The sequence below is a fragment of the Zonotrichia leucophrys genome, chromosome 1 (assembly GCF_028769735.1).
Source record: "Zonotrichia leucophrys gambelii isolate GWCS_2022_RI chromosome 1, RI_Zleu_2.0, whole genome shotgun sequence".
Taxonomy (NCBI): domain Eukaryota; kingdom Metazoa; phylum Chordata; class Aves; order Passeriformes; family Passerellidae; genus Zonotrichia; species Zonotrichia leucophrys.
This window is the reverse complement of record NC_088169.1, coordinates 104,584,695-104,656,783: the sequence shown is the minus strand read 5'-3', so window position 1 is coordinate 104,656,783 and position 72,089 is coordinate 104,584,695. Positions and strand designations below refer to the sequence as shown.

Sequence of the window (72,089 nt, the reverse complement as noted above, 5' to 3'; positions counted from 1 at the left end):
CCTTCAACTGTGTTCTTCAACAGTTTTTTCTTTTTTAACATGAACTTCATTACTTACTCCTCTTTTTATTTCCTATTTTCTTCTTATTGTTCCTTCTTCTGCTTTTATGTTTCTCTTCTCCTAGTGATTTTGCAAATGTTTATTCCTCTCCTATTACTTTTTTTCCCACTTTTAGCCTTAGGAGTTAACTGTTATGCCATCTTGTCTTCATACAAATCCCTCTCATTTTCTATTTCCTTATACTACTTAATGCCTCTCTTCAAACCCAAGATAAATAAATAAATTAAAAGCTTTTTTTTTTTTTTTTTTTGTAAAAGAGGTGCACTAAGCTACATCAGAAGAATATCAGAAGAATATTATTTGGGACTATTTTCTTCTGTGTGTCTATGACTGAACTGAAAGAGAGAGCTGACCATCAAGAGCAAACATTGAGAACAGCTTGACCAGAGCTCTTACATAAAGAAAAACAGCTCAGAAGTGAAGAAAATGCAATCAATTTAAAGGGTAGTTATATTTCTTGAAAAATGTATTAATTCATCTCAAAGAATAAGTTGTTTTTTTTTTTTTTAAAGAAAGAGCTCTCTGTGATTTCTCCCAGCCATGGAATATTAGATGAACTTCAGGCTAGAAAAGCACGCAGTTACCCAAGTACAATGATTGCATGCTCTATAAAATTGCTCTCAAGCTAAATGTATTTGAGGGGAAAAACCTTTAAATTCAAGCAGGAAGAATTACAAAAGAAAACAAGAACTGGATTTTAATAGAAAATTGCCTTCAAGACTGTTTGTCACTTCATTTAATTCTCTCTTGGGGGCCCATAGAGACTAACACTTCTATTTGATGCAAGACTTAAGAACAAAGCATAACAAAACTAAACAGAAAAAAAGCAATTTTGTCAGCCTTGAGCTGAGGGTAATGAAAAGGAAACAGATTCAATGAAATGGGGAGCAGTTGTGGCTGTGAGATGAAGTTTAACCATTCCTGCCATTTTTCCATTTCCAACACTTTACAACTCAAATGCAAATAATTTGCTTTTTTTTGAGCACACACTGAAGAGAAAATATGAGCATCAAAAACAGTGGGAAATTCAAAATAGTTTAAACAGAGGCAGATCACTTAGTATTTCAAATGGGAGACAATCTCACTCTGAGGTTTTCTCTTCTGAACCCCCATACCCATCCTGGAAAATGCCAACTGATGTACCAATAATGCCATTAAGCAGTGCTTTGAAAAGAAATGAGAAACCAATGGTCTTTCTATGTATTTCCTTTGCTTTGAGAGGCCTGTTTTGTGTTTGCATGTAAGGAAAGAAATAATCCAAGAGAGTTTCTTTTTTCTTTTTCTTTTTTGTCTTGTGAAGATTTTAGGTGAAAAATCTCTTGATTGAATTATTGAAGAGCATTTAAAGCTCTGAGTGTCCGCTGTTAAAAAAGTGAGGTCTGGGAACTGAATTAAAAATGAAACAGAAGGAACTTGGGCAAAGTTGCTTTCCTGAGGAGCCCTATTTCCACACTGGGGTGTATCTGGAATCTCAACACACTTCCTTTTCTCCATGATTAAAAGTAAAAATTTTTTTGGATGTGCAATGATACTAAGTAGAGAAGAACCAAAGATAAGTGTATTTTTAAGATTTGGACATCTACCTAAGAGAGGGATTTAGGTGAAAAGAACTCAATTTGATCAAAATTATTGTTCTTGCCTGTTTTCAGTCAGTCATCCAGAGGTAAAAGTACTCTATATCCCCCTGTCAATACTTTGGCTGAAACAGTTCATAGAGAGATTCAAACTTAACACTTTGCAAACCAAAGCTTATCTTATATTTTTTTCAAATATTAGAGATAATTTTAAGGAACTAATTATATATCAGATGACTTCTAATTTCTGTCCCATAGTGTTGACTATAGTCTAGAAGGATATTACTTACAAATTTAAAAAAACTTAATAAAGCCTGAAGAGAGTGCAAACTCTTCTAAGATAAAAGGAGAGCTATTCTCAGAAGTCCTAGGTAGCAGTTTGCAAATGTGCAATTAAAATTCTGGCTCTTCCCTAATTATGGAACACTTAAGTTAAATGGTCTTAATAGATATATAATGATGGCTTTTTAAACCTATACTTACTTATAATCTAAAGTGATTCCTACTTCAGTTTTAAAAGCTTCCATTAAATGCCTATTATGATCTTTATGTAATTTAGCAAGACATTTAATGAGTGTTTTATAAAACTAAACAGCAATTATTACCAAAGACAAATGTTAAGCATACAGATTAACATGTTATTAATGGGAATTAGCTTTTTCAGATTAAAGAATGTTGTGGGATATGTGATTAAATAGTGAAATTTTTACTTGAAATCTATTGGGGTGAATGTAGATTAAAATGTTATACAAAATTAGGAAAATTTAAGGATGCTTAAAAGGATAAGAAATTGTTTAATGCAATTTTTATTAGGTTATCTCTTGAAAGGCTGATCAAGGTGCAGACAACTTTTAAAGAAACCTCTATTAAAAATGTTTATTTTTCTAAAACGATTTCTGTTCTATTGATGAATGTGATTCTTAACTCTAAGAATCTCTTGGATATTTCCATATAATTACAGAAATCTGAGTTCCTGACATTTCACTATATTTTATCTTAAATTTGAACATTCTCAAGGCTAAATAAGTATTTTAAAGTTAGCTACATAAGTATTCTAAAGTTAATAGAAATGTTCAGGTAGAAGACACTTGTACCACTTCATCAGAATCAATATGGATCATGTCAATAATTAAAGATTACAGAAATGAAAAAGCAACATATGATATACAGAATACCATCTTAAGTTTCAGTCCTGTGCCATGTATGTTGTTGTGTCTTCTCCTCCTGCCCATACATTGGTTCCAGAAAATAATTTGATATTTTTAGGTGTTTAAAAATATCTGATATATCTAGAATCTAGATATATCTAGGTATCTAGATATATCAGATATTTTTAGATATCTAAGTATCTAGATATATCTAGAATGAGGAAGTTTGATTTTAAAAAGAGTCAGTAAAACTTAAACTAATTGAAAAAATACTTGATCAAGTAAATTTTTCTTGGGAAACATATTTTGCAGTGAAATCAACTAAGAATAAGTCAGCACATCTACTACATCATCCAATAGGACATATGTTAAACCAAACTATTTTTACAACATTAACTTAGGTACTTTCTTAATAATGCAAGTATGATATTTGATTTGCTTGATGTTTGCATTGATATTACAGGTGAGTTGTTTTCCTTCTAAAAGTTCTGAAAATGCAACTATCTTCATGAATGGAAAATTTGAACATGCTTAAATTTATCGTGAGATAAACATCATGTTTAACAAGTCCTGGTTTTACTGCTTTGATTTATTTTTAATAACACACCATGAGAAAAGCCAGAAATAACATTAGCATTTCTTATTATCACTAAGCACACCCATTAGCCTTCTGTTTTAGTTAAGGAAAAAGCCCTTCCAAAACTCTGAATTCTATTTCAGACTTTACCTTATGCCTTGGAGAAAGCCCTTTCAGTGCCCATCCTGATTTGTGAGAATCTGATGTGTCTGTCATGGTTGTGCAAGCAAAACCACTACAATAACAAAGGAGGACAGAGCTGATACTTCATACCTTTTAAGAAGTTTTGACATATATATTTTAAAATAATATGGGCACAAAGCAGGGATGGATGATACTGACTCATCTGCTGACAAATCAAATACCATGGATCTAGATTTATGTTTGATTCAGGTCATAACCAGAGTTATGAGAGAAGTGGATCCGATGGCTTGACTTTGAAAGTTTACGCTCATCTTCGGAGAAAAAGTGGGGGAGAAAAAAATAATGTTATAGAAATTATATTGAGAATAAAGAGCATTTATGTGATTGAGGGAGAAGGCTGTGATGGAGAAACTGGGAGTGACAGATAAAAATAATAAACATTTAAGATAAATAACAGCTCTATATGATGCACTTTCTATCTATTGAGTTTATACCCTAAGAAAGAACCTGACCATGATGTTGATGGTAAAAAAATGACACTTTTGGCACTGAAATACTACATAATGATACAAAAAATGATCAAATTAAACCCTAATATATCATTGGACAGCATCCATCATATCATTAATTAAAATGGCTAAAGAAAAAGTAAATTTTTGCTAAAATAATGATTTTTTTAAGGACATAAAAAAAGATCAGATCATATCCTTATAACACAATGAAGTTTTGCCTTGGTTACAAGTGTGGGGTTTGTTCTATTTTTTTTTTTTAATTGAAGATTTAGAAAGGGATATTTTTTTCCTTCAAGAATTAAAAATATTCAGGACCTTTAACCTATTGACAGAACATGTTTTTTGAGCATTCTAATGCCAAAATTAGTTTAGATTTACACCAAGGCATATTTTATCTGGCTGCTCTTTCCAAATTGGTAACATAATAACTGTATTTTTTTAGCTAATAAAATCTAAATTGGTATGGAGAACTGTAAAAACAAGATGCATTTGCACACTTAAAACTAGTTTAAACAATAAAGTACTTAATTCTGAGGATGCCCACAGTTCCTAATAAGAATAATTAAGAAATTTTGGCCTATGAGAAATGTGGATGACCTGGCTTCCAGGACAGACTATCAATGTGCCCTTAACATGGCTGACAGTTTCTGAAGGAAGCCTTCAGGGCAGTATCCTACCACTTGATTTTATTTTAAGCATTAGATTTTCCATTCCTCCACATATTCTCAGGAGCAGGAGGGAAGGCAAAGGCTGACTCAGTTCTGACCTCTCTTCTAGTTCCCACAACATCCTTGGCACCTCTTGACTCTAATGTCAGTTTAACATTGACACTTCAGTGAAAAGGACTCTTTCTTTTTGCTTGATGTGGAATACATTTTGAGTTGTTCTAGGAAGAAATATAATATGTCTCCTGGCTAGCAATTTCTATGCCAAGGACGTCGTAGTTGGACATTTAAAGAATCTCTCCAATTTCATCCTTTTGGCACTAATAAAAAAGTGTATGTTGCATCCTCTTGAATGTTTTTTTAAATTTTGTTTTAGAAGGAGTAATTAGTGAATTAGTGAGCATGATTGCTGCGGGTAATTGTTCTTTCTTTCAAGAGAAATAAATAAATGTGCATAGAGAAATACTTTTTTTGAATAAATGTTTATTCATTCATGAACTATATAAATCTGAAATGGAATGCTGAAATGGATCAGCTGAAGCATCTGCAGTGCATATCCTACTTTGTGGTGGAGCATGTCCAACAAACCCCAGTAGAAGATATATTATATTTGGAGGAAAAGGAAAGAATCAACACTTAGCAGACTTTGTAAACGTTATAATTACAGTTAATTTCTTCAAAATTATTAACTAATGAAAGATAAATCAATATATTACCTTTAAGTGAAATTAGTGTCCAAAGGAATAATAAACTGAATAAATATTGTTCATTTGCAAACCAGAATTTCTGAAGCTATTGGCCTCACCCATTAAGCATGTCACTCATCAAAATCTCCTGATAGAGCTCCATTTAATTTCATTATATATAGAATTTTGATTTTAGCAGCACATTTTCAGGACTATGCAATTTTTAGTATTAAACAATATTCCCTGTAAAAACTAGAAGATATTGTATGAAACTGCTGCATGCAGTTATTAAAAGTGGTTATTATTGACTTGAAATAAACTCTGACTATAGTTAACACAATGTTTTTGACCCCTTAAATGCAGGGAATCACTATTTATTTGTTAAGAGAAATTTAATATTGCATTGATTATGATGTTTTAAAAAATTTCTTTATAAGTTTTACCATATAATGAAATTTAATTAAATGTAGAAGTGTAAATAATATTATTATTGAGTTCATTCTGATAAATAAAATTTACATAGCTGGGCTACATCGGCTTTTATCTGCAGTGAGAACCTGGTTTGGCTTAAAGGTTTTTGAATAAAATATTGGTATCTGTTTCACTGGTATTTATAAAATATTATGCAATTTTAACATAAATATGAAGAAACAAATGAAATTAGAGCACAACTTTACTAGGCATTTCCTGACTTTAGTACACTGTTTCTTTTGGCTGCCTTTGGCAAAGGAATTGATGGAAAGCATCAGAACCCGTGCTAGAATCCAGATTTTCCATATCAGCTGTTCACAGCTTTTTCTAATCAAGGCATGGATTATTAACACAGTTGTCTATAGGAAAGCAAGACCAAACTCAAGCAGGAACATTAATGACTGATGCAACCCAAACTCTCCTTCATTTTTGTCTCTCTCATGCTTGGATGGTTGTTACTTTTCTTTCCATAAATCCTGTGCCTGTGTGCTCTCTTTTCCGAGGCAGAGGCATCTCACAGCTGGGAGAGCACCTGGCAAATTTCCTGAGGGACTGAGGCGAGTTGAATGGAGCTGCTTTAACCTTAGTGCCAGTAAAAACCTTCATGTTGAGAACTCTGGATTTTCTTTAGAGAGGTTCAATGTTATGATACACTAATCTTTCCAATCTGGGCATTTATCTGATGTTAATTCCAACTGGAGAGAATGGTCAACTGGGAATATTTCTCAAAAGAGTGCAGCCTGCATTTGTACTGCTTCAAATTCCTTCCAAGCCATCAAAGAGCCTCCCAGTCTGTGTTTCCTTTAACATCCCTGTGTTTGGCAGGATTCCTCCTTCTGTCATCCCCCAAATGGAGTTTCTCAGAAAAAAACAACCCAAAATACTGATGCATAAATAAGAGCATGAGAAAACCTCTATAGCATTGATTTTAGGTGACCATATGTGCTAATGGCCAAATAAATGTCACCACAACAGCTGTCTCATGGACACCTGGAACAGTTTCCCTGTCCTTGCATCTGAAAGTGTTTCTCACTCAAACACATGGAAGTGTCAGTACCCTGGTAAGGGGAAAAAGAGCAATAGTACTAAAACAGATCCACAATGCTCCAAGCTGTGTGCTAGGTTTTATAACCAGCTATAAAGGGGTCAATATATAATTCCACACAATCTACTGGTTCTTTCGATTTTCCACTTCAAATTCTTGGATTACTATAAAAAGTTTTGAATATTTTTACAGAGATATTAAAATTTCTTCTCAACTTATTTCAAAAGCAGACTAATTTTAAGGTAGATACACCTTGGTAGCATAGGCAAAGTAAAAAAAAAAAAACCAAAAACAAAACCAAAAAAACCCACAATTTTGAACTTTGACAGCAGAGAAGAACAAAGATATTCACCAGAAAGACATTGTGCTGTCATGTATTTCATGTTTTGGGATCTGTCTGCTTTGAAGTGTAACACAGAGAAGGGTTACTGTGAACCAAGGGGAGACACATCCAAATGTCCTGAATCATCATCTTCCCTAAAACCTGCCTGAAGTATCTTAAACTCCCCTTTTCTGGCAAGGAACTAATTTCTGAGCTTGTCTATGTTTGAAAGTCCATTTATATATTGCAAGGATGAATATATGAATCATTTTATTGGCAAGAGGTGGTGACCCCAGTGAAAAAATAAACATAGTTTCTGCTTTAAGGTCAGAAAAGAAACAAGGCTCTGCTTTATATCCAGGGGGCCTGGGGGTATAACTCCTAGATAAGGAAGCACTGAATACGTAACCCATTAAATGGCAATATGATTATTATATACAATCAAGGTGTTAAAAATGGTAAAATCTATTGGCAGCATAATGAGGGCTTAAAGCTGAAGAGGCTTTCCCATTTATTTTATATACTGAGCTTGAGAAAAAACACAGATTTTGTTCTATGTCTCAAAGGTGTATGTTTTAGCTTCTTCATTTGCAAAAATGCCACATCTTTAAGGAGATCCTACCTATACAATATACTTTTTAAGGAAAGTAATATAGGAAGTTAGATTTGTTTTAGAGGTATGACATATTGGCATAACCAAAAGCTTGTAACAGGAAAAAACCACCTGATCATCTTGGGCACTGAGAGGAGAAAAAGAATGATGAGTCACTGCAACATAAAGCAATAAGTGCAATAGAATGAAAAACCTTATTTATGAAATAAATAAATTCTGCACATCTCTCACTTGCATGATGCTGTAGAAGCAACCAGCTTTCAAACTTTCCTTGACAGCAGGATAGATCTGAACTCTTTCTAATATCAATATCAATTAAATTATATATTTAGCATTTTTAACAGCAGCAATTTGAAACAACCCACACAGAGTGTGTTTCTGGGTCAAGAGTGACAAGATTAATTAGCAAAGCACTTAGATAGCTTCTTTCATGTCAAAAGATATAATTAAGATGGCACAGAACAATATAATTTATCCCTTGATATATACCAAATTATTCTGATCTGCATAATTTAAATATAACATTAGGCAATATCTCGTGCTGCTAATAATAGGAGATTGTAGTTAGTATTACCTATTCATGTATTTTCATTAAAGGCTTATTTATAATTTATAGTTCCCTTGGCTTGGGAAAATATTTACTAAATGAAAAATGTATTGTGGCCTTGTAGTTAGCAGGTTGATTGCATTAGGAGCTTTCAAAAGTGGCTAAAAAGGCATTTATCTTAAACAATACACCTACTGAACTAAAAAACAGTTTATTTTCTTTTTTTTTTTAATTTAGTGAGTTATTCCTTCTTTGTACAAAGTTAACTACAATAACAGAACTTTTGCTGTACTCAGCATTAGTCAAAAGAACCCATCTCAATAATTTCAGGGAATCTGTGATTTGATAGCAGAGCCTGAAAATGACTGAAGCTTCCCAGAGAAAAGGAATGAAGCACCCAAGTAGATACAGTTCCCCCCTCCCATAATTTGCTATTCCTGCCCTTATAGAACACAGGAAATACACTGAAGGCAGAACCACATTACAGACAGCAATTTCAGCGCTATGTGAGATTTTCACAGCACAGATTCCCCAGGAGGAAATGTAACTATTTTAAGGAACTTTTTTGGCCACGTGGAATTTAAATTAAAGATTAAAAGTGCTTCTCATGAGCAGCACATGGGCCAGGTAAAGAGGCACGTGCTTTTATCAGTGCTGATTCCAAGAATTCTAATGCTCTAAACTTCATCTCCAGCAGTGATTATTAGGCTTTATGCAACATAAGGCAGTGCTCCCAAGCTGACATGGCTGTGGAGCAGGAATTATACCCCTTAGGATCCAATTTCTCAGCACTTTCTAAATTTACTCACTATTGCAGGTGTAATGGCCATGCTTAAGGTCTGTGAAGTTAGCAAGCCTCTCTCTCTCAGGATCACTAAGCTCCTAATGTGTCTTGTAGAGTGGATTTACAGGTACATTTTCTCCCGTTGAAATTTTAGATTTTTGTCCCTGTTAACTATGACAAGGCAGATGTAGATCAGAAAGAACCCAGGGTGAAAAATCCCAGATTTGGGACAGCCTGACTTCAGTGGAATCTTTAGTACTGCATTAAGCTGCTAAAGAAGACAAGAGATCTTTATCAATGAGAAACACTTGTTAAGCATATTGCCCATGATTGTACCTGAACACAATTTTCTTTCAAGGCGCTTCAAGCTAGTCAGAAAATCTCTTATTTTGAACAATAACACCCAAGTAACACAGGGATGTGGTTAAGCTTTTTCTGGGCAAGCCATAAGCCTTCTTATTAAAGATATGTCATTGCATGGCCAATGTCACTCCCTCAAGCATTCCTTCAAATCAATACCTTTTATTCCCTGCCAGCCTGGCTGATCTGATAGCCTGCATATCAGCCCTGACTCCAGTTCCATTAGAAGATAACAGTTCATGCCATGCAGTCCTTCAGGAATCTCTTCTGCAACAAACCTCTCAATGTAAACAAGTCACAAGGTTATTCTGACAAATCATGAGCCACACAGAAATGGTGTACCCACTCTTTTGTGGGGATGAAGTGAGATATCTTCCCAACTGTCCATTCCTACATGTAGTAAAAGATATATTTTATATATGTAAAGTACAAAATAATTCTTTTCTCAAGATCCTCTCAGCCAATGTTTTTAAAACACATTTTTTCTAGAGGCTGTATAGAGGAAATAGACACAACAGTGTTTTTTTATTAAGCTGAGCAAAACACTACTTCGAGCAAGCCATTAAACTATCAACTTGATACTTTGTTTTCTTTTTTAAGCTCTCCAGAAACTGCCTAATTGCTTTAGGAAAAGAATTCCAGCACGAATTACATACTATACTGAGGTTATATTAAATATTCAATATTTATTTGAGATGTATCGTAATACAGAAGTAATCTGCATGAATAAAACATTTTTTCCTTTAAGCAGAGTTTAGTAAAATAAAGAGCTAACTGTTTAAAAACCTATAGAGCTCTAAATTAATATATGGTTTTTTTTCTTACATATAGAAGTTTTAACTTAAGAAATGAATGCAATGAAGTTAGAAAGAGCTCAGTTTGGAAGAAGAATCTCTTTGAAAACAAAAAGTTCTAAAGAGATTTGGGAAATGGACTTTATACAGTGAATGCAACAAATACAGACATGGTTTTGTTTCTCATTTTTTGCCAACATTTTATTTCTTGAGCCTCCAACAGAAGCCCCCTTCAGCTCAGCATGTGCTCCAGGCACAGAGTGAGCAGATGAAGGCAAGTGATTAAAGGCCAAGCCCCCAAATGGCGTTGGGCACCACGAGCAATCTCACAGAAACAGCTCGGTGGGAGTGCACAGGAAAGCAGGTATTTATTATTTCCAGAGCACTGAGAGCCCCCAGCTGAGAACAAGATGAGCAGTTACTCAGCAGAGAGATAAAAAAGATCCCCAGGACAGTGGCTATCACAAGAAAAGCACACAGACAGAACATACCTGCCCTTCAGTATGGCACAAAATGTGATGCTGTCCACATTCCCCTGTGCCAGTCTCATTTCCTATCTGTCCTTGGGAATACCTTACAAGTGTTTCTAGATCTTTGGTAAATAGTCTCTGACAGGTGTATTATTGGGGATTGGACAGGGCTGAGGCAAACAGTTCAAACAAAGAATGATAAGGCTTTTGCAGAAGTTGTGTAGTTGGAAACCATTTTGCATCCATAATTGCATAGCTCCCAGTTCTGAAAAGACATCAAGGAAAAAGTGAAGGAATTTGGCTGTACAGCCCTTTGAACACTTTCTGCTTGAATCATGCCTTGTTTCTGACTGTGAGGAAGAACAAAAATGGGACAGATCTGTTTCATGAGCTGCCACTATAAATTCTATGCCAGCATTCTAGACATTCACTATCAGTCCGACACCTCTACTCAATTTTTGAAGCCTGGCACTTTCCTGCAGCTTTCTCACATCATCATCTTTTAAACATTTGACATTTGACCCTTCCCAGCTCCTCAGCAATTTCCTTACAACACACACTGACACACAAAAATGGAAGGATGAGAAATATTATCAAGTTTACATTACTGAAATGAACTTTTTCTAACTAATTAGTGGTGGGAAGACAGAAAGTCTCATTAAGTTTGTTTTATCAGCACAGAAAAAAAAGGTGTGAAAGGGAAAGTCAAAAGGTGGAAACAGAATGTACCTGGTCAGAAGACATTAGCACAAAATTATTTGTGGATATGTTGTGTAGCAGAGTCCAGGCGTGCTCACAGGCTGTGCCACACTGGAACCATAACCAAAGGAAGTCAAGATCCAAGAGGAGAGGAAGGTCTGCAGTGTCAGCATGTCACTAAACATTCAGGGAGAGCGGGGCCAGGGTAAATGCTTTTCGGCAGCATTGTGTCATTTTTCTGTAGCCTTGCTCGAGGGAGTAACTTTGCTAGGAGAGAATGAGCCACAGGTATGTGTGTACTTCTCACACTGAGAGAAATGATGGCATGATGGGGACAACAGACACACAACACAGGAGGGACCTCAACACAGGGACAGCCAACAGAAAAGAATCAACAAATATAAGATTTTTTCTAATTGTATTAAGGGACAGAGGGATGAGTTGTAGTTATTAGAATGTAGTTTTAATATATCAGGTTTTTTAAATATAATATATATTATAAAATAATAAATCAGCCTTCTGAAACATGGAGTCAAGGTTCTCATCTCTTCCCTCATCCTGGGACCCCTGCAAACGCCACCACAGGCTGGTGGCCACAGGTTTTTGGGTTTTATTCTTTGTTCTTATTTTTGTTGAGAAGATAAGGGAGCATGCCTCAAGTGATGTCATTTAACACCTGCAATATAGTGAAACATGCCACATCTGGCCAAGTACCAAATTTTATACAACCTTTCAAGTATTTACAGAGGTTGATGATTTATAGATGTACTTTTGAAAAGCAAGAAATAAAAAATATTGCTTTTTGATATGTTTTATACAAATGATGATGTGATAGCTATTCACACATTTATTCTCACAAAATAAAATGGAAAGTCCTTACATTTTGCTCAAAATAAGTCAGTTGGCTTTCTTCTTTCTGAAATAAATTGAATAGAAGTATTCTAAACTAAAGTACAAATTGCAAGCTCTGACAGCTAATATCTATTTTGCAGATAGTATATGCTTTGGTTTAACAGATAATCCATTAAAATGCATGTTCTGGCTGAAATTCATTTTCTGCTCACTGTTGTCATTTTTCCTGAATTTACCCAATGTCTTTCATAATTCACAACAACAAAAAAAAATCCCCCAGTGAACTAGTGTTTCTCCCACTTTCTGCCCCCTTCTAGTAGTTAAATATTTTGCAGAGATCCTGCCTCAAGCCGACTTTTTTCTTCAAGGTTTACTGGTGATTAGCTTTGAATCTTGTGCTCCCATGGTACTTAAAATCTGATTTTTCCAATGTGGAATGAAACAAAACTGTCTATAAATTAAATGCAAACTTTACTGCCCTGAGACCCAATTAGTTATTAGCAAGTACAACACAGACCCAGTCAATAGGACACAGAAAAGAGATGGTTTGCATCACTAGTTAATCAATATACATGATTCCACAATATCCACTGGCAGGAAAGCAACATTTCTAACATAACCATTTATGTTAGATATTCTCTGGGATTAGTCAAGTACATTATCTTGCCTTTTACAGGTAAAGACTTCCCCTCTCCCTTTTCCTTGAGCATGCAAATCACAGTTTGTTTTTTTGTAAAGGAGAGTGGAAAATACACGGCACGATTAATGGGCAGTCACTGCATATCACGTTTAAGAGAACAGCAAATTTCCAGAGGACTAAACAGCATTTATTCGGACTATTCCTTTCTGAATAAATACCTCTGATCGTTATTTGCTGCAGTAGAGCAGCTATAAAAATAAAAATAATAAAAAAAACAACCAAAAACCCAAAGCACATGATTGGGTCTGATGCTCTGCTGATGTATTGCAGGCTGAAGGGAAGTTAATGGTATAGTTAGCCCCAGCCTGGCTGCCTTTCTTTTCTCATTTTCTGAGCTGCAGCGTGGCACAGCCTTTAGCCAGCACAGCAACTCCCTGGCTGAGAATGCATTAAACTGAGCAGATGAATGGCAGCATTTTAAAGCTAATCTGATATCCTGGACATGCTTGTGAGTTTTAAAGAGTCCACATCAGATAAAAAGGACTACTGGACACTTGAGAGCTGACATATTCTTCTAAAGAGAGGGGGTGCTGAGAATTCAATTGGGCCGTAGAGAATATTCTAAAAAAAAATAAAAAGAATCAAAAAGGGAAAATGTAGTTTTCATATCACCAAAAAAGATGAAGAACAGAGATATACAAAATCAAGCCACTCAAAGATATACTCAACTGGAAAGACACTTGAAAATAATTGTAAGAAGCAACTTAATACTGGAATATTTAATTCATTACAGACTTTCCTCTATTAAGAACTAATACCCTTTACATCTTAGAGATGCAAAGAGAAATTAAACTTCAGTCCTTTATTAGTAAAATTAGTGTGTTGCAGGTTCACTAAATTGAGGAAGGCTAACTCAAATTTCACTTTCATATCTCATGCGCACACTTTTATCGCAGACTCAGAGGACAGGATGGTTTATAGGAATTGATTGCAGGGTAGCAAATGTAGTTAACACTGTGCTTTCATGTTACAATTTCTAAACTAAAGAAATTATAGTTAACACTGTGCTTTCATGTTACAATTTCTAAGCTAAATAAAAACAGAGCTATGTTCCAGCCAGGTATTTCTTCAAACAGCCCTATTCCCTCGATTCAATGTGTCTGAACATTCTTTTATAGTATTAAACTAAACTTGATATTTAATGAAAGTTTTGCAAAAACCACAGCTAAGGTTAAATACAGTGATTGTTATTTAACTGTTCCTGCATTAGTGAAAAGTATTGAAGTGTTCAGAAAAATGATGTCGGCTTGAGTTTAGTGTTTGAGCCAGCTGCTGCAGGCAGACATACACACATTTGGAAAGATACCAAGCTGACATGAATGGCATTATTCTACATTTTATTTGCGGGAACAAGCCTTAGACTGGATAACCCAGTTGTAAAATGAAACATATCAAAGGGTTCTGCAGTATAGAAAGTACCAGAATCAACTACGTCTTCCTATTGCAAGATGCATTCCCAAGGGCAAAAGTGCTTCCAGCCAGTGTCTGGTAGAAATAAAGAAACAGAGATTGAGGTGTTTTCTGTATCCGTAGGAATTCTGTAGCTCCACGTGCCTCAGGTAAAAGGCATGTGGAGCTACAGACCTCTCATGACTAGCAACTCTGACTACTCTATCTTATGGATGTACTTTTTATTCTTTTCCACAATTCTTAGTTTACAGTTAATTTCCTCTGGGTTCAGAGGACAAATAAGGCTGGGAGCATGCTGTGCCCCGGAATGCTGCTTTCCAGCTGCAGCCTCAGGAAGATGGATAACTTCCTGTGGGACATGGCACCAGAACTCCATTCACAGCACATTAGAGGAGGAATCTCTCATGCAGAAGGTTCTAGTGCTCTGCTTGTGTAGAAAAAGGTTTCTAAAGTCCACATGGACCCTTTGCTTTCTACATTCTGCACCATTGATTGTACACTCCACTTCTAGGCCTAGGACCCCGTTATTGGACTGTTATCAGTATTGAGAGATCTGAAACACAACTGCTGCACAGTGCATGTGCTTTTATCACTGTTCATATCATGGGAAAGGAAGAGAAAAAAATATATAAAAGCCCTTAAAAGATGTGATAGAAATTTCTCTTGATTTTATCTTGTCTCGTTAATAAAAGTGATTGCTAAACCGGTTTTTAATGTTAGACAGCATCAGCACAGCAAATCCAGACTCAAGAAATGGAATCTCTTGGAAATGCTGGGACATGTTTGAGTTGTTTTTAGCTGGGTAACCCAGCTGCTGAAAAGTCATAGTCCCCAAATACCCATTTATAGATACTTTCAAGCACTTTTGCTTCAGTATATTAGCAGACTTTTGTAGAGAATTTTCTTCTCATAAAGTCATAATTTTTAATGTAATTTTCAGAATACTACTCTAAAGTTCTTGAAAACATTCTGAAATAGGATATATGACCCTGACAATTTCAATGGAATTTAAACTTTTTTGTCTTTGTCCTTATCTCTGTTTTCTTTAATTCTTTAGGTACGTTCATTTTTCTATTCCATTATCATAGCAGACTATTCCAAAATGCTTTAAAATTTTTTGTTTTAATAATGAATTTTGTTTCTTGATGTCTTTAGGCTTTCAATTAAGCCAAAAAGTCAATAAAACCTTCTGTAAAATAAAGCATATTCCAATAGAGTTCAAATAAAGCAGCAGCAGAAGTGTATTCCAACAGCTCTGAAAAATTACCTTGACTTATACTTTGCTTGGCTGAAGATGTGGCTAAGAGCTCTATAAGCAGAGTTCCAATCCAAAATCCAGAAAACGAGTATCAGAAAATGTACCAGTTATATTAGCTCACATATATATTATCCTTGTAGAGACAAACAGAGTTACATACAAGATTCAATGGCTGCATGAGTTAAAGAATAAAAAAATAAATAGGGAAGCAAAAAAGCCATAACAACTCCAGAAAAGTTCAGTCTGAACTGTGAGAAAATGATAAAAAAAAGTCAGTGAGGCAAGAAAATCATTAATGGCAATCTTAAATATACAGGAGTATAAGTTCTTTTTGTAAGAATCCCAAATTGATTGCAATCACTTCTCCATTGAGTGATGGCCTTTGTTGTGTTTGTTGTTGCAGCTGGTGGGATTTTGGGGTTGTGTGATATTCTAAATTTTTTCTTGATGTTTAATAACGTAAAACTTTTTGTGGTTGTGTCCATTTTATTTATAATATGCCATAAATGCTATGATTCAGGCATATACCACACATATATTCTAGTATTTCCTTCCTAATCTAGAAGAAACTACTGTTGTCCTCTTTTAAGGGTCTGAGTTTTGTTCAAGATACTAAGAAATTGTGCCATCATTCACCTCTGTTCTCACAAAAAAATTTAAAATTTATTTTAACCATCAAAAAAGCAATATTGAGGTGAGAAACTGCTTTCAAATAAATGTAGGACACTGAGAAGTTTACAAAAAATGCAGACATTGTGTTTTAATTATAAATTCAAAAGAAGTAAGAATGTATTCTTTGCAGTTATTTTCAAGGCGTTTTCTCCAATAAATGCAAAATGTGAAAGTTCACATTTCCAAAAAAAATTTAATAGTTAATAAAAAATACCTCATTGTAAAGTATCTGCTTTATCCAAATGCATACATTCATAGTCAAATTTTATCTCTGGAAAAGAAATACTGAAAGTCATCTTCATGAAAAATATAACAGCAACTTCTGAATGAAATTTCAACATCAGGATTTATTCAGATCTTCATGTTCTCAATGGGACTATGCCAGCCATACGTCTTTTATAGTACAATTCCTTGTGTATAGGATACTAAAGAGTGAGAAGGTAAAAAAAAATCATGATATTATCTGCTTATTCTAAAAACAAAATATTCAGAAACAAAAATGGGCCAAATGATACTTCTAACATTGAAAATGGTGGAAGAACTTATAGCAATGAATAGCCAAGAAAGATATATTTCTGCCTCTTAGATATTAAAAAAAGTTGATCATTATGGTTTTACTAGTTGAACAAGTAGCTATTTATTTAAATTCCATGAAGTTTAGTTATTTTGACCACCAGGATTTAGCCTTGTTATCTAATCAATTATCTCACCATGTTCCCACATATCAGATGCTACATTTGGTGCGGACAAGGGGAAGTTGTATTTTAAGTATCCCCACTCCACCAAAGTACATATTCTTTCCAAGTATTTGAATGTCAAACTCTGGCTCCTGCATGGCGGTTTTGCCCTTGAAATCAAATCCCCTCAGAAGTGCACACCAGAGGAAACCCTTGTGGCTCATGGGGCTGTGCATTTGTCCAGCTCCAGAACAGCTCCATAAAGACAGTTCCCCACCTCAGTGCTCATGCAATGTACTGTTCCTCAAAATTGCTTTTCTCTGGGAGCACAGATGGGCAGACAAACCCATTTGTTCTTTAGAGCCTCCATTCTGCCCAGGTTTATCAGCCATGGGCTCACCCATGCAGTTCCCAGACCTGCATCTATCACAGTACATATATTTTACTGCAGGAACTGCCTGATCTCGCACCCTGCTCACTGGAGTTCTGTGCTGCAGCTACATCGAATACAGAGTGTGTCACAATGATTGCTCAGGCAGTTCTGTGTAACAGCAGCTCCTGGAGTTATCAACAATTATATACAAGCCCATATAGCACATCAATTAAGTCTCTTTCCTATATTCTTTAAACTTCATTCCTTTACCTGCAGGAACAAAAAAAGAAAATAAAGGAAAAGGAAAAGGAAAAGGAAAAGGAAAAGGAAAAGGAAAAGGAAAAGGAAAAGGAAAAGGAAAAGGAAAAGGAAAAGGAAAAGGAAAAGGAAAAGAAAAAAAGAAAAAGGGAAAGGAAAAGGAAAAGAAAAAGGGAAAGGAAAAGGAAAAAAGGGAAAGGGAAAAGGGAAAGGGAAAGGAAAAGGAAAAAAGAAAAGGAAAAGAAAGAAAAAGAAAAAGAAAAAAAGAAAAAGGGAAAGGAAAAGGAAAGGAAAGGAAAGGAAAAAGAAAAGAAAAAGAAAAAAAGAAAAAGGGAAAGGAAAAGGAAAAGGAAAAAGAAAAAGGAAGAGGAGAAAAAGAAAAAAAAAAAGAAAAAGAAAAAGAAAAAGAAAAAGAAAAAGAAAAAGAAAAAGAAAAAGAAAAAGAAAAAGAAAAGAAAAAGAAAAAGAAAAGAAAAAGAAAAAGAAAAAGAAAAAGAAAAAGAAAAAGAAAAAGAAAAAGAAAAAGAAAAAGAAAAAGAAAAAGAAAAAGAAAAAGAAAAAAGCAAACAGCCATTAGTTTAGAATTCACATAGTGAAGTTATATTGAAGACTTAGGGCAGAGTTTCTCAGTCATCCAAAACTCTTACTGAAATGTCATGGAGTTCCTGAACGCAACACAGAGAATTCTGCATTATGGATTATTGAGGTCAAAATGAGTACCATTTCCTATAGAATGGTTTTTTTACTTAGATATATTCATATGTACATTTAGAGCAAACCTTGGGCTATGTTTTAAAAAAAAAAAATCCAACATTTTAAGATCCTCAGCAGCCGTTATGATTAGATAGTTTTTCTGATCTATTGCTACATTTAGACCAGGATGGTTTATTACCTTCCACCTTTCACTGACAGTTGGTATATTGAAAATTTTTTTTCCATCTTCCTTATTACATGCCTCAGCTTAAATGATGCAAGTGTTGAAGTGAAGAGCTGGGATTTTTCTGGTAATATGATTTCTTGAGACTGTACAATGTTGATATTAATAACAGTATGATGAAATTATACAGCATGCTGCACATTGTATAGAGTAACAACAGGAGCTGTGGTGGTCTTGTCAAATTTCTTTACTTAGGATGGGGAAGAAGCTACAACCTCTTCACTTATCTGTTCTACACCAAGGTAGAATCTGGTCTAGCAGAATATGACCCAAAAATAACAATGTTACAGTTTATTTTGAAAGGGCATAGCCAGGATGAATCTAAAAATATATATTCTCTTACATATTTAAGATCCCTCAGCAGCTTAGAGCAACTAAAACTGAAAAGTATAACAAGCTGTCACTTAAAAAATAAGATGTATGCATACAATCTGTGAGCTTAGACAATTTTTCTATGATTCCAAAGAGTCTATATTCAGAACCTCTCCATTCCATGGAATTAATCACTTTTTTCCTTTGATTTTTGTGATAGTTTCTGATATCAATTTTTGTTCAGTTTTATCTGAGTTCTTCATTCCACTAATGCAGCAATAATTTCCTTTATTAACACATGTCCTGAAGAGGCTTTTAATTAACAACATTGACCACTTGTCTCAAATTCACTCAAAGCTCTCCACAGGTGCATGAAAGGGAAAGTAATCTAAACATCAAAATCAGGACCATTTCCTATTTTCTTATTCACACTAATTCTTCTATAATGAAAAAAACCCCCACTTTGCTGATAATTCTTGGAAATGTTTAATAGAATACACCATTTTTGACTGAGAAATACAGGAACTGTTGACCCTAAGACTAAGGAAAATGCTGCAATGTTGAACACAGGGATGGATAAGAGATAGGAAGTTGTTTATATTTTTATATCCATATAAAATATTGCATAGATTTAGTTTGTATAATTTGTGAAGCTTGTCAATATTAGTTAATCCCAGCTTTATATTGCTAAATAATTCAATGAACTAACAATGAACTAACTTTTTAGGTCCAAAAACTTATGCAAAGTATTTATTTTTTTTCCCCAGAATGGGTTTGTTTGATTATGGTTTTGTATCATCTTTTCTGGTAATCTCAACCAAATCCAAGCCTGGCAGCTTTAGAACTGACCAGAAATTGTAATCTCATTTTCTTGAGAACAGAGCAGCATTCCCTGTAGAGGCACTTTGGAATGTAGCTGAATTTTTTAATTTTGAATTTTGCACTCCTTCATTCCCTAGTAAATTCTCAAACTGTAGTTAGAGATGTAAAACAGCAAGAAAGGGGTAGCTTGCTTGTATTAAAATATTGATTTAGAAATCATGACTAATATAAGCCACCAGGAATCATCTCCATACAACCTGGGGAAGCAGAGGCAATTTTTTGAAGTCTTCTACAAGAAATTGGAAGCTAGAGGACAGAAAATGCCAACAAGCAGTTAAAAAAACCCAAAACACTCAGAAAACCCAAAATATGAAGTTAATGCCCTACAATCATGCATAAAACACAGAACAATTGGGCCAGATGGATATAGCTACATACCTGGTGCTGGGAATCCAAATATCAAACAGCTGAAATCTAGAGGCAGCCCTTCAGGCTAATCAGAATCTGATCCCATGATCTGAAAGTCCCTTGGCAGCCAAATGAGAGAAGATGAATGAGGAAAGGAGGTAAAATTAAAATGAAAATATAAATAAAACAAGCCTTGGATAAGAGCTGCAGGTTTTGAAACAGAATTAATTGCACTGATTGATGTAGCTAGTTTTCAGGTTGCTAGAGAGCACTGATGTTGTGACTGTTGATAAATGTGCAGGAATTTAAAGCATTAACCCACACCACAACTGCAAAATTTATTATTTTTTCACCTATGTGAATTGGTGCATCCAGGCAAAAAATTTCTTCATTCTTCCTCTATTAACTTTACTGACAAATATCAGTACTCTTACCTTGAGCACAAGTGAATGTTTCTAATTCTTTCTAAATGGAACTGGTCTTTTTTTGGGCTCCTAGGAGCAAAGCACTGCAGAGTGCACTCCAGTCACATGGGACAGATGTCTCTCAATAACTTCTCTGGAGAGAATTTTCCTCCCTATCCCATAATCAATTATTTCACTACCCTTTGATTTCAGAGTTCAGCTCTCATCCAGTGGGCAACTTGGCATCCTCTATTGCCTTAAACTTGCCCCTGCATGGATAGGTAGTTGTGGTGCCAAGCAAAATAAATAATTAATAACAAAATCCCTGCAAGCAGCAGAGTTCATCAGTAACAGTATTAAGAGGCAGTGATAGTCCTGTTCTGGTTGGAGCCTAAAATCATATGTAGATACCAGACACATTTCTAGAGATGACCTTGTCCTCTCCTGCCTCTGAAATTATCACCACCCTGCTTGAGCTGATTGCTGAAACCAAGTCCAACTTGGATTTCTCTTGGATTTAAGGCTACCATAAGAAGGACAATAAATAGCTACAAACTGCTGCTGTGAAATGTGAAGTATTTTCATGGCTGTCTTGCTTTAACCCCAGCTGGCAATTGAGCACCACACAGGCACTCAATTTTTCCCTGTGCTTGGAATCAGAGGGTAAAAGTGAGAAAACTTGTGGGTTGAGACAAAGACAATTTAATGGGGAAAGCAAAAACCACACGTGCAAACAAAGCAAAATAAGGAATTCATTCACTGCTTCCCATGGTTGGGCAAAGCAAAACAGGGAATTAATTCACTGCTTCCCAACCTTCACTTTGGTTGGACAGGTGTTCAGCCATTCCTAGTAGAGCAAGGCCCTATCACACCCACTGGTGATTTGGGAAGACAAATGCCCTCACTCCAAATATTCCCCTCCTTCTTCCCTCAACTTGATATGCCGAGCATGGTGACAAACATTATGGAATATTCCTTTGGACAGTTGAGCTCAGCTGTCCTGGCTGTCTCCTCCCAAATCCATGCACTGCCAGCTCACTCACTCACGAAGAGAGTCACTATCTGCAAGCTCTGCTCAGTGATCCCAACAACATCCCTGGAAATACTGGCAGTTTCCAGCACAAATCCAAAACACAGCCCCGTGCAAACTACTGTCAATAAAATGAGCTCCATCCAGTCAAAACCAGCACAATAAATTACTCAGAATATCCTATCTATGGTTACATTTGTCTGTAGCTCTTTGGCTATATTTTAGCATAACTTAAATTCTTTTCTTATACATATATATTACCATATCTGTATAAAAAAAGAATATCATTACCAGAATATTTACCATATTCTCTAACTATTTTCAGAAATCGCAGACATCACATTTGAACTAATTACATACCAAGAAGAACTTAATCATAATCTTGAGCTTAGCTTTGCCACCATTTGAATGGAATTGGTACAGCAATAGAAAAAAGAGGAGAGAAAAAAATTAAGACACCTTTCTGAGCAGGCACAATATACTAATATGCTTTTTATTATGGACATAACTCCTTATGAAGTCCTTATCTACATTAGCAGATCCATGTCTAAAGCATGATGGAATGCAGATGATATAAATCGAAAAGAAAATTAAAATCTGTTTATAAATATATATTATTTTTTGTTTCCAGACTGTTTAATGCTTATTCATCCAGTAACTCATTAATTTAAAATGAAACTATAATAAAGAAAAGTGGCAGGGTTTCACCCAAGTCCTTAAAAATACTGTTATTTTCTGGGAAGAGCTTTCTTTTTTTTTTTAAGGGAAGCTTTGCATATATTTTTTCTAGTTTCTGATTTTTTTCTAATTGAGGTACATCTAGTGCAAGAATGAATCCAAGAAGTATAAAACTCAGAGGCCTTGAACAGGACTGGATAAAACCTAGCAGGAAGAATATGAGGAAGCACTTAGTAAGTGAAATGCCTCATTTATTTAAAGGTAGAAGAGTTCTCAAACCTTCTGGTAATTCATCCTTGGGTAGTTGCATCTTCCTCTGCTATAGGACAGAATATACATTAAGCATTCACTTCAATTGTCCATCTAGTTATTTACATACCACCAATACATATGTGTGAACATATAAAAATTAGTATATAAGGTATATATAATTTATATATATATATATTATAATTTATATATATATAATATATATAATTTATATAATATACATATATATTTATATATAATTATAATTATAATTATAATTATAATTATATATATAATAATATATATATTATAATTTTTATTATATATATATATATATATATATATTATCATTTGCCCCTTAAATTATAAGGAGATCAGGATCTCCTTATAATCTACCCCTTGCCACTCAACCATGGGTTCTTCAGGTGCCCCATGGCTGAATGTCCATTTGTCTATTGCCCACCCTGTCTGAGCTCAGCCCTGGGAATGCTGCAGGAGAAGGAGCTGGCAGGAGGAAACACAAAATTCAGGGGGAGGAAAGTGTCAACATCATTATTTCCCCTGCCATTTTTAGCTTGAGAACCATCCTTGTCATCCTAAGAAAGCATTAAAATGTTGCATGGAGAAATAATTTTAACTTCCCTCTGCCTGATTTTGCCCAGGGAGGGTTGTGGTATCACCTTTAAAGAAGAGGGAAACATTAAAAGAGTGATAAGAACATCAGAATAAAGGGGGAGGTACTGGGTATGAAGTTTTTGTGTGATTTTTCAAACATATAATTGGTGAGGTTTTTGCACACTCATCATGCAATTTGGACTATTGGGGTTGTTGCAGCTCATTGGAATAACAGTAAAATCTTTACCCACATTTCCTATTGTGAATATCCCTGTACAGTGTAACTAGAATTCTAAAAATCTTTTAAAAAGTAGTTTTTTAGTTAGAAAATCTTGGATTTATTTCTTACACAGTGCAAACTGCAAGAGTGTTATCAATTTAATGATGCCAAAGGGCTCTATGTTCAGAGCTCCAGTGAAGGCTCTGCGGGTTGCCTGCAGCACTGAAACTTTTGGGAGGATAGATGCTGTTCCTCTGTGAAGGAGTTTGCTTTGGCCCATTAAAATAGGTGTGAGAAATACTGTCAGGAGAACAAAAATCAAAGCAGCATTCCAGCTACAATTCTGGACTTTGTGCTTTGATGCTGAAGAAATAAGGTTAGTGTTACCACAAATCAAAGGTACTTAATTAACTCCTGCTTTTTATGAGGTTGCTGAGGCAAACTTTACAATATATAGTTTTAAAAGTCATTAGCTTTGTGACCTTAACGTTAATGTGTCGATACACAATTCAAATTGCATTAGTGAGCTGAGTGAACCCCACTGTGGAAGTCTATCCTATCTCCCCCTTCCCCCCAAAGTCATTATCAAAGAACACATGAAGGCAAGTAGGCTTCATGCAAAAGTAAGTTTACCTCTGATTTATACCACACTTTTAATGCTTCCTTCATGCCATAAAAAAGCATTTGATACAAATTGGTTCAGGCTAGTGTTTCTGGAACATAACAGTACATCTAAAGAGGAGATAATGCAGCCATGGGGAATTACCTTTCATTTATGAGTGTAAACTCTTAAGAATAGAGCCACTATATTCAAGAGTTTCAAAGGAAATCATTTGATAGCAGTGTGCATTTTAATTGAAATATTCCCATAGAAGTACTAATTTCGCAACTTAAATGACCTGCCAGCAGCACTGCAAGGAAAAAATAATTATAAGAAAAAATTATTATAATAATGATAGACACACACCTGTTATTTTACACTGCCAGGCAACCAGTTTCATTAAAACAAAAGAAAAGCAGCACCACTGGGAAAGAGATGCAAATAAACATGGTGTGTTGATGGCTTGGGGCTTGATGATGCATTTGTAGGGTTAGAGTTCTTTATCATGGAAGGGAATGAGTAATTTGGCTAATGAATAGAGGATTTCAGTATACTGTGTTCAACTGCTCATGTGCTTTGAATACCTATGTGCCCAAAAAATGTGATTCCTTTGATCATTCTAGCCAGATCTTACAGTTTGGATGAGAATTTTCCATTATTTTCAAAATTTACTCTAGCTTCAATACAAAAGCTTTCTGTTAAGAGATGAATGTGCAATGTTGACAACTCAAAATCTTTCACCTTGATATCAGATTTAGAAAGGGCAAGAAGGCAGTGATCAAAGGAACAGAAATACATAAATACACATTGTGAAGTCTACCCATGTTACTTCAGCATGTAAATTTGGAAAGAAGACATATGTCATGTTCTGGTAAATTAGTTTGTCTTTTAATCTGTTAGATTTGTTTTGGCAAGGCAGGGAACAATAAATACTTGTATTGAAGAGAGAGACAACATCGTACAGGGAGAAGCTGTTTTCATTTTGTGAGAATAATCACATGAGCACATTTTTACTTGTCTTCACCCTATCCACATACTATTTTGCCCTAATTCTTTTAGCATGTCAATAATCTTTTAAGCATTTAAAAGGTTGTTCTAGCATATAGTTTTTGAAAAAAACTCAACGTTTTTAACTATATTGTGCTCAAGTGCTAAAACCTGTGCTGATGCCAATTGCAAAGAAGTCAACACAGAGTCCAAGAAATAGAGCAGTGTGAATTGCAGAAGATGAGACATGTGATGTACTTTTATAATCTTCACCTCCCATGACTATTCAGACATTAGGAGCCATTTCCTGATTAATCATTTCAATAGATGAAGGAAGGGAATACCAGACTATCAGAGAATAAATACAACCACACGTTTTATATCAAAGTCTACTGGAGTCCTTTTCTAACCATTCCTTTAAGAACTTCTTTCAATGAACATTAACTAAAGTTAATGGTATGACTCCTAATATGATGGAAACAGCTAAAAATCCCCTTTTATAATTTCAAATGTATAGAATAAAGGTGAAAAAGAGATGAAGATTATTATAAAATAACTATCCTCCAGTGTGACATGTCCACAAGCATACTAGTGTTCCACAGACCAATTCTTGAAAAAGTCTGTGTTCTGGGAAAACCAAACTCAAGAAAAGGTTTGATTAACTGATGTTAATTCTTCCCCATGGGAGGAGTTGTGCTGCACACCACCCATGGATCAGCCTGAAATGGTTCTCAATCACAAAATGACAACTCTACAGCCACAGCTTCAGGACACTAATAAGATTTCATGTCTTCAGTTATCACACTTATTACTTGATTTGCTAATCTGAAACCAACCACTTAAATTCTTAACTAAGCACTCAGCTCTTCTCAACACGCTCCTCCTGAGCCTGGGTTTTTGCTTCTGGCTTAGTCAAGCTATTTTCTCCACCTTGCTTCTCTGACATCTGACATCTTATCATAGGAAAGTTTCCATGGCAGCCAGTATAAGGCACAATTGAGCCTTGCCATTATATTTGATGGGCTTTTTCTTTGGAGCTTCGATCCAGACTGCAATATCATTTGTCAGGAAACTAACCAAGAGATCAAAAAGAGTTTTGGGCATTTGGAATAGATTTGTGCTTTAGCTGTCCTCCTCAATCAACAGGAAAAAAACTTTAAAAACCCCACCAACAAACAAGTACCAAACAAAACACAAGCAAAACAACCAAGCAAACAAACAACCTCAGAAACATATAGCAAACTAAGTGATTGCTATATACAGTTATAAAATCTTAATTTACAAACAACACACCAGTATACTTATTTTTTTGGGTCTATGGGTGTTTAAGAAAAAAATTATTTCATCCAAAGTCTTGGAAGTTATAAACCTAAGATGCTAAGCCATTTTTATGAGTCTGTAGCTGACAAAGAGAATAAAAAAAATGAAAATAAAAGAGGCAATACATCTGAAATCCAATCACTCTGCAAAATACTGAAGGGAGGAAGGTATCTCCTGCTGTGATATCACCCTCCAATAAATACAAAACATAACTCCCCAAACAAAACCTCACAAACTGATTCTCTACCTTGACAAATTCTTCTTGTTCATGGATACAACAATTTGCATAGAATAATGAAGTAAATGGCTAATAAGAAATCTATTCTGTAAAAGGTATTTGATAACTGGATGGTTATGTGATCACATTAATGTACAGAATGCTGTAGATATCACTGGGCTTATATAAAAACAGCTGTGAGTCTTTCCCCTCTCCCCTACATTAAAAAAAAAATCCTCCAACTCACAGCTTGATCACAAAAATTGGCAAGGCAGAGAAGATAGTCATGAAAGACTGGATCCATTAAAAAAAATGAAAACTGGAGACTTATTTCCTCATCTGCCTGCATGTTTTTCCTCCTAGTCTCACTACCCATACAAAGTTTTCTTACTGTTCATCTCAACAATTCATCTGCTGCATGACTATGCTGAACTAAAATATAATTAGTGATGAGTTTTGTGCTGCAGGAATCAAATTTACTCAAAAAATCTATTTCCCTGAAGCAAAAATCATAGAACCAACCACGGAATTTTTAAGGTGGGATGTGAGCCCTGGAACTCCTGCTCAAGCAGGGAGTTTTAGAGTTTGCTACTCAGAATTGTGTTCAGATGGCTTTTGAATATCTTCAGAGGAGGAGACCCCACACCCTCTCTGAGCTCTCTGTTCCAATACTCTGTCACCCTCAAAACAAACTTCTTTGTCATTTTCAGGTGGATCTTTCCATGTTCCAGTTGTTACCCATTGCTTCTCATTCTCCTGTTGCTGGGCACCACTGAGCAGAGCCTGGCTCCACCTCTTGGCACCTCCCTTCAGATCTTACAGACATTAAATACCCTCTCAGTCACCTTTTCTTGAGGCTCAATCTTTCCTTTTAACTGAGTTGCTCCAGCCCCTTAATCACGTTCATAGTTCCTCCACTAGACTTGATCCAGGATCTCCATGTCTCTCTTCTAGTGAGGAGCCCAGAACTGGACCTATATAAGGGAATCCTATGGAATAAATCTGTGCACGTTCTCTGCAAGCTACAGAGAATACACCACTATTGAAGGTTTGAACACAAAAGGAAATTAAGCTGACACCGTTGCCTTCAGCTTTTTCCCTTCTTTGAATATCAATAAGTACACTCCTAGAGTCTCATTATTCCCTTGGCAGGGCTTCCACTACCATTTACACATGAATAATTTCTTTTTTATAGACCCAATATTGTTTTGTTCAAAACACATTTATCATTACAGAATGTGATACAGTAGGAGCAAACTGCAAGCGCTTCTCATCAAAGCTGTCTTTGCAAAACAACTGCACATGAAAAACAGCCGGGATGTGAACCTGAAAAGGCTTGTTTTACAATTCACTGCAGTTGTCAGGGGCTTGTCCAGGATAAACTCACTTCCTCATGTGGTTGAGTACTGAGTACACAGAGTATTGTGAGGAAATACTGAAAGTTTAGGTTGAACTAATATCTGAAACTGAGATAAAATTACCCCTAATTTAAGTGTGCTATGAGCAGCATTTACTAGATCTTATTTAATAAGAGACAAAGTATTCTTTTACATAAATCAGAACTTTTAGGGTGGTTTATAAACAACTTCCCAATTGTGTACTTGCACTTTTGTGGAGGACACACATCCACATCCATCCATACTTTAGCACAACTTTTTGACAGGGCAGACCTCAATGTGGATGCAACTTTTCAGCTCAAATTAAGCTCACTTACACTGGTGCAAGTCACCCAAATGGCGAAAAGAAAAATGGAAATGGTAGCAGTGTCCCAGAGGAACAGATACAGATATCCTGCATACATCCTTGCACACAACACTATGTTCCCCGGTTTCTGATGGAAGCAATTCTGAAAACGCTGTAGAATGTTAGGCAAAGAGATTATCTACATCTCTGGTGTGCTTGAAGCACTGGTGAAAATGTTTTATGAGCTAGAAGATCCACTATTTTTCCTCATCTGGCCTCTGGGATGTGAAAACTCACAGGGAGCAGCATACTGCAGGAATGCTCCTCAGCATCTTGGAGAAGGAGCACATGCTGCATGTGGCACTTCCAAGAGCAGAGCCATAGGCTGTCACCATGATGTTTTATGAAAAATCTCTTCGCCAGGATTTTTCTCCTAAGAAGCTGAGAAGCCTCAGAAAAGAAATGCAAACAATAATTATCTGATTGCTTAGAATGTGGTCTGGAGGTTACTTACCACCAGGTGCATCTTTGATTAGTTCCATGTGAATTGTTTTTACTTAATGACCAACCCCAGTCCAGCTGTATCAGACTCTCTGGTCAGCCACGAGTTTTTATTATGCATTCTTGTTTAGCCTTCTGCTGTATCCTTTCTTCTATTCTTTAGTATAGTTTTAATATATAATTTTCTTTTAATATAATATCACAATATAATAAATCAACCTTCTGAGAACATGGAGTCAAATTCACATTGCTCACTTCATCCTGTGGACACAACAACAACAAGCTGTGATGGTGTTCACAGGAGTCTCAGGTTGAGGGAAGAGACAAGGAATTGACTCCACGTTTCAGAAGGCTGATTTATTATTTTATGATATATATTACATTAAAACTATGTTAAAAGAATAGAAGAAAGAATTTCATCAGAAGGCTAACTAAGAATAGAATAATAAGGAAAGATAACAAAGCCTCTGTCTTCCACTCTGTCTCCCTCACTGGAGATATTCCAGAACAGAAGCAGTCCTGTGCCTCGTGCTCTGGGATGACCCTGCTTGAGCAGGGATGTTGGACAAGCTGACCCATTGTTGTCCCCCCCAGTCTGATCCACTCTGGGATTCTGTGAAATTATGATTATTCTTACATCAAATTCTTTACATGTCAGCAAGACCTTTTCCTCACTTTGCTTTGATTTCTTTATCAATTATCAACCAAAGTGGAATAATCAAAAGTAGTAGGAAGCATGGAAACTGCATGAGAAAGGAAAAAATAAAGAATTAATTAACAAACAACCTACATACACAACCCTATGAAGCACTTTTTCTCTGACTGCACTTGTTCCAGAACTCTAAGTTCCTAGAAGACAGCTACTTATTTTTGAATTTCCTTGGTTATCAGGAATAGCTAGTGGACAAATTGTTTTAAAATTTTCAATTTCTTGGCATCAGGTGTTGGCAGTCACATCCAGAGCTGACTCTTCGTATTAAGCTGTCCTTTCTCCACAAGTGACCACAGCTTCCAACAGAGAGGCACTAATGATGATAAAGAAAACATAGCACAAAGAAATCCCATCCAAAACCTGATGGTAATGCTGAGTGATGCTCCAGCCATAGCCAGAAGAAGCAGGATACACATTGGAGAGAAAGGACATGAACAACTTTGATCCAGTCCAATGCATAAATAAATCAGTCTTTGGTCAGGCTCCTAACCTGACTAAAGGAACAGAGTGCCCAGGACCACCAGTGTTTGCAAAATGTGGTGTTTATTAACCTTATGTGAATGGTGTGCATACAAAGAAATCTTGTACTTTGGATAGTGAAAATGGGAGATTGTTGCCAGTTAACATTAAGAGCATTTACTAAAACCTTGTTTCTCATTATTTTTGTTTTCATTTCCCCCTCATTTATCCATCTTGACCTGAAATTTGTTCAATTCATGCAGTTGAAAGCTTGCCTTCCTAAACAACCACTTCTGCAGCATTCATACACACCAATGGATCTTCACGGACAGCCTTTTGTTCAGTTCAAGTCTTTAATGAAACATTCACAAGCCAGAACTGTCTGTCACAAAGGCTTTGAGAACACCCAGTTTTTGAATCTTGTAAGAGTTCAGATTTATTTAAAGTGGAGTGGGGCAGGCAGAGCACCAGATCCCTGGGGATGTTTGAATTCAGCTATTCAAGTTCTAGATAATTAGAATATCTCACTTCAAAGGCTCACTAATGTATTCTCAATACCATTGTAATATAACACAGTACTTAAAAACCAAATCCAATTGCAATCTTGCAAAACAAGATGAAAAATAACTCATAGAAATTCCATACAAAATCAGTTTGAAATTGATGTCACAGTGACTCCTCCCTTCTCATTAAGGCTAAAGCTGGGAATCTTCTATATCTTAATTCTGAGAAAAATTAAGTTACAGGACTTGAACGCCTAAACAAGTTGCTTTGACACAGTCTCAATTAGCCTGTTTCAATGTAGAGGAATCAGGTCTGTAAATTTCTGATAAGTCTGTAATAAAAACATCCTTATTTCAAGTTTAGGTTTACAGAAGTCTTTTTTTCACGTAAGGAAAGGATCAGAAGGGCAAGAAAGTCTGAGAAGCCGAACATCTTCCCATGTAGATATGATCACCCATAAATATTGTCAGCCACCTCAAAGAATTGATAACTTTGATATGTAGAAGCCAACATCTGAATAATTCTCGACTTTTTATTATGGAAAAGCCAGCCCAAAATAAATAATTCCTGGTAGGAACAGGCAGTTGACTTTAATCAAGAAAGACCAAGAAACAAAACAAGAAATTTAACAAATGAAGAAAGATGTATCAAAAAAGGTGGATTAAAACAGTTTTGTGGGTTTTGTCACTCATATAAAGGCTATGTAAAATCTTACATGTACAAGAAATAAAGAATTGCCCACCTGTAATGAGAATACAAAGACTGGAGGTGCTGGGCATCCACAGAAAAGCATTTCTGCTTTAAGCTTGATATAGTCATAATCACCATCTGTAGCCCCCTGTTGACAGTAAATTGGATACAGAAAATATGCATAAATGCTCTTTCAAATAACAGAATAGACCCACTTACTGGGGCAAGACTGAAATTTTGTTAGAGATTCCTCATTCATTCCTTCATCCACTGAGGAGTATTTTCTGATAAAAAATATGAGATATCAAAAGCTTACAAACCAATATCTTAAAAAATTACTAACATTAAAGTATTATAAAAAGGAAACCAACATTAAATTAAAAAAAAACAAAAAAACCCAACAGAATTACAATCTCCAAGTAAAACCAAAGATCTTATACCTATATTTTGGTTTCTCATTTTGTTGAGAAAACAAGGGTATTTTGTTCCTTATTCAGCCCATGTAAAATAAAATATATACACATATATGGATTTCCATAACTCCTGGAAATGAGACCTTTGATTTCATCTAGAATGAACACTTATTTCTGGGTGATCTGTAAAAGACTTCTAAATGCATCATTTTAGCAAAGCAAGTACGAGAAATCAGTCACAACAGCTGCATTTCCTGATGCAAATTTGTGTACATTGTGTTAATTACTTATTAGCAGGGGTTGAAGTGCTGTGAGACAAATCCTAATTTGTCTGGCCTTTATCAGCCTCTTGTTCAACAAAGCCACTTTTCCTGTGAGGCTAAAAATCCACTCGTCATTTTGGTCGCCTCGCAAAGAAGGGAATTGATATTTTAAAATCCATTTTTAGGCTAGTCCTTTAAAAATGTATGACAAAATTTGTATAGAAAGATGGTTTTGAAGGCCAGACCAGTGATGGAAGCCAGAGCTTGGTGACTTCTGGTAGTGGGTAGGATACAAGGTTTGCACACAAATTCAACTCCCCCGGCTCTCTACCAACAAAGATCTACCCAGGCAACCCACACTAGATTTTCACCTGAAACTTAGGAAGGTTATCCGAAGCTCCTCATTAATTTTCTTCCACTTGTGATTTTGAATAATTTGCCAAGACCCTGATTTACAGGACTGGGAGGACTGACAGACTGCTCTTCTTGCAGCCTGAAGAACTTCATTCTTACCAAGAAGAGCAAAGTGCTCCCAAATCCACAGGTGTGTTTTCCTACCAACTGTGCACATTGGCTGAAGATTCACAGGCAGTGCATACAGGAGACAAGTTGACTATTTTATTTCTCTTCATCTTTCCTGTTAAAATGGTGGTATGATATGATGATTCAAAGACTAATTGGAACCTTAAAGTCTTTGAAAGCTGGCCACCTTGAAGACTCTTCACTTAATATTACTCACTGTTAAATTGGGAGTGATTATTTTTAAAATGTAAAAACCATGAAATCACTTCAAGATGTCTTAGTAAGCTTAAATTCCCTTACTAGGCAAATAATCAAGAGTTTGCTATTTTTTTTTCAAATAAAAAGGATTATGTAACACATTTAGGTATTCTAATATGATTAAGTGAAGAAATGGCCTCTGTTGCACAACATATCCTCATGCTGAGACAGATCTTAACACAAATAATTTAAAAGATTAACAAAAAATAACATTAAAAAAATAATAAATTAATTCCTCCTACAGAGGTAATGGGGGTGGTTGGGGTAAATCACTATGCTATGATTAGCTATGAAATTAAATATCCTCTTTTATTGTTTTATTAGTTTTGAAACTTTCCATTGAAGATTGAAACCGTAATAGACACCTCTCTCTTGTGAGAAAATTTACTGTAAGGGCTCTTTTTAAATCCAGATTTATGAGAATTCTTACCAAACACTGCAGTGTTAGAAAATATTTTAGCTATTTGATGGAAGGAACCAGTGCCGCATTGCCTTAATTTCCTAGAAATCACAGTTCTGAACTGCAATTATATTACATGGCCAGATTAATTAAATTACTTAGGAATTATAAACACACTAAACTGTTTATTAGATTAGGTTTATAAGCCTGGATCATTAGGGAAACAATTCAGATGACATTTTTATTAGCTAATAATGCAAACATTACTGACATTTTGAAAAGGATATGTTAGGTTGTTTTAACTGAATTTATCACATTTTTGTCATTCTGATTGAGTTAGTTATTGCTCTGAATATTCTGAATCACTTACCATCATGATTATCCATTGTGATAACTGACACATGATTTTGTTGGTGGTGGTTTTAATTTCACCCAAGAAGAAATGCACTGAAGGCAAAAATAAGATTAAAATTAGAAAAGCAATATATCACTAAGATTTATTTCTTAAAAAAAAGTCTCAAGTGGGCAAATGAATGAGGAAACTGAACACATTACTGAATTAAGCAGTTCATTCCTTATATCTTCTTGTAGCTCTTTGTTCACAGATGTGTACATTTTCAGATTAATACAATGAAACCAAAAGCATATTAAAAAACCCCAAACAAACCCATAAAGGATCACTTACAAAGCACTTTTTACTTCTGCAATAAGTACAAAACTATACAAAAAAAAAACAAGTCAAACACTTAGTCTTCCACAAATTAAGTATTTCATATTCTATTGAAACTAAAACAACAGAATATTAAACCCATTCTTTTTCTGAGTTTGTATTCAATTCTTTAGTGCAAAGCCACAGAGCACACATGATAATGTTTTTAAAGTTCTGGAAATCATTGAGTGGAAATTAGAAGTAAAATAAATTATGGTATTTCTTCTGTGATCTTTTCAGTCTGACATTTAGAAAATGTGACACATATATGTAAGATAAATCTGAAACAGGAATGGCATGAAAATGGTGCCAAGACATCTTTTTGTTCATCTGAGCTCCAGGAACCTCTTATTTCTTATTTCAGTTTTTTCTCAAAAAGTTATCAGCACCAGATGTGTTTGATATCAAATTGGAAGCAACATTAAAAGTAAATATAAATATTGTTTTTAAATAAGGAAAAGGTTTTGTAATCATATAGGGAAACTAAGAGATGCTCAGCCCGGCTGAACATGAGCCAGTCTGTGCCAAGGTGGCCCCTGGCACCTGGCCTGTGTCAGCAATAACGTGGCAGCAGGGCCAGGGAGGGGAAAATCCTGCTCTGCTGGCCACTGGTGAGACCTCAGCTCAAAGCCTGTGCCCAGTTTTGGGAGCCTCACTGCAAGGAAGACCTGGAGGAAAAGTGTTGGAGAATTTTGCTCAGACATGGCTTGAAGGAAAAAAGGCCATGAAAATATACAGCTGATGGAAAAGTAAAGGGCAGCTGTAAGCAGCTAATTCTCAAGCCTGCTTCCCAGGCACATTTCTGTAAACAGCAGAGTTCTCAGGCAGTTTTCTCATAACAGGTAAACTTTCTATCTTTGGCTGTTTTGGGAAAGTAAAAGTAGGTTTTGAGAACCTTTCATATCAGGGTGAGAACACAAATCTTGGTTTCAATAACAAACCACAGGTATTGAAAACAAAAGGAGGGGTTAGTGTTTAATCTGTAACCTATGATGAGCTCGGGTTTTGCAATATGTATGAGCTTAATTAACACTTATAAAAAGTGACTGATTGAATCAATAAATCTGAGTTCGATGCTGATCAATTAGGATGAGTTGTCTCCCTTCACTTCAATAGAAAAGAGCTGGGGAAGGGTCTGGAGCACAAGTTGGATGAGAGGGAAGCAGCTGAGGGAGCTGGGATGTTTGATCTGGAGAAAAGGAGGCTTGGGGTGGCTTTATTCTCTTCATGTCCCTGAGAGGAGTGAGGAGCCAGGTGAGGGGCAGGCTCTGCTCCCAGGTAACCAGCGACAGGACAAAGAGAAATGGTCTCTAATTGTGCCAAGGGATGTTCAAGCTGGACATTGGAAAGCATTTCTTCATGGAGACAGCTTTCAAAGTTTGTGACAGGCTCCCAGGGAGGTGTTGGAGTCACCATTCCTGGAGGGGTTCAAGAAACAATTGGATGTGGTGCTTGGTGCCGTAGTCTGGTTGATATGGTGGTGATAAAGAAAAGGTTGAATTCTATCTTGGATGTCTTTCCCAACCTAAATGATTCTATTATCACATGTGGCACTAGTCTGAGCTGCACAAGTGCCGACTTTCCAAGTCAGATTTCCAATCTAGACACTTCACAAACACCTAAAGCTGTGTCCTTATTGGTCTATTTGACAAAATTAGACCAAGTCTCCTGAGATCATGAATTTAAGTAGAAATCTTAAAAAACAAATTAAAAAAATAACATCAGGTCAGAACCATTTATATCTATTTTATTTCTGAACAAAAGGATCACATTTGAAGTCTACCATGATTGTCTCTCTGTCATTTCATTTCTGTGCCCTTATTTGGTTCACTTGGTTAATACAGTGAAACCTGCAGCCTTTTCAGACTGATTCCCTTTTCAGCAGAAATAGTAATGTGTCCCAGCCCCATGAAGGTGCTATAAAGAACATACCTTAAAAACACAATAATACCATGCATTCATGTGAGATAGAAAAGTGAATTTTAAAGAAACCATTCTCCCTGTACCCAACAAAACAAAACAAAAGCAAAACTAAATTTTGTACTTTGAGTTGACTTTTTCTAAAGTTTTAAAAGCAGGCCACCTTGAAGACTACTCACTTAATATTACTCACTCTTAAATTGGGAGTAATTATTTTTAAAATGTAGAAATCATGAAATCACTTCAAGATGTCTTAGCAAGCCTAAATTCCCTTACTAGGCAAATGATATTGCAAATATCTATCTATGTCTCCAGACAGGCAAATTGAAAAATCTTTAAACTTTAAGCTTTAAAAATCTTATACCAACAGAAGGTCCAAAGTCAGTTATTTTGAGTTGGTGAGGGAAAAAAAAAAAAAAAGAAAAAAAGAGGGACAAGACAGTAGCCGCAGACTTATTAAAAGCAGTAAATATCAGACTGTTCATAGAACCCTGCCAGGTCTTTACAACTTTTGAGTGGGGTGACCAAGCTTATTCTACTCATGTGTGAATGCCCAACATACCAATTCTAAAAACTGTAATGAGTCACTGAGAAGAGGAATGGTGAATATTTTTAAGAGATTTGAACACGGACAGAGAAAAGGAGTCTAGACAACCTCTTTTATTAAACATTATTATTCAGTAGTACTTCAAGGGCAGAAAGCAGCATGAACTTCTCTGTGTCATGTATTATAAATAACAAACTTTCTGAAAACAAAACAAAAAGAAAATCCATCTAAAAGACTCAAGAAAGTAACCATGTGCAGTTTTTTTGGTTTGCAAAAGCCAAGGGGAAAAACCAACAAAATAACCCAGTGCCAACTCAATAACACCTTTAAAAATCCCTGCTACTATTTAAAATGGAGTTTTGTAGCAGTTCTCTGTAAACGATTATCATATTTTGAAATGCATTAAGTACTGCTGTGTGCTGCTCTCCTCTTTTCCTATGACAATAGCAGAAAAAGCTCAGATCAGCTCAGGCAGAAGATGCCACAGATCCAAGTAAACACCACTCACTCCAAGCCTACAGCTGCTCAGTGCCTCTGTTATTCCTCATGTTTTATCATGGGCAACCCAGCCCCTGGAAACTGCTTGTGAAGAGCTTAGGACACATTTAAGAGGCAGTGAATAAAGGTCAGCCAGGACTAGTTCCACTGATGTTGCAGCTATAAACACTGATGAAAATTCCTGTAAGATTTCCTGCAGCAAGCCAGGAATGAACTCCAGATAAAACAAGGACAAAACCCCAGTTCTTAACGTAAATCAACCCTACAATTACAGCCATGTGGGAATAAAAGGTGAGGTGGGTATAAAATATTGGGCTGGGAAGTGTCTCATCAGTGAAAGAATAGGAATTGTTATGGTTAAAGAAAAGAAAATTGTGATTTGTTTAAGTATCATCCTTAAGAGTTGAGATAATATTTCTCCTTAGCTAGATGAGTTTCCTTTCGCTATTTTGTAACATTAACTACCATCTTATATGAACTATAGATCTCCACTAAATTACTCACAAAAGAAGTAGGTGGCAGACCCCATCAAACCCAAGCCACTGGGTTTCTCAGACCCTTTAGAAAAAAATAATAGCTTTGCTTTAAATGCTTGAGAAGAAGGAAATCCCATGCAGTGGGAAAACATTGCATCCTGTGGCAGACTGGTATCACCAACTGCAGAAACAGCTGCTGAAGGATCATATAGAAAGAAATGGATATATTTAAGAGAAGGTACATTTTCAGTCCAACAGAATCCTTGTAAACTCCCAAGAAAAGCTACACAACAGATCCTGTCTCTTTCACTTGCTGGAATCTCAACTGAGCATTTTTTGACAGATTAATCATTGCCCTGGTAAGCACTGGAAAAGAGACACATTTGCTGGTGAAGAGAAATCTGAGTGGGAATGAAATATTATCTTGAAGAGGACAGGGCAAAAAGACTGCAGCAAGGGTTAAAAACCTTTTCCAAGAATGTCAACAGGTGCTACCCTTGAACAAGAGACATGGGACAGAGGGCAAGCAGTGCACAATGTGAGGAACCACAAAGAAATATTTTTGTCCACTTGAAGGATTATTACAACCATCACAGGATGACCCTATTGGCCATGCCCCATCAGTACTATTAAAACAAGAAAACTGTAGCACCATTGTTCTGCTGAGTTACTAAAGGTATTTTCATTTATTATTAAAGGGAACAAAAAACAAAAAGAGGGGATAAAAAAAAAAGAAGTAAAGCTGATAAGGAGGTTGGGAAAAATGAAAGCGCCTGAGTCTGTTCATTAAGGCACATTCTGGTGAATGATACAATGCCATTGCTGGCAATGGGCATTCAGTCACTCACTGATCAATATCAAATAGTTGTGTCAGAGTCTTTCAATCAAACATTTAAAAGGCTTGGGGGAAAAGAGCTGCCACCTTTTAGAGACAAATGGTGCTGCTATCACTATGGCAACCAAAGCCATCTGTCATGCATGACACGGAGGATTGTTCCTGACTATCCCACCAAGCCTATTGCCACTGCATTAGATCACAGTTTTTGTCTTTATTTGTCAAGGAATGGTCAGACAAACCAGAAGGGTGCACCTAAATGGTACAATAGGGCTTACAATGGCAACACAGAGCAATAACTACTTGCAACAGCCCATGACAGGTCATTTCCTAGTTGGAAATGCTAACAAGAAGTCAGTAATTCCACAGTAAATAATGCTACCCAGTACCATTAACTAAGTCCATGGCAATGCAGTATATCTGACAGCAGCAAAATTTGAAATACAAGGGGTAGGAGCATAAAGAGAACAAAGGAAAAAAATATATTTCTAGTCTGTTTATGGTGAAAATATATATCACAGACATTAATTTCTGTTAATTTTCCAAATTAAATAATAACAAGACCCAAATACTCCATTAAGTACATGGTCTGTCATCACACACAGTAAGGACAATTTCTCCTATTTTAAAATTATTTTTTACCTCTAATGTAATGAAATGGCTTACAGAATAAAACAGCACCCCGGCAGGTCACAAAAGGAAGCTGTAATGAGTGTCTGCTTGCAGCAGAGCCCACTTGGCTTCTGAGTTTTGGCAGCCTGAAGTTTTAATTATTAGAAACTATCATTACACTAAGATATTTCCTGGAACTATGAGTTAAGAGGGAGAGATGTGTTGACTGTGGCAACCTGTTTCTTCATATATTGAAACTTCTAACTAAAATTCTTTCCCAATATACATTAAACAAGTCCGAGCCATACCATAGAGTGACATGGAGAATTTATTTACACCAAGTTATTTGGGTGGACACAATTGGTGTGTCAAAAATACACATCTAGTAAGACACTGGAAGCTATCAGTTTTGAGGTAGCAGTTATTACACCATCTGGATTCATCCAGAAGAGCCAAAAAGGTGATCTTTAAGAAGATTTCTACATTTGAAGTATTTGTAGTCCAAGCTGTGACTACACAAATATTATATAAACCATAAGAACTCCTGCTAACATTTATTACACAAGGCAAACAGCACATTAGATGAAATAAGCTATCAGTTGTAACTTTGACATAGCTTAAATCTGTTTAAGTATTCAGTACTTCCCCAAGCCATTCCTCCTCACTTCCTCCTAAGCAGCAAAAGCAAATCCTCTTGGCTTCTTTGTCAGAGTTAAAAAAAAAAAAAAAAAAATTCAAACTGAGGCTTCTCAGAGGCTAAATTATCACATGCTGTTGCATTAATTAAGGGGCAAAGACTCCTCAAATGTTTTTTAGGTCTGGGTGACTTGGAAGCACAAAAGGCCCTTCAGGCAGCTCTTTCAAGAGTTATCTCCCTCTCTCACCATGCCAGTATATCCTCTATCACATAAACGCTCCTTTTCCTCCCTGTAGTGGATTAAAAACTTATCTCTGTTGAACAATGGTATAGGATTTCTTAAGCAGCCTAACATCTCTCCTCGCCCCCTTCCCCAAACACAAAGTCAGACAAATATTTGTTTCTGTGGATTTCGAGGGCGGTGATGTAGCTGGTCATCATCTACTACCCCGGAAAATGAGTGGAAAGTTTGGGGTTTGAAGTAAACAGTAAAAAAACTGCAAGTGCTTAATGCAGCTGACACTGCAGAGGTTTTAGAGGTGGAGAGAGTCAAGGCAGTACAAGATCAGTATGCAGTGCCAATAACTGAAAAGAGAACACTTTGCTTTCTACTCCCAATTTTTATCAAGTTTCCAGTTAGTATTTCAAAAATGTCCCTAGTTTTTGTAAGATTTGTTTAATGTTAAAACATCACATTTCCTCCCTACTTGCCTCCAAAAGTAACCTACCTGCTTCTCCAGTGCTTCAAAATGAAACAATGGATTTTGAGGTATTTCTTAAGAAAAACTAATTTCATTTTCATAACATTTAGTATCTACATTGTCACTAGCCAAGCAGATTGTCATTTATGAATGTCTTCACTCAGAGGCATGGAGTCCTGCCTGTTCTTAGGCTGCTCTTTTCCTTAGGTCTCAACACAGAGTTTATTTGTGTATCTTGGGGAGATATTAGTTTATAAGCTTAGAAATTATACAACATGACTTAATAAAAATCCTTTCAGCTTCATAAGAAATCTGCTTTATAAAACAAAATACAGAGCTGTAAAACCTGAGTGTTTTTTTCCTCATTCATTATAATAGAAAAAGAGCTTCAAATCACATTTGGTCTAAGATAAAGCAAACCTTTGCATACCACAGGTATTTTAGGACTGACATTTAAAAGAAGCCTAATATTCATTCTTTCCTATTTACTTTCACATCAGGAAAAAAAAAAAAAAAGGATCTTTTCCTAACTTAGATCCCAGCACAAAGGGAATCAGTCTTTTCAATAACAACCAAAGGTGTTTGGCATCTCATGAGACAAGATTTTTTATCTCTTCCTCCACTATTTACTTCTTTAGCGATACTGGCTAGGGAAGAGAAATCAGCAGAGACTTAATTCCATCAGGGACTTTATTCCATCAAACAGGGAGTAAGCAGCCATTCTGAAACTCTCCTCACTGCAAATAATGCAGGACAGGGTCAATACACAACATCTCACAGTAAAACATTGCTCTAATCCAAAACACTTTCACTGTAACAGATAAACCAAAACCAGGATAAGCAAACAGCTAAAAATTGAGGGTTTTGTACATGGAAGGATAACCTAAAAGTCACCCAGGGCTGGACATCACCCATACCTGCATATTCCTCATACTTTGGACTCTCTGCAGTTAAGCCAAAACAGAAAACAGGCACAAGCTTATCTACCTCCTAAGGCAAAGTCTTATTAGCACACCAGGACTACTTAACCCTCAATTCCTGTGCTCAGGGAGTTACTCTTGGCTGCAGCTACATTCAGGGTAGGCTAATGAGCAGAATATGCCAAAGCTGTCAGTGTGAATCAATTAACATCTGCCTCTGGATCTGCAGCACCTGCTAACAGGCTGGATTAGGGGGGAAAGCCAGCTCTGCTCTCCCAGGGCACTCAGAAGTGTCGGGGCACATTAGAGTTTTGAAGCTACTTTCAGCAGTAGGTGCAGCTGGGGAAGTGGGTTGTGCATCCCCTCTTGGCAAGAGTCTGGGAATGTGCATTACTTTCTGTAATAAAGTATCATGCCAAAAGAAAAAGGACCTCATTAATGTGCTTCCCTTTTCATCCAGGAGCAGGATAACTGGCACCACTGCTCTCACCTCTCTGTCAATAAGCTTTCAGATGCTCAGTGCAAGCCTTACAAAGCCAGTCAGAGGCAGTGGGATTCCTCTGGTTTTGCAAATCTATTAATGTTAGCACAGGTTTTAAAAGTATGTGAGTCTCTGCTCAGCTATTGATTAATCTGCAAGCCAGTGCCACAAAGCACTGTTTTGCCAGACTTGTTATCATTTGGAGCAGGCTGAAATGGGTATGTGAATAATAGAATTAGCATAACAGGCCTGCTGCAGATTATCATGAAAGTCAAGAGATCTGTAAGGTGACCCTGCACGAGTAGAGGACACAGCATTATTTCTTTCTAAGCTTCTAAGCTTCTTGCATCTTTTATCTGATGAGTACAGCCCCAGATCATCTGAGAGATACATATAATATATTATTCAATATGATATCTTTCCTTACTAATTCAATCTTTAACGATACTGTATTTCTACAGTTTCTCCTTCAAAATTTCTCTCTGCTTTCAAATTTTCTTTTCCCCCATCTCTTATGTCCAAGTGTTATGTGGCTGCTGTGCCTATGTGAGACTACTGAGTCTAAGGTGATTCTGTCAAACTTTTCTGTTACTTATCACTGAAGTCTGATCACCTTCTGCTCTGGGCAAGTTTTGTATTTCCCCATACTCCAAAACTTAGACACACACTGAAATCACATCTGATGTATTAGTTGTAAATTCTGCAACTTAACTCCAGGTATTACTCTTGGTAAGATTGCTACTGATACACAATGAAAATGAAAATGGCTTAAAATTACTGGGTGTATTCTGCAATGTAAAATGCTCATGTTGCGTTAAATTGGTTGGAAGTATAAAAGCTTTTTCTGATTTTTTTGTGATCTTTCTTTGTTAATATCACCAGGAGTCATAAATCCTTCTGAACAGATGCTCTCAGACAGGTATATTCCCCCAGACAAATAACAAACATCCCCATGGCAGTATATATATATTTCTCTGTGTGTGCAATATGAGAGCTATGAGAACAAGGAAAATGAATTCTCTTTGTCTAAGGGATTCATTCCTAGACTCATGCTCAGTTGGTCCTGTTCCTGAATTATACATTCATGTCTATAGTTTTCCTGTGTCTGAAAATTATCTCTTCATAGAAGGCACACAGAATGCAGAAGAATTAAAATGGCTGAAAGCCATTCAATCAGTCACAGAATATTTTTCTTTAGCATTAAATGAAGGAAATTATTAGGAAGGAGAAAAACTAAGCACAATCACTAAGTTGGTTGTGCTTCTTTTTCCAGATGTGAGGTTTTAAAATGTTTCTATAGAATATCATATTAATACACAGAAAGATGTGTATTAATGGCTGTAAGTCACAAGGTTTTTCAACAGCAAGGTGAGCACACCAGCTCTCACTTTAGTGACTCTCCATGTCAATAGGAAAGCCTTGACACAGTTTCCTCAGCTGTGGGAATTATAATTTTACTGCCCTGTGTACAGATGACACATGATTTTTTTGAGTGGAAGCTTATCAGATTCTCTCAAATTCTTGTTACAATATTTTAATTAATCCCTTTCCTTCATTCAAGTCTTCACCAAATCCTCTGGGGTTTTTTGTGCCAATGTTGATGCTTTTGAGAATGTCTTCACGTGTCCTGGATAATGTTGGTCCTTAAGTTGAAAGGATTAGATGTACCTTGGACTGATATTTTTTTTTAATTCTAAGTGTATTTTAAACTCAGATTCAGCATTTTATTGCTGGATTCTTTCCAGATCTTTATAAACATACAGTTATTTCTTCTGTGTCATTTTTGATGTTTCAGTGACACATGAAAATCATAAGTTTTAATTTAATTTCTAAAGACCTGTTTATGTTCAAGAGATTCTTAATTTTGTCAGGTTTTTTAAATAATATAGAATTTTTGAATTCTTTTAGAATGTTTTAATGAAAAAGAGACTTATATAATTTCTGTCTGTATCTCTTGGTTGTGAATGGCGATCCATCCACTTGGTGGCTGGTCACTAGTGAGGCTCTTCAAGGTTCAATACTGTGACCAGTCCTGCTTAATATGTTTATTGGAAACCTGGATGAAGGAGTAGAGTGCTCCCTCAGTGAGGTCACTGATGACACCAAGTTTGTTCTTTAGTTTAGCTGACACAGTAAAGGTTGGACTTGATGACCTTGGATGTCTTTTCCAACCCCTATGGTCCTATAATTATAACAGCTTTCTCAGGGGTGCCTTAGTACAAAAAAGATTCCTTGATCTTTCATCAGTCAGTTTGGGGCATGCTAGAGCTGCTGTCCTTAATATTTAGCCTACACACCCATTTTTCTCTGAAAACTGCATTTTGGAACTAAATAGCAGAACTGTTCATTACTCAGATCTTGTCCCTTTGTCATGGTTGTCTCTCTGGCTGGTAACTGAACACTGCAGCCAATGACTCAGTCCCACATAGTGGGATGGAAGGGAGAATTGGAAGAGTCAAAGTGGGGAAACTCATGGTTTGAGTTAAAGACAGTTTAATAGGGAAATTCAAATCTGTGCAGGGACTGAAATGGTCAATGCCTTAAATTTGTTATGAATATTGTTGGCCCATTATAGCAAAAAATGTATAAAGAAGCTACAACCACAGAAACCTCCTTGAGGAACTTTAGACCGTAAGTCAAACTGCTGAGATTAGATGAAGGGAAAATCCATTCTTCAATCACAAGGCTGAGGGAGAGGAATGTATCCATAACAAAGCCAAACACAGCAGATATTCTTCCTTGGCTGACTTTGGGTGGGGGAGACCAGAGCATGTAGAGGCCAGGTTTACTCCCCACTGAAATGTGGAGGGAGAGATTTGAGGTGCAACCTCTGGTCAGAGGCAGCAAACACCCATCCTCCCTTACACAAACTGGCCCAGCTGTGTAGCCCCCAACCCCACAGGTGACATCCATGGGACATTCACATGAGAGGCACATGGGAGGGTGTTATTATTCAACAAAGGCCCCCCAAAGTGCCCCCCAGAGTCATTCCTGAAGCCTGGCTCCATAAGACTGCATATGATGCAACAAACTCAGGGTCTGTTGTAGGAGACAATGGCAAACTCCCCCTGCCCCAGGGATGTGCCTGGGTTTTCCTGCCCTGACTGTGTATTAACCCATCACATTCCCTGCTTTATGGGGTACCTTCACTGCCAAAAAGACCAGCTGGAGAGGATCAACAGAACATTGTTGGGATCCACAGAGTGGTGATATTTTCTTTATTCTGTCTCTGTCACTCTCTTTTCTGTACCCTCACCCTCCGCCACCCTTTTCTATTTCTTTCTCTCTCTCTCTCTCTCTCTCTCTCCCCTTCATATTCACTATCAAATAAAATCCATACTATTGACTTTGGCATATGGTCTTGTTTGCACATTAATTAGGGCAGAGGCATTTCTAATAACTTTAATAACTGGATCATGACACAAAGCAAAACAAGGAATTAACTCACTGCTTCCCATGGGCAGGCAGGGGTTCAGCAATCCCCAGAAGAGCAGGGATCCATCACACATAATGGTGACTTGGGAAGACATATTCCCTCCCTCCAAAACACCATCCTTCCTTCTTCATCCCACTTTATACATTGAGCTTGATGACAAATGTAATGGAATAGCCCTTTGGTCAGTAGGGGTCACCTGTCCTTGCTGTGCCCCCTTCCAATTCCCTGTACATCCCCAGGCCACTCTCCAGTGGCAGAAAAGGCCTTGATTCTCTGATCTCTCAGTTATGGTGAAAAATCCCTGTGTTATCAACACTGTTTTCAGCACAAATCCAAAACACAGCCCCATACAAGTCACCATGAGGAAAATGAACTCTGCTCCAGTCAAAACCAGCCCAGCCTCATAAGGATTTGGAAGCACATCTTTAGATCCAAGCATTTGACCTGGCAAATGTTGCTGGTAGCAGAAACACAATTTTTTTTCCTAATTTTTAAAATTCTTGCTTCATCACTGATCACGAGTGCTGGCAATAGCAGAGCTCAATGTGTCAGTGTTAAGGGCCAAGTCCCACAATCACTGTTGCTATTTCTCCACACAGCAGAGAGGTTTTACTGCAGTGCAACACAGCATCCCCTCTGTGAGCAGAAAGGCTGTGAGATTGTGAGGCTGTTTCAGGGTAGTCTTTCTCAACATCAAAATCATCTGAGGTCAAGAGGGCAGAAAAGGAGCTATTAGCAAGATCATTGTAGATTCTTGTTTCTGTGCTGTGTAGGAGCAATTTATTTTTTGGTGTCTGAGTTTTCCTTGTGACTGGGGGGTTTGCTGCCCTCCCTCCTAACAGGCACTGCAGCCCCTGATACAGCCCTTGATTGCTCAGACAAAGAATCCACTCTTTGGCTGCAAATGCTTAAAGTCTTTGATATCAAGCAAGCCAAGAAAACGAATGCCTAAGCGAATCAATCGCTCAGCTGCAAAATGAAAAGCAGACTAGATTAGAATGGAAAATAAGAGTAGAGGTGACTTTAGAGCCATGACTCTCCCCTCCCTCTGTTCCCATTTTTGTCAGTGGGAAAACTATAATTTCCCCTTTTTGTTCTCCAATGGCAAAACATGATTTATGACCATTTTTAAGTGTATTTATAGATGTGCTTATGAAAGGTGCCACACTGACAGCTTGCTAGTTTTTTCTTTTTCTTTTTTTTTTGCCTTTTTCCCCACTCTGCTCCAATATCTGTTCAGTGCTGTACAATGTCCCTTCATACCAAGGTAAATATGTACTTAATAATTAAAAGATTTTCAGAAAGACCCTACCCTAATAATCCTGACGTAATTGGAAGTTTTCTCTGCAAACATGTTCATGCTTTATCACACAACCAAAACAGGGTGGAGACAATGGTCTTTCATGGAAGAAAACTGCAAGAATATCTGCAGTGCAGAGTGAGATATTTAAATTCTGCAGCATTTACCACTGTTACTGGAATAGCAGTTTCTGTGTTCCAAATACTGCTAATAGCCAGTATATTTAATTTTCACTGCTTAAAAATAGGAATCTGAATTCATATGTTAACTATAAATGTGTGTTGAAATGTATAGAGGTAGATATTTGGCCCTTGGTCTTAAGATGAAACAAAACTTCTTTCCCTTATTTTGTTATTCTGGGAGTAAATTTTCTCATGTTACATAAGCACTTATAAGAAACAAAGGAAATGACTGTAAATTACTTGATCAATTAGAATAAGTATGTGTTCTTAAACAATTGTTTGCCTCTTGTGTGATTTCACAGCTCTCTGATATCTCTATTTGTGTACTTGGTAGTGTTGATATCAAAGGAACAAACTACATTCAAAGAAACCCCTTGCATAACTTTGAAGCTATGGACACTAAAATATTTATGCTCTTCCAATCATGGAAAATTGCAGTATTTTCCTTTCTTTAAAGAAATACTTTTTGAAACAGTAGGAATAAACCAGACGGCCTGAGCTGATATTGCTGTATCACTGGCAAAAATATCAAAACATGTGAAAATACATAACAGTAAAATCAAATGGGTTCAGAGAAGATGAGATGTAGAACTCACAGATTAAGAACTTATTTTAAAAAGGCTTCAAGTGAAAATCTTACAAGTTTCACATGCTATAACTACCTCCCAAAGTAGGGACAATAGGACGCTATTTGTGGTTACTTGGCTTCAATCATGTGAAATGCATAGTAAGTGGCACAGTTGTCAGAAGAATGAATTCATTTTGGGAATTGTATAAATAATGAACATTGATATAACTCATGCATGCCAATTTCTGCACCAGGAGATAGCAGGCAGGAAAAACAGAAATATCCTACAGAATGTGTATCCTCCTCACCCAATTTCTCCCAAACATGGTCTATTCCCAGTTTTGTTTTCTCTTCAAAGAACATAACACAAGGGAATGGAATTAATATGATATGGGGGAAAAATCTACAATATTTTTTACATTAGATATTTTTAGATTTTTAGAAGAAATTAAAAAAAGAGTAAGAACCAAACCTACAGATATCATAATAACTAAGATGCCATATTTCCTGTGCTCTATATAAAATACACATTCAACAGTCCTGTGTTGTTTTCTGTCCCCAAAAACCTGAATTCATAAATATGCAGAGACATCCCTTCAGATGCCCACAGTGCAAGTTGTTGCAGAGTTCTGAGGAACTACCACTGGCAGAGCACACAATGAAATGCTCTCACAGATTCCTCGCACAGATGCTTCTATATGAGCAGAAGGGGTAGTTAAGCTGTGCCTGAAGGAACTTGGCTCAGATTAAACATGTGGGTATAATAGCTGTTAAATGCTACTGTTCCCAGAGTTTTTGTGTGATATAATATGCTGAACACATTTGTGAGATATTCCATATTGAAAGTGATACACTTAATGAAAGTTCTGGAGTGGCTTGAAGTCACAGGTAATCAATCGAGAAAGACAGAGAGCAATTTTATAAAATTTTAATTATTGTAGATGGATTAAAGTCTAAGATATTTATGTACCTAGCTGACTTTTAATATTAATGATTATACTTAACAAGAAGGATATCTTTGCAGCATTTGCGAGGAAAGAGAAAAAAGTAGGTTTATCTTCCAGTTTCTTTATAAAAGACGGTTGCCATTTTGTCTGTAAGGAATAAAATGTCAGCAGCCCATTAAGGTAATAATGTAGGAACTATTTGGAAAATAATTCCCATACATTTCTACTTCTTGACTATAAACTTAAAAAGTACAACAAGCATGAATTAGTGTAGTGATAAAAGGTCATAATATACATATCACAGAAGCTCCCAGGCAGAAAAGAAAGAACTTCAATGAAACCTATTTGTCTGTTTAACATTGATTCTGGTCTTACTTCATTGCCAAGGGTTAATTCAGTAGAACTCAGCTCAGTGATACTTAAATATCACTATTAAAGAAGGCTAAGGTTAAAATGTCAGAACCTTTTGGTGCTTGCATATGATCTGACCTTGAAGGGAATGAGGTCCATCTGGTTAACTCTGTATGAAAATAAGACCTGTAGTAAGATTAGTGACAGGGATCCCAATATATCCAAAATGTAGGGCCTGACACTTTGCATGGCACTAGCCATGCTCTCTCAGGGATATCACTGCAGATGATAGTTTGATGGAAAGATATAGAAATTCTTGTGGGCTGTCTGGCTTTTGGCTGTCACCCAAAAGACCATGCAAAAATGGGTCAGAGCTAACAACACTTGCAGCTGCCAAATCCAAATATTCTTAACACTATGAGTTACAACTGACTTTCAGTTACAGCTTGTTTTGTAAAGGATAAAAGACTTATAGGGCTTTAGATGCAGGGAAAGAATCTGCTGGAACACTCTGTGCTGCTCTGGGTTTAACAGAAAAATTTGTGACCAGATATGATATGCTGCAGCCTGTGGAAGCAATTATGTGCTACCCACATTTCAGCAGTTTTGGTCATTAGGGTTAATCTTTCAGGCCATCTGCAATATGTTATAAAAAATATGGAGAATGAAGTGACCCAACCAAAAAAGTCCATTATTGTACTATTATTTTGTCCCTACAATATCACCTGAAATTAAATGCTCCACAAGAAGCCATAAGGGCAAAAGTAATGTTATCAAAAAATAAGAAAGAAACATGCAGTATGATTGCTATCAGGACTGCACCAGAGCTATCTTTTCTGATTATGGATTCAGGTGGTGATCATGGAAAATTCACAGATAATTCCTGGTTTTGTTGGGGTTTATTCATTGTCAACACAAAAAATAAGCATGCCTTGCTTAGACAGCACCTTTTGGTACTTACAGACTCAAAAATATTCACCTCATGTTTTGTCAAAGCTAAGCTATTAAAAATTCAGTGGGACTTATTCTTTCCTAAGAACCGTAACAAATGTTGATATAACGTTTCAATGTCTAGAGCAACATAATTTATTAAATTCCATCTACACGACAGTAAGATTGTTAGGACCTTTCAAAAACTTTCTCCTTCATTTTGCTCTCAATAGGGAAGATTTCTGCTGCAAACTGAGGGCCTGCCTCCCATAATGTAATGAGTAACTTCATCCTTCAGCCATCATTCTGTACTGCACTGTTACACGGCCACAAAACCTTTCAAACAGTGCAACTATTCAATTAATGACACTGCTGATGAAGTCTGCTGTCAAATTCTGTCCCCTATTCAAGCTTTCCAGAAGACCTTATATAATTACACTGGCTGAACAAGTAAAAAAAAATCCCTGGACTTCCGTGATTGCATTTTATCCAACTTCATTATGACTTTTATCGTGATGCACCTGTGTTCAAACTTGCAATTAACAGCAAAATTAAAAGTATCCTAAACACAGGCAAAGAAAAAGGGTGTTAAAAATAACCTGGGAAAATAAGATGCAGATAGACCACGTTCAATGAAAATGGAGTCAGTAAATATGTTGCTGTTCTTTTAAAATATAATCAAGTAGCTCAAATATCTGTGTGAAACTAAATTTTTATTGAATCTGTTCTCATTTCAAGGTCCTAATGCCATTGTCTGTAACAGAATGAAGCACGGTAATCTGCTTAAACAAAATCTGGAAGAAGGAGGCCTGAAAGAAAAGCAGTCATGAATAGACAAAAAGTTGTCCACAATATGAAAGAACTTGAGAATTACTTCAATGAATAATTGCTTGGAACAGTGTAACAAAACCAACACATTAGTTTGTTAAGGCTTGTTTTGTGGATGGTTCTTGGTTAGGAGGGTGTACTTGTCTCTGAACAGAATTGCCTGAGTTTCAGAGATTAAAAAGTCCAGAAGGCAACACTAGGATCATCCTAATTTATATTCTGTCATATTGATCAATTATCAATATTATGCAATAGAGAGGACAAAACTGCTTTGGGTTTGTATCCAAAACACATTTTTTATTGCAAATTTTACTTGTAAGTGTAAAGATAATATGATCAGAAACTATAGGTGCTGGTGAAATAAAAGACATACAAAGACATGGTGAAGGATAGCAAAAATTTCCTTAGTATTTTCTGGAGAGAAAGTTAAAAACATCATGTTATGCCAAATCCTAAAGCCCAGTCTCTCAACAAGTCATACACAGTCTTCACATAACATCATGAATTGTACTCTCGTAGCTTAATTTTATTTTCAGGCTGTTCAGGAATTTCTAATTGGCACTGTAGAGCATTGATCATTTATCAAAACAAAAAGGAAAGTGACTTTACTTATTTTTGACTGCTAAACTCCAAGAGAAAGACCTGAGAATCACATGGAAGGAATGCTTCAATCCTTGCTCAGCACATCTAAGATGTTGTTACACTGTCCTGCCAAACAGATTGCTTTTGTAAATGGAATGCCTCTCACTGTCCCATATTCAAAAGTACTTTTGAGGGTTTTTTTTGCTTGGTTGATTGTTTTTCTGTTTTGTTGTGGTTTTTCTTTGCTTGTTTTAAGGTGGTTTTGTTTATTTGTTTTGATTTGTTTTGGGGTTTTTTACTATTATTATTGGTTGCTCTCCTATCTCTTCTATTAATTTTCCATGGTTTGAAGGTTTTGTATTACTGATAAATCTTTTTGTCCAAAGTTGTATATTTCAAATATAAAGAGAATATTCTTTTTATTCTTTTTTCCAGTGAGGAGCACTTGACGAGCCTGATTTGATTTGAATGGTTTATCAGTTAGAGTAATCAGTATGAGTAGTCTCTTATCTATTAGACTGCGTGTTCCTTTTTTCTTGTGAAATACAATTTCTCTATGTTAGGACTGCAGGCTTGGGAGAGATTTTGTTCTTTTTGTCAAGGACATTCATGTTCATTGATTCATTTGTTGTGTACATTACAGAAAATATTGTGTTATTTTATATTGATATAAGAAAGGTCTTATCTACATGAGTACCCATGCCAGTTTAAAGCTGACACTTTCAGAAGTACTTTGGCATTGTCAACAGATTTCGTAACTAAGTTGTTGATTTTTTTTGGTCCTACTGGAAACTTTGGTCAATTTTGTAAAAAACCTCAAGCTTGTTGGCAGTTCCTGTAGTTCCATATACTAAATTTTGCTTATTTCTTAATTAAAATAGATTAATGAATCTGTGTAGTTATTATTGAATAACATCCTACCTTGATTCTTCTTCTGAAATTAGTCCCATGCATGTATTTAGCGTAATCCAGCTGTATTTAACTTAACTCTAGGATGATATTCTCATTCTAATAAGCATAATTAATTAAAAATCACTAACTTTTTTTTTTACTAATAGATAGGAAAAAAAATCAGATTATCATGAATTCCCCAAAGAAACCTAATAAAAAAGATTAGGAAGAATCTTGTAGTTCTTTTCCTAGAAAAGCATATTTCTTTAAACTATGTCAACAATATGAATATAAAAAGATAAACTGAAAGTTAAATTTACCAATAAATTCATATTATATTTTCTCATGTCACACTTGTCAAAAGCTAATTCATACCAAGATTCATAAAAATGTGAACAACATGAGTATGAGTATTGCTCACAGCAAATGTAACACTTGAAAACAAATTTGTAAATTATTTTGCTTTATGCAAAAATAAGAGCATAAATACATGCTCCAAGTACCCTTATGGTAAGAAGCAACATAAACACTTCACATGAATAACCTACAATTAAGATTTTTAAGTAAATTTCTTCTTATGATTCCTATTTTTTTACCTTCTAAAGATATAATTATGGAGTCAACTATTGTAATTGTTCAACAATAGGATGTATTATGTATTTACAGTTCCACTTAAATTTTTAGGGAAAATATTTGGCATCAAAAAGGCAAAATTTTAAAAGAAGAAACCAAAAAATTGTGTTACGATATTTATCTATTGTGGACCAACTGAGAATTTATGCTTAGAGATAGTTTACCGAAACTATTAAGTCAAAAGAGATAATTTAATATTAACATTAAAAAAAACCCAAAAATCTAGTGGTGAAAAAATTATTTTTTTTCTAGGTTAGTATGAGTATGTGCAAGAAAGAAAGAAGTTCAGTGATGCCTTATATTACAAATTAATAAGATGAATAAGAACATAGAAAGCACTGAGAGTTTTACTGATAGCTGATACCCTTTGCCTGTACTTTACAGATCTTACATTTTATACTGGTAGGAAGAATTGTCAATCCTACATTTAGAATCTGTAATACCTGCAGCATATTGTTTATTTGGAAAAAAATAAACCCAGCTCATTCACAAAAGAAACAATATCACTAAATTAACTGCTGTAATAAGTATTAAAGACATCTTGCAGCATAAAATGTCCTCAGTGTAAAATGTCCTCTGTTAATGATAATCCTTATGGTTATTTAGCTCCTCTAAAGTAAACAACAAACAAACAAATAAACAAACACATATTGGAGCTAGTTTGAAATTATTTATCCTCACAGCAAAGGCCCTAAGGTACAAGAACAATGAACTGTTTTGTAAAGAGAATGAAGAACTAAAATAGAGGGTAAGTTTAAGGACTGAAATAAAAATTTAAATTCCATTCTAATCATACATTTAAAGGATGCAGTGTATTTTTAGATTCGGATTTTGGTATTTCAATTTTTATGAGAAATCAAAGTTTTATGAACCTGAGAAAGAGAGAATTGTATATAAGCCATGATATATGAATTTAAAAAAACAGAGGCTGATTTTAGAGCTAATAATTTATTTATTTGTTTAATTAATTTTAAATTCTATATCTCAGCAATGGTGAAAGACAAAAGAATGTAAGCAATGCCCTAGGGCAGACTAATTTCTCAGCATACATCAGGTGTATGCTCCCTCCCACAGTGACAGGGAAAAGGTCAGGAGATGACAGAGATCTGGGCAATGTGGAGTTACAGATGCCAGCTTGTGGCCAGCAGGACCAGGGCAGTGACCATCTGCTGTGCTGGGCACTGGTGAGGCCAAACCTTAAATCCTGGGCTCAGTTTTGGACTCCTAACTGCTAGAAGGACATTGAGGGGCTGGAGTGTGTGCAGAGTAGGAAACGGAGCTGGGGAGGGGAAGAACACAAGTGTGATGAGGAGCAGCTGAGGGAGCTGGGGACACTTAGCCAGATAAAGGAGGTTCAGGGGGGAATCTTATCACTCACCACAATTCCCTGAGAGGAGGGTGGAACCAGGTGAGGGTCATAAGTAAAAAGTCTTGGAGCATGAGGAAATGGCCTCAGATTGTGCTAGGGCAGATTTAGACTGTATGTTAAGAATAATTTTTTCATTGAGAGGATCGTTAAGCATTAGAACAGGCTGCCTGGAGAAGTGGTGAAGTCTCCATTCCTGGAAGTGTTCAAAAAAAGGTGTGCATATGGCACTTGAGAACAAGCTTATGTGGTGAACATGGTGATGGTGATAGATTAACTCTTGGACTTGAGGATTTTCTGTGTCTTTTCCAACCTCAGCTATGATCCTGTGATTCTATATCCCTACCAAGACAGTTTTCACCTGTGTTAGAGTGAAGTTGCTTCCTGGGAATGCTCCCAGGCCCTTTCTGCCCCTGCTCTGTCTGGTATCAACAGGTCCCAAGGGTTTGCTGCTGCCTGTATAAGTGACTTCTTTTTATAAAAGACAGCTGCTTTAACATACATGGATTTTCCCCAGCACAAAAATACAGTATAAATAAAATAAAGTCCTTTTCTTTAGAGACATCAGCCAGGCATAGCACTAAAAGTGAGATCTTATAATGATCCCTGGAGGAAAAACTGCAATCTGTGAAATTTCCAAGAAGGATCAGATGAATGCATGGTTAAATACATGCCACTGGACTACAGCTCCTGCTTTCATGGGACACATTTTCCTCTGAATTTCCTGTTCTCTTCAACAGGGGCACATTGCAGATAATGATTAAGGCTTATCAAACACCAGCAATCCCAAAGTCAAAGAAAGTAGAGGAAAAGCCTGCCTGCTGCTTCTAGAGCTCAGCCAGGTTCTTGCCAATCCAAATACAGACCTACCACTTTTTTTCAGGGGGGCCAAGACTTTATCCAGGTTGACAATGGGGAACAGATCAGTGCACTGAGTGCTTACTTTGATATTTGGACTTTTGGCAAAAAACTACATCAGAAGATTTGGATCAAGTTTGTATGGAACATCAAATAATGAAATATTTGTTAACAAGAAATAATTACATAGCTGTCACCAAGTCATCTGAGTGATAACGACAATCATAATTGCTTACAGGCACAACATGATTTCATAAATATAATTGCCTGATTATTATTGATCTGCTAATACAGAAGTATGAATACTGCTCTGAAATAATTAATTTTAATACAGATAGGATTTGCAAAGCTACTGACAGGGAAATGACAACATTAATTTGTATTCCTTTATTCTAGCTATTTCAGAGAGCTCTTTAATTGTCCCTCTGTCCTACTGACTAAATTTGCTAATTTTTCCTTTTTCCATTTCTCTTTCCTTATCTCTTTTGGCTCCCCCCCTCCACTATATATTTTGTCCAAGGCCATTTCATTTTCCTTTCATTGTTTTTTTACCATTCCCACCCCATTCACTATCTACTGATAAGAGAGATAATAAACAACCACAGAAATGGGTTGGAAGCAGCAGGGAACTGGGCATGTGATGAACAGGCAGACAAAAAGACGAATACCAAAGAAATGTAAATTTATGTATCTGGAAAAGACCAGAAGGACTCTGTGACCCAGGCTTTTAAAGGAAACATTCTGCCCTCTCCTCTGTCATGTGCTATTCTGAAATCTGACTGTTTGTGTCTCTCATTTAAACCAGAAATTTCCACATTCAGGGTAACATTACTGATCAAAATTTAATTGAAGCTCTCAGTGAAAGTGTCAAGATATTTCAAGCTTTCTGCAATGAAAGCTCTTAGTGAAAAATTTCTCAGTGTCTTGACTGCAAATGTACAAGTTGTTGCACTTCATGTTTGATAAAGAATGCAGCAAATTATTTAGGCAAAGGGATGGAGGACAAAAAGGTTAATGACAGACTTGGTTTTGAAGATGAACTAGGAATTAATGGATTCAGCTCAGATCCTGTTGGTCACGCTCCAGTGGTAATTCATTTGTAAAGACAGTTATCTCATCATCAGCTTTAAACATGGCAAGAGCAGGAGATGGCTTCTTTAAATTAAAACCTGGGTGCATTGCATTAAGATTAAATTATTGTTTAAAAGCCATCATAAACTTAATGAAAATATGACAGGAGACAAATTTATGCAAATAAAGCCTATTGCAAGCAGCAATTACAGCACATTCTCTGAGGCTTTCTTTTCTTGCATTCTGCATTACTCACAGAAACCATTTTCACATCATGTTGTTCAAGAATCCTAATCGCAGAGGTGGAGAAGACAGTAGTAGGAAAAAAAATCACTAGTAGATAACAAAATGTGTTATACTTAGCTTTACTAGGTTGGCATGTGGAAGCTCTGCATCCAGAGTCTTGCTCACAGTAGGTTTCTCACCCTGCCACTCTCATATTGTATCATGGTAAAGTGAAAGTGGGACAAAAAAGGGTATAAAACCCCTAAAAAATCCATAAAATAAAACATGTGTTAAAGGCAAATATGACAATTTTCTGAAATTCATGTAGATGAAGTCTCAAGTACACTCAGCAAAGAGTGTACTTGAGACTTCATCTATAAGAATTAAAACTTTTTAATTAAAAAATAAATAGTAAAAAAAAAATCAGTTCATAGGTTTGGTAATATTTTCATTATTTTTCCAAGGGTTTTTTTTCCTAGTTGACTATAAGAAGTATTTCCCATTCTTAATGACTCATCCCCACTGGATGATTTTTCATTACCATATACACTGCACCGCTGGATGCCATGTCCTGTCCTCCCACCTAGAAATATGTTTTCATATTCCTTAGGAAATAGGAGATGTGTTGTTTGACTGCAGTTCCTGATGAGAGGTTATTTCCATGTCCAGTCCCTCCTACTCATGGAGGGGGTGAAATCATCTGCAGACAGGAGACCTGGGCTCCTCATCCTCTGCTCTTGCTTTGGCACCTCTGCACAAACTCCACCTGGCTCTGTTGTGCAGCAGACACCTTCACTAAGACATAAATTTGGCAGAAATACTAATATTTCCCTCTCTCTCTCTGTAATTAAAGTGCACGTGCTAATGGTTACGCAGGAAATGCGGTTTTAAAAATGGTACATAACACTTTTGTGATTTAAATACTGGGCTGTCACTTGAAGTTCTGTAATTTGACTGGTGTGGGAGAGCAGAGGCAGGCAGGCAGGGCTAGCTGTATCCTCAGGCCCCTGGCAGAGGAGGCAAGAAGGTCCAAAAATTCCATTGGACAAAGCAAGTGACAATTTGGAAAAAGTGGCTTCTTCTTCCACCCTAAACTCTTGTCCCATGTTATGCATTGTTACAGAGGTAAAAACTCTGCCGGTCTTCCCCACGCACTCAGCAGAGCCTTATTTTTCCTCGTGGTGGCAGTCTGGTCCTCACATCTCAGCAGGGTTCAGGCAGGATGCCACGGATTCCCAAAGTGTGCAAGGGGAGCAGCAGCATTTGGGCAGTGTGTGTCAGCAGCAGCTGAGTGCACTCGGGACAGGGACAAGGCAGCCCAAAAGTGTCACATGAGGCTGCAAATAATGGAGATGTCACCAAAAGAATTATTTTGTTCAAGAAAAGGTTACAGGAATTTTTCATGAGACAGGCTGATAGGTAATTTGATAATGATATCTTTCAACTGCACCGACGAGACACAAGTTTTATTTCATCTTTTTCTCGGCAACAGTGTCAGTAACAGCGCTTTGGTAACAGCAAGACCATATTCTTCTATATTTTACTTTTGATCTATGTTAGCATAATGTGTTTTCTGAATTGTCACCAAACTGAGCTATCCCATTCTGACAATATCTTTTCTGTATGGATCCAAGTAAGCTACCAGCAGCACAAAATATATTTGGATTTGCAAAATACACAGAGATAACCAACAAGTTTATCTTTTTTTTTTTTTTTAACAAAGTTTTGCCAAGAACTTTTTAATAAATTATGCCTGAGATATTTCCTCCAGATATTAAAAGAATAGTTAATCTGCTACAATGTGTCAAGCACCACATTGAACTTGAAGGGCATGCATTACTTAATGCTTAGACATTGTAAATTAAGATCCAATTAAGTAGAAATAAAACTATGACTCTATTGAAAAAAAAAGAAAATTTAAGTATATAGATATTTATTCTCTTCTGGAGACTAAAACTTTCTTAATTATCTGACATGATATACATAATGTACAAAATACTGTAATGAACAAAATTGAATTAAATAAGAAACTCATCTATTGACAGAGCAACAAAGCCTGCCTAGAGTCTGTGATAAACTTTTAGAATCAAGCTCTGACTTTCCTCTAGGGAAAAATGCACAAACAATAAGACTAGATTCAAATTTAAGTTGTTCCAACAACCTAATGCAGTGGCCACATTCCGCAGGTCCTAAAAAAGAAACACATGCATGTTATGTCACACTTAAAATTTCTGAAGTTGCAGCATTATTACTGTTATCAGAACTGCAGTCAAAACAAAAGTTAATTAAGACTATGCTTTTTAACTCTTCTTAAAACAGGACTGTAAGCACATGTAAATGTAGCTTATTGCAGAGTTTTCCAAGAATGTGTCAAAGCACAAAGGGATTCATAACTGTAGATACTGGCTGTGTGTGAAAGGGTGATAACTTGGAGTGTAACAGACCATCACCACCCTCGCAGGGAAGAATTCCTTCCTTTGATCCAAGCTAAACCTACTTTTGCTCAGTTTGAACCCATTCCCTCCTGTGCTATCACTCCATGTATCCGTAAATTGTCTCTCTCCATGTTTCCTCTGGGCTCCCCTGAAGGCCACAATCAGGTCACCCCAAAACCTTCTCTCCTCCAGGCTGAACATTCCCAATCCTCTCAGCCTTTCCTCATAGGAGATGTGTTCCATCCCTCTGATTATCTTGGTGTGCTCCTCTGAATTTTCTTCAACAGGCAACTGTAACATCTGGGATACAGTGGGGAAATTCCCTTGGCATTCATCCCCCATTCTGTTTTGTAAGGCTGTATCTATTTTCATAAGGAAATGCGCTTTGTACAGCAGATGTTGCATCTCCCTGCTTTTTACAGAAGGAATAACATCTCCAGGTGAACTAAGCACTTGTATTTTAATATAATTGAATAGTTCCCAAGTTGCCATCTCCTGGACTGAAACAATCAAAACCAATAAATACTTAAAATTATTTATCTTACCCAAGAACAAATATGAAAATAACACCATACCTCAGAAATACCTGTTTTTCTGCAGAGACTGTAAAGCAATGAAAAAAAAATTCTTTGCAGAACTAAATCTCATCCTAGGTAATAACAGAAATTTCACCTCAAATAGACAGCCAAGTGCTTTTCCTATTACTGTGATTCCCTCTGTCATCAGTGGCCTTCACTGAGTAAAAGGTTTTAAAGGAAAAACTGCAGGATTTTTACCCAGACTTCACTCAGCAAACCAACAGCTGAGCAAACAGATTCAAGCACTCAGCTCTCTTCCCCCTTTACCATTAATTTTTAATAAACTAGAAACACTTGCCTAAGTAGGGATACCCTTGGAGGATGTGGGAGAGTCTGTTTGCAACATGCTGAGAGACCTATTTGTGTTTGGCTGTTCTGACCAAATGACAGAAATCTTCAGCTAATACCACATGCACCAAACAGAGCTTTTTGGCTTCAGACACAAATTGATAATAACGACAATAATAAAACCTCTTTTTAGCGTCTTAACACTTTCAGTCTGTAAAATGTATTTTGTATTTCAAAGAATAATTCAGATACTGAAACAAGAAAGTAATAAAACATGCAGCCATCCAGGTTGTCTTTTTTCATTTCTTCCACCCTCTTTTAATATAAATGGGGGATCAAATTTTTAGTATGAATGGTGACAGATTAATTTCTTTCTGACAGCTGTTTTGTTCAAATTTCATTTTTTACAACATTTGCTAAAAACTTAGTTCCCTTTCCACCACATATTAACTGTATCCCCAAACAGATGAACATCATGGCAGGATAGCATGTCATGTAATGATTTTAATAACATTTATTCATAAGATTGTTACTCCTCCCAGCTTCTGCCTCAGGATCTGCCACAATGCCATGTAGTTCATTAGCAAACACACTGAGAAGTCAATGAGGCAGACACAATGTGTAGATTAAAAAACCCACAACATTAAGTTTAACTCTTCTGTAGCCTTTTAAACCCCATTTATAGTCTTATTTAATGCTAAAATTCAATAATGGTGCATATTGTTTCAAATTATACATATTTAGGAAGAGCAAAATATATACAAGTTCTGTCTCACACAAGGTAATTCTGGGACTAGGAAATTTAGCAAAAGGAAAAAAAAACCCCAAAAAACAACCACAACCAAAAATTAGGAAGAAAATAAAAGGAAAAATTATGACATTAATATCCCTAGAAAAGTTATTAAAATGTTTCATAAGATTATTTCAAAATATTGATGTAAAAATGAGCAGCTAAATATTTATCCACAATATTTAAAGCCTACTTTGTGAGTTATTACATATTTTATATTATCTTTGTATATCAAAAGACATATTTTCTTAAAAGGTAATTTGGGTAGCAAAAGTGCAAAAAAAGAAGGTAAAAAATTAAAAAATGGGCATATATTGCCTACTGTGGAGAAATATGTATTAATCTGTAAGAATTGCTCCCTTTTCTGAAGACAGCTGATATTACACTGCAGATGCATAACTAAGCTGTCCCACATAAACATAAATGTGCTTTATAGATACAAATACACCTCATGCATCTATTATAATAAATATTGTTTTACTGTAGTAATGTGTTTTCCACACTAAGGAGCAAGAAAATATCTCCAACATGAAAACTTGTCTATGTCTTCATAACAAACTTCTCAGAAGGTGAAGCCATGGTTCTGTATTGGCCCATTTGATCTGGTCAAGGATTTTTTTCTAGGAGTTATGCAAAGGAGCCTTCCATACATTTACAGAAATACTGTTTGGTTCTCATTTCTTGGGAAAACAGATGTATCAGCTTTTGGGGAACTAAATAAGAAACAGAACCAAAGAAAACGTCACACTTCTCTGCCAACCTAGTTTCTTCACCTACCATGAGACAAATTAGCTGCCCAGGTTTTAAATAAAACCATGCTTTATTTATCACAAGCTTAGGTACCTTGCAAATTAGGAAATTGTTCATAGAACTCTATTTTTGTTTTAAGGTTTTATAAAAATAATTTTTCTGTGTATGTTGTTTCCATTTTCATTGGCTCAGATTGGGTTACCATTGTTAGAGTTAAATTTTCTGGCATTGGAAACAAAGGGTTCCTAGGTTTCTATTCATGGGAATAGCAAAGCCAGCTGCTTCTAGAATTCTTTAATGAAAAAGGATCTGATTCTCCAGGGAATGGTCCATTGGTGTTTATTTCTGACCAGGTAAAATGCTGAAGGGTATTTCACCTCCACTACAAGGACAGGCTGAGAAAGTGGAGGTTGATCAACCTGGAGAAGAGAAGGTTGCATCAAGACGTCAGAGCGCCTTTCCATATCTGAAGGGGATACAGGTAACCTGGAGAGCGACTCCTTGTCAGGAATTATGGTGATAGGACAAGGAGCAATGGCTTCAGACTGAAAGAGGAGCATTTATGCTAGGGATAAAGAAGAAATTATTTACTGTGGGGATGATGAGGCCCAGGTTGCCCAGAGAAGTTGGCTGCCCCATGGCTGGAAGTCTTCAAGACCACATTGGATGGACCTCTGAGCAACCTGGTCTGGAGAAAGGTTCCCTGCCCATGGCAAGGGAGTCAGAATGAGATGATTTTTAAGGTCCCCTTCAGCTCAAACCATTCTATGATTCCCACCCTGAATACTGAAAAGCCTAATGGCAGTGCCTGGATGTGAGAGACAGAAGCTGATGCCATCTGGTGTGCAATGTTGTGGTGACCTTGTTTATCTGAATGAGTAGACCATGTTGTTGTACCAGCCATTCTCTGAAACAAGGCTTGTGTCAAAACAAAGCAGAGTAGTGATTGCTACCCACAGCCATATTTGAATTATTTAAATAAAGACAACAAAATCTAAAATTAAAATAAACCAAGGAACCAGAAAGGGGCTCCAGCTTTGGAAGTAGCCTTAGTTTCAAGCTTTCATGTACCAAAAGCTGAATTTATCAAATCTATGAACAATATAAATGAAAATGCATAACTTTTGGCAAATACAATTTAGTCTTTAAGTTGGCCAGAACAGCAGTGGCAAAATATAGAGAACAAAGAGTGAAACAGAGCCAGTGTGGCATCTGCCAAAGTACCACATTAACTCTTATGGTTAGCATGCACCATTACTGTGCTTTAGTGGAAACTAGCTGGAATATTTTGGACACTAGTAGTAGAAATATGTGACCAAACACATGTCAAGACATTTGTGAGATACATTGCCATGAGCTATGCACAACATGGTGTAGATCCTCTCAGGGAAAGCGTGATCTGCGTTGCCTTTGACTGAAAAGGACCAACAATCTTGCTGAGGGCATGTCACAATTCTTCAGAAAAAAAATATGGATTTATAAACTGAATAAATTAGCCAACTGGATGCAAAAATTTAGGGAAAAAAAAAGTCCTAAACTCATCCAGGTGGTATAAGCTTGATAGAAGATTTCAATTGTTAAATCAAATTTATTTTACTGATTATGACTACAATGCCACATTTTTGTGTGGGTTCACAGCAGGTAAATAAAAAAGCCCACAACAACCAATGAATAAACCTTTCTCCCATATTTCCCAATTAATGTGATGCTAAAGTACTTTAGAGCCACTGGCTCACATAAGCACTCTTTTGTGTCAGTGTCATACTTGTTGCTTTATTTGGTTTACATTTTTATGAACACAAACCTCCTGTATTTCTTCGTTTCTTCATTTCTGCATTCTTCATATGCATGTCATAATCCAGAATGCAGCAATGTGAGGAAAAAAATCCCTTATTTGTCTCTTGTGTTAGCCTAAGAAGGTTAGATGTAGATACAGACAACATAGAGAACTGGTCTTACAGAGCACAGCAATAAATACATAAATAAATAGAAAATGCCAGGCTTTTTCTCTATTTAAAATAACTCCACAAAAACAATGAAGAGCCAAAGTAGCCAGCATCCATCCAAAGGCTTGACGCTTTTCATCTGGGAGACTTCAGACCCAGTGTCAACTGTTTCTCTGAGAAATGACAAACTTTCCCTTCTCTTTGTACAAAGCCAGATGATGACTCTAAAAATTTCCTCCTACCCATCTGTTCATTCAGCTGGTATGTGGCACCCTTCTCCCCATTTTTTTGGTATTTTTATACAAAATGCAAATTTTGAGGTCAGGAAACTGCAACATTTAGAATTTAAAAAATCCTTTAGGCTTGACATAAACTCTTGACTCTCAGCAAAAGAGCGTTCTTCATTTAGGTTCTCAGAGATATAAGCAGAGTAAACTATTATGCCATCCATGATGAATTGCTGAAAACATCAGCAAAGAGCAATCACTGTATGTCTGATCTTTATTTGGCTTCCAGTTAGAAATACGATACCTTATGTAAGCCACCTCAGGGAACAGATGCCATCAAAGAGCAATGAAAAATGGTAAATATTCTGTGGATGGAATTCACTGCTATAGCAGCTTCCCATGAGAGCAGATGTAAGTTTTCAGGCATTTTCTGAACATTAAGGACTTGGCAGTATTTTCAAGCTCCACCATGAGGATGCTTACCTTCCCCATCATTAGCTTAACATCATGTTATATTGCAGCCTCCATCTCCACAGAGTGGAGAAATCTGGCTGCTTCCTTGGACTGAAATAAACACAGTTTTATTGTGCATCCTACTTATTGTATGGAAGGAATATTTCTTCAACTAAACTATTAGAAACATACTTAAAATATTCATAACTGCAGCAAAACAGGCAGAAGGGAATTTGATAAAAATATGCAGTTCTCTTGAGCTGTGAAAGTGGTTGTTTTGGGAAATGCTTGGTTATGTGAGAACTAATGTATAAAATGAAAATATTTCTTCAAGTCAGTAGAGCTTCTGAGCTCTGCAATTTTTTTTTTTTATATTTTATTTTTTTCCTGCATATGGTACATTTTTAGCAACGATGAGGACTTTTCATGTGTGTGATTTGGACAGATAATAGGAAGGAAGGTGGAAGGACCTTAATGTTTGTCTTGTCAGTCTGAGTTTGATTATTTTTTAAGTTTCAATTTATCAGTAAAAAAAAACTTACAACAAAAAAGAAAAAACCCAGGACTCTAAATTTAATCTTGCAGTAACAGAGGTTTGGCCAAAGGCTGCAATTATTTTGAAAGAGTCAGAATTCTGTGGTTTACAATGTTTCATAAACTGTATTTACTAATTAAAATGAAATAAATTCTATATTCTCTATAACATTGTTACTTCCTTTTTTTCCTTCAAGAACACCTTTGGAAAAAAAGGTCTCCCTTTTTTTTCTATGAAACAATTAATTTTTTTAGATCTTCCCCACACTAAGCCCATGATCAAATAAAACCCAAACGTAGCAAAGTGTGCAGTGTTGCGAGGGCTGGTGCTGTGCTCTGATGTTGGCAAATTACAGCTGATACATCTGGTGCTCCACTTCAAAGGCCAGATTGGTCACGCTCTGTGTGCTGGGAAATTGCATGCTCTGCTGTACATAATAATGTTTTTCAATTGGGCTTGTTCTGCATAACATAGATTCAATTATTATATAATTCCTACCTCTGCAAGTGAGTTTATTTCTATTTTCTGGTTGGTTTAGGAGCAAAACTTATTACAAGTTGCACAGGAAATTTTGGGATAACTTGAGTATCCATTTCTCTTTCAGGGATTACTCGGACATCTACAGTATCTGCTTTCTGTACAATCTACAGGTGAAGAGACCAAGTTGCTGAATTTTGCACAGAACTTCTCCCAAATGGTTCCCTGCAGAACTGGAACTAAATATGGAACTGATCACCATTCCTAAAGGAAAAGTTGTTTTGTAACTAAAATATCCTATATGTTTTTGTTGTTTTGTTTCGCCCTCACCCCCCACCAGTTGGATAAAAAAACTGGACAAATTTAAGTAGATTATTATTATTGTTTCTAAAACCTTTTTAAAATAAATTTGCAAAATAAAATCATCTATGAAAGCTTTTTACTTAAGGCACTACATGACTAAAAGTGCATTACCCTGCAACATGACTCGATCAAGTAAAAAGTGCACACTTATCTCATTAAAGAATTATTTTGCACTAGTTACCAGTCTCTTCCACTTAGTAGAATAAAATTCAGCTGAAATACATTGAAAGCTCAGTGAAATATCTTATGTTACAAGCTGCAAATACATCTTTCCCTTATTTCAAAAATCTCATTCAGAAAAAGAAGCACTTTTTAACTATCAGAAGAGAGAATTTTGACCTAATATTTCCTTAGACATGTCAATTGAGCATTGTGATGATGGGCTCTATTAGCTCAGTGCATCAGAGTGGGAATGCATTGATCAAGCATTCATTGATTACAGCATTCAAGAATTATTAGATTTCCTTGGGAAAGAAGGATGTTCATATGATGAATTAAGGAGAAAAAGCAGTTTAACCTAATTAGTAAAGCACAATGGAGCAAAATATCTATAGCTCTATGTCTTCTGTTATTAGGGTTTTCTGGAATAACACAATTAATCTTTCCTACAAAGTATTTACTAATCTATTAAATTTTTATTTTACAGAAAGCAGAGGAACATTTTTTGTGCAGCCTAGAAAATGCAAGGACAAACCTATTGTTCATAACAGCTGTAATGAATGAGATCTGCAAGAAAGAAACTATTCTTGTTATAGTGTGAAGATACTATTTGAGAGTAAATGCTTGATCCTTTTAATGGTATTGAAGACAAATATGGTCGCTATAGAACTGATCTTGGCAATGAAGATGAATATTTTAGTTAGTACAATTTTGTTCTACTAGAAAAATGAATCAAGATGAAATGAAATAGTTCTACTTGTCTCTTTAAAGAAGCCACTAAAAATCAACATGGCTAATTATATTAGATAGGAAGCATTTGAAAAATTAAAATTTACAAGATGACAGGAATTTATTGGAATAAGCAGATTATATGACACGTACAAGTCTTGTTACTGCCATCTGTATTTGAAAGTTCAGCATTTTTAGAGGTACATGTGGGAAGTAAAAGAAAGGTAAAAAGGACAGTCCTGGAAGGGAAGAAAAATCTAACAAATCATTTAACAGCAAATGCTATTTCTAAAAGAATCTGTCAAGAAGTAAAATGCTGTGGCAGACAATCCAATTGATATATCAAGTACTTGGGGCTAGTCTTAAGACTCCAACCTCATGATCAAATACCTCAGGAGGAAAAACTTCCTTTCACCACAAAAATAAAATATAATCAGTTCTCACACTGTGTGCTTTTAAGTTAAAAGACAAAAAGGTTAACTTAATGGAATTCAGCAAATAAAACTAATTTTAACAAGGTCAACTTCTCTATGATTAGCTTTTGCTGGTTAATTGGGATGTACTGAACTGGGAAATCCACTCGCAGATGAAGCATTCCCCTAAGATCTGATTACACGCAGTAGTTTTCAAGATCAGTGGCTGGTGCTTAGTGAGGCCAGCAGCAGACTGAGCTAAAATCTGATAGAAGAGAAGAGATCCTTGGAGATGCAGAGATACATCATGAACAAAATATAACAGGAAATCACAGGAAAACCACCATAAAGGCCATGGAGCCTACAGGAAGTATGGAGCGAGACTGTTTACAGAGCATGGAGTGACAGTGCAAGGGAGAATGGCTTCAAACTGACAGAGAGGAATATCTGTTTAGAACAGATATTAGGAAAAATTCTTTAAATTCTTTAGTGTGAGTGTGGTGAAGCCCTGGAACAGGTTTCCTTGAGAAACTGTGACTGCCCCATCCCTCGAGGTGTTCAAGGCCAGTTTGGATGGAGCTCTGAGCAACCTGGTCTAGTGGAAGGTGTCCCTGTCCATGGCAGGGTCTTGGAACAAGATGATCTTTAATGTCCCTTCCAACACAAACCATTCTCTGTCCTTCTAAAAAAAGAAAAATCACGTATGGAGTGTTTTCATTGTTTCCTGTTGATTTGCTTTGCAGGCCATTCCTGTACCATGGGCTGTGAGGTGTGATGAGGGCCAGTGCTAATTTGGGCAGTACCTCCCTCTCTGAACCAGGTCAGGCACATCAAACATATCTTCAGGGAGAAGATGCTAATTGACAACATAATTAAGACTAAAAGGTTCTTCTGAGCAGGAATTTTGGATAATTGAACAGCCATCTTGATCAACAAAACTCTACAGTATATAAAAGAAAGGAAGACATTTAAGGAAAGATAAAGGAAAACAATAGAAATTTAGGATATCAGCTGACTTCAGCATTTCTGCTGAAAACTTGTGTTGCTGGTGTCCAAACTCCAGGCTCACTTAACATATCCAAACAAGTGCAATGCCTTTAAAAGTTGTGACTTTTGAAGGTGTATTTTATGCAGGAGAAAGAAAATGTTCCTTAATATTAGTATCTGACTATTTGAATGTTGGCATTATCTTCACATCAGAGACTTTCACGTATGAATTTGACTTAATTAAATTAGTGGGGCAGATTTCCCTATCTGATTTCTGGCAGGTAGAGATTTAATAGAAATTCATGATAAGTTACACATTAAATAAAGGTATACACTGTGTTTTAAAATCTTAGTGGGGAGCTTTCATCTTCTGAAACTAACTTGTAAAAGACATGTTAGAAGTTAATATATAAGCAATTATAATTTACAGGATAAAAAATGCAATAAAATATGAAATACATTATTAAATACTTATTTTATGCTTCTTATAAGTGTACTGTGCTTTCTGCAGTGGCTTTTCTAGTGGAAATACAAATGATAAAATTTGGATTTTTCCACATGTAATCCTTTCCCTCTTAATAATACAAACTGAGATGGAGTTGAATGAATTACACAATGTGGGCATAGGCAGAGCAAAACACATTTCTTCCTTCTACCCCATGTTATGGATTTCCAGCCAGGCTTGCTGGATGATCTATTATTTGCATGAAGGCAGAAAGGATTCAAATGAAACAAATATTAGACAAGAATACTTGAAAAATGGCAGCAATATGTTCAGTCAAATGTACCTGACACAGTTATTTCTAGACAAGCGCCTCAATAGTCTTAAAACATTATTGGTAAAAAGTTTAAGAGGAAACAATGCATTTGTTTTAAGAGAAGAAGAATGAAGTGACACAAATATTTTCTTAAATGTTCAACAACAGATGTTTCAATCAAAGCAAAAACATGGTACAGGTAGTCAGCTGAGTATTTCTCTTCTCTTTTATGTGGATCAGGCTTCGCATTTTCACTCCTACCCTTAAAAATGCAATAACTAAAAGATGCGCGTGTGCCAAAAGTATTGAATTAAACTTCAATTTAAAAATGGCATAGATATTTTACTGCCTGTGACCTGCTTTTCTACAGCTTCAAAGCCAAGGTGGCTCTTTACAGGCTGGGTAATTCTGCTCCTCTCAGAGCAGTATTGACAGCGGGAAACAATAAATTTAGGAATTAAGCCAGCCATTCAAACACCAGCCAGGGAAATCCAACTAATTAGTTTTCATTAATTTCCCTGTGGAACGCCTGAACTCCATGTGGGTGTTATGTACAATTCCTGCTGTTTTGGGAAGTCCACCTTTCCTTCAACTGCAGCCAAAAGAGCAGATTCCCAACACTATCACTACTGATGAAGACCATCTACAGTACAAAATTTGCTGTAAATTTTCATCCTTTTATACTCGATAGAGACAATAATCATGAGTTTCTCAATTCCCTAGAATTTTCGTCAGTCTCATCAGCTGCAAAACACAGCAACTACTTAAAGCTCTGTTAAACTTGGTGGGTACTCAGAGACCAAGGAGTTACTGTGTTAAAATGGGAAGATCAGGAGGAGAAGCGAAAATCTCAGAGTGGTAGGTGATAGTAACAAAATTTACATGTTTTGAGGGGTTTTTCTTTGCCCTGATGAGGATCATGCCTAGAATGAGAAGAATGAGCACACTTGTGACAGAGAAACCAAATCTTTAAGTGTGGTTATTGTATTATTTTCCTGTAATTGCATCAGGCAGGAGAGAAGTTATGTCAGCTTTGAGAATCCAGTTTCAGGTGACAGCAGATGAATTGAGGAATCATTTTGACTTGTGCTATACAGCCCTTGACCATGGTTCCAGTCAGTGTTTTTGTTAGCTCTCATTCACTGCTGTTTTCCTCATCATCGGAACTAAAGCTGAATATAGGTATTCTATTGTGCTACAAATAGGAAATTTGATGAAAAAGGAAGTTTGGCTCATTCCAAATCTATTAAGGATTTCATAAAAAGGTCAAATACTTGAGCTGATAGAGAGAAGAAATTGGAAGATAACATAGAGAGAAAAGGTTGTAATAGCTCTCTTTTATCAGCCAGCTAAATATTACAACTTATAGTCTACTTTAGGTTCCTTCTTGAGAAAATGAGCCTACATTTTCCACTTCCTGTGATAGGAAAGTACAAGGATACATGTTTATAAGAGAAAACAAAATATAATATTTTTCTGTTTATAACAGAAAACAAAATATAATCAAAAAAGAGAAAATTTCTCTATTTAATTCCATTTTACTGAAACAATTCAAATTTTGACTCAGTTTGATCCCAAACAGGTCTTTTCCCAGTTCAGCACTAAACAACCAATAGAAAGGTTAATACAGAAACATTTGTTACAACACCTTCCAGAGAAGGATGAAGAACAGTTAACTTCTCTGTTGGAAAGACTGTTCATTATTCTTATAGGTGGAATGGGATGGAATCTCTTTCTCTCTTTTTTTTTTATTGTTTATTTTTTAATTAAAGTAAGGTCTGTGGAGTCATGCCAGTAATTCTTGCTTTTGTCCAAACAACTACCTGATTCTTTAATTTTCAGATTCAGTGGGCACAGTGCCTCAACCCCCACCAAAGCAGGCATCCTTTTAACCTCAAGGATGCAAAAGGAATATGGCAGGCCACCTCTTACAGAGGCAGAACTGATAAATCTCTCAAGCCAGTGGGTGTTGTGCCATCTGCCCCTTGTACAGCAGCAGCATTAATCACAGCAGACTTCTCAGCTGGGTCCATCTCCTGTCCTTAACCAGGCCCATGTATTGAAGTGAAGGGAGACGACCCATCTTAATTGATCAGCATCGAACTCCAGTTTATTGATTCAATCAGTCACTTTTTATAACAGTGTTAATTAAGCTCATACATATTGCAAAATCCGAGCTCATCATAGGTTACAGATTACACATTAACCCCTCCTTTTGTTTTCAATACCTGCGGTTTGTTATTGAAACCAAGATTTGTGTTCTCACCCTGATATGAAAGGTTCTCAAAGCCTACTTTTGCTTTCCCCAAAATAGCCAAAAATAGAATGTTCACCTGTTATGAGAAAACTGCCTGAGAACTCTGCTGTTTACAGAAACGTGCCTGGGAAACAGGCTTTGAGAATTTGCTCCACACAGCTGCCTTTTACTTTTCCATCAGCTGTATATTTTCATGGCCTTTTTTCCTTCAAGCCATGTCTGAGCAAAATTCTCCAACACCCATGGATCAGACAGGACCAATGGCAGAAGTTTGCTAGTTTTGTCCAGGGTGGGTTCATGCATGTGAAGTCCCTTGAAATCAGAGATGAAATCTGACTCCTCCTGTTTGTTTCATCTGTGCAATTGATACTATGAGGGGAAATGCTTCATTCTGTACACTTTGCAGTAGGGGTTAATGCTACTCTTAAATTCACCCCAAGAGAGGACAAGAATCATCTACATATTCATGGTAAAGCTTGGTTTCATGGAATCCTTTTCATTGCATCATTCTTTCCCAGACAGAAGTTTATAAGTAAATGCATCCACAACTACAAATTAAATGCATGAAGGGTTTCCTAAAATGTTCCGTAGCACTAAGATGTGATAAGTTTTTTCCAACAGAATGAGAAACAGGTATGTTTTTATTGCTTTGTCACTCTATCATCCTCCTAGTTACCTCAAGCTACTCACTCACAGATGTTTTCTATTCCTCTCTCTCTCTTTAAAAATCTGTGTTAGACTATGCAAGCCTCATAAAAGACAGTAAGTCCCTTAGGCTAAGAAGAGATATATTCCCAGCTGAAATATCACTAACCTTACTTTGCAAGTTTTCCAGGAATAATGACACTCTTTCCTCAGTTCTTTCTTTGTGAAAATGCATGGCTGTATCCTTTGATAATCTAAGTTCCACAGAGCCAGACAAAAAAAAAATAAATAAAATCCTGTGATAACTGTAGGGCTTATCAGATAATTAATATTCAGAAGCAGAAAATTTGTAAAGAATGTTGTTTACGAAATCAAAGTGATTTCATGTTTCGCTCTGATAAAATTTACTCAGAGAAATAAAAGTACTTTATTTTAACTTTATCGCTTTGTTGGTCTTTTAGAAAACATCAAAATGATTTATAGGCTGGTCTGCAAACCTCTCTTCTTGAATCTCAGCAAAATTGTTTTGGAAAGCTTCTATGGATCATGTGGCCTGATGGCATTTCTTGTTCCCTTTTTAAAGCATCTGGCAATCTGGGTATTGCAGTACTTGTACATCCCTGGTTTTGCTGATATTTCTGGCTATTTCTGTCCAACTGATCACAGCTACTAGGGAAATGTTTTAATATGGATTTTTAGAGTTTTCAAAGTACCATTTTAGCATTTCAAAATTTCAAATGAGAGTTTGAAATTTTGCTGAGTTACAGCATGGGACTTTCAAGAGTATCATAAGTCAAAATTTATTAGCTAAAAATATCCACCAAGGTAGAAAAAAAGAGATGCTCAATGGCACATAAATCCTGCCTGATGTTCAGTGACAAAGGAAAATAGAGATACAGGGAAGTTCATTTTCCTTTTTTCATGACCACAGCTGATAAACATTGCATTCTCACATGCACTATGGCAGCCAATAATACCTAATATTTTTCTGCCTATTCTGTTTTTATTGCCTATGCCTATGCAGTTCTTATTCATCTGCAGTTTATAAATCTCGTCTTATTCCTGCTCAGCTATTTGCATCAATAATATAATTTAACAGTAAATTTCACAGTCTAATTATTCATTGCATTAAAAACATTTCCATTTATTAATTTAAAATTGTTTGCCTGGTAATTTTAACAAACGCCCTTGTGCTCATTTTATGAGCCAGCCTTATTTGCATTCTCTTGAACAATAATTTTAATTATTTTCCCTTTTTCCCCTAAGACAAAACAGAACAATCTGGAGTTCCAGATCTACTCTCCACTAGCGTGGGATAAGCAGATGCCTGACTTCAATGGGGGTTTGTCACATGGATGCATTTGCAAGATTACAGCCTTAGTGAGTGATAGCTGTCATTCCTACAGCAAAGATTTTACACCTGTAACTGCAAAGTCTGTGCACAATTAGCTGAAAGAAGGAGGCTTCTACTTTTGACATTTCTGACCATAGATTTCAGCTTATAATTGTCACCAGTATTTTCTCCACATTTCTTTATATAACTGATTTTATGTGGTCCATTGGTTATTTTTGCTTATTTAATTTTCAATTAATTTTTATTGAAAAACTAATTAAATCAGACCCTAGCTTTCCCCCTTCATATTGCAATCGAAATTGAATGAAACTTCTGCTTTTTGATAATAGAATATTTTATTTTCACGCTCTGCAAAGTTTTTACTGCTGCTGTGTGAAACCCATTTTATTCACATCAAATCTGTGTCTCTGTGGCTTGAAAATGAGGAAGGCAGGGGCCAGCCCAGTCCCAGAATCTGCAGTCCCAGCCTGGCTGGAAAGGGGCCATACCTGGCCCTGCCATCTGTAAATGGGAGTTTTCAGCCTCACATGTTCTGGGACACCAGAATTCAGACTCTGTTGTTATT

General features: G+C 36.2%; 1 long non-coding RNA gene across 1 annotated transcript; it reads right to left on the bottom strand.

Annotated features, from left to right (window-relative positions):
• Nucleotides 1–16,690: 16,690 nt before the first annotated feature.
• On the bottom strand, nucleotides 16,691–40,789 carry LOC135443096 (uncharacterized). The gene is made up of 4 exons (XR_010438810.1): nucleotides 40,729–40,789; nucleotides 33,247–33,323; nucleotides 31,073–31,168; nucleotides 16,691–17,683 (listed from the first exon to the last, which is right to left on the bottom strand). It is a non-coding gene; the product is annotated as an uncharacterized LOC135443096 (long non-coding RNA).
• Nucleotides 40,790–72,089: the final 31,300 nt, after the last annotated feature.